Source organism: Papaver somniferum, chromosome 3 (assembly GCF_003573695.1).
Source record: "Papaver somniferum cultivar HN1 chromosome 3, ASM357369v1, whole genome shotgun sequence".
NCBI classification, from domain to species: domain Eukaryota; kingdom Viridiplantae; phylum Streptophyta; class Magnoliopsida; order Ranunculales; family Papaveraceae; genus Papaver; species Papaver somniferum.
Window position 1 is genome coordinate 150490423 of NC_039360.1, and position 72089 is coordinate 150562511.

Consider the following 72089-nt stretch of genomic DNA (forward strand, 5'->3'; position numbering starts at 1 on the left):
TGAAAACATGGATTTGAATCCAAAAATATCAATTGAATTAACCACAAAAATGATCATATTCAATTGACCATGCTCAACATAAGAGAACTTACGGAGCCACACAGTATATGCACAAAAACATGTAGATCGGAGATCGACCAATACTGCGGAATACACAAGGATTCATTCTATTTTTCATCACTATTTGCACAATGACAAATAATAGACTTAATCCTTGTAAAAAAAAGTTTTATCCTTTCTTCTATCAAAATAATTACATAAAGGGCTTTAACTTTTGTTTGTCAAAACTTCATTTTATCTTTTATCAATACTTTCATACCGACATAATGGAGATAACTTTTGAACAAGTATGGGACAGTCACAGGTTCACGGACGTAAACAGCATATCCCATAAAAATTTGCAATATATAAAATCATAAGATTAAAATTGCAAAAATCATATTCCAAAAACTTAGAATTTAAAAATTAAATCTAAAAACATTGAAGAGGAAAACGTTGGAAATAGCTATGTGTAATCACAATAATGGCTATTCCAAACCCTAGTAATCCTTCTAAAAATACAAGAAATAAATTCTCATAAGAAGTTTCCTAGACATTGAGACCTCTGAAAAATTCTTTATCGTCCCCGAAATCCTTGTTGTCAGCAGCCATAGGTACATAGGGTTCGTGAAGAAAGGATTCATTCTAACAAACCTTCTAGGTTGATGATGTCGAACCAGGGCCTTCTGAATTTCAAGAGTTCTCAAAACAAAAGCATGTATTTGCTGAATCTCCTTTCTTATCTCCTTCAACTCTTCAAGAACATCAGAAAACTTCTGAGAATTTGAAGGACCAGCTCTTGGCTTTCTCACATTCCTTCTTTTTCCTTTCAAAGTTCGAGATATCGGAGATTTTTCTTTTTCCTTCATGATTGACGGCTTAACAATCATATTAACATCTTTTCTATCAGAAGACATGATGCTTGGAGTATCCATATGTGTATGGGTTTTTGAGAGGAAATCACAATTTAAGCTCAACAAGCAGTCTTAAGATAAAAAGAGTTTCTAGGAAGGAAAAAGGAATGTAGGGTTACGGAACCTTTAACTACACAGGTTCACGCACGCACAATTCACAACCCTAAAGAGAGTAGAATTGTCGAGCATAACCCTCTTTTATTGATTAAACGGGGAAGTCTCTTCCAATATCAATTAGATAAGAAAGAATTCCAAATTTGCAAGATACAACAAACCTAAGAAAATTAAAAAAAAAAATTCTTTTCTTAAAGCCTGAGACGTGCACAATCTTGTCTATTTTGATCAGACACATGAGACAAGATACAGAGAAACAACACAATCAAGTTGTGTTGCGGTGAACGACAATCTGTCCACCATAACCTTTTTGAAAGGAATTCATAGAACCTTGTCTACCAAAATGTTTAGACCATACTATTTTCTCTAGTGGTCTTGACCTATCTTTGGAAACCAACTTCTTTGAAGAGGATAAAATCTTACATACCTCAACGGTTTTTTGAACAAGTTTAATCTTGTTTGCTAGGCGATTTGTTCTTCATTGAAGTTTATTGACATATCTCATATTGTGTTTGTACTTGAAACAGTTTGAAAGTTCATGACCTTTGAGTGAACAATAAGAGCATGTCAATGGATAAGATGATTCAGACGCCCGAGATGTGCAAGCTGCTAGACACAGAGTGGAACCTGAAAAATCAGACAGAGAGTTTCCAACAGAAAGGTTAATGTTTTCTTCCAGATTGGTTGAGTCTTCTTCTGGAGGAATATCAAGATTGATGTATGTATTGCTACAATTATCAAAATCAATATCTTCACAAAAAAGTGCAACACTTGATTTTTCGTCTTCATTGGAATCATATTGATCGGACATTTCATCAAGAGTTGCAGCAAGACCTTTGTTCCCAGTGTATTTTCTACGGTTCGGATACTCATTTGAAAAATGACCAAAACCTTTACACTTAAAGCACTTTGGCATATCCTCGTCATCAGCCTCGTCAGCATCCCTGTTTTAAATGCGATTGTGAGGTTTAACTGATGATCTGTGTTTGTCTTTGGAGAACCGTTTACTTCTCTTCAATAGAAGATCTCTAAACTGTATTGTGATCAAAGAGACTGACTTGTCAAGATATTCATCTAATGAGTCAGCTTCAGAAAAATCATCCTCATAGACGTAAACACTTTTACTTTTGTCGAGTAATTTAGTTTTCTTTTGTGCTATGAAGGCAACGTCCTTTCCGATTTTGGATGTATGCTCATGATCAAAGATCTTTAGCTTTCCAACCAACATATTTCTGGAGAGAGCATCAAGGTTATTTCCCTCAATGATGGCATGCTTCTTAGAATCGTATCTGGATGGCAGCGATCTAACAATCTTCATCACAATGTCCTTTTCAGGAATAGTCTTACCCAATGCAAATGATGCATTAACAATTTCAGACACTTTGTGATTAAACTCATCAAATGAATCTTCATCTGCCATACGAAGATTTTCCCAATCGGAATTTAGGTTTTGAAGCCTAGCTTCCTTTTCACTGGTATTCCCTTCTAATACGGTTTCTAAGATATCCCAAGCATCTTTACACTGAGTGCACGTAGTCACATGGTGTTGAAGATCTGGGGTAATGGCATGTATGATGACATTCAAACCGTCAGAGTTTTTCTTTGCAACAAGTATCTCAGCAGCGTCATATGCACCAATATCCTTAGGAACAGTCGCATTCCCTACTGCCACAATGGGAGCATCATAGCCATTAACTACATAAACCCATGATTGAAAATCACGCGCTTGAAGAAAGGCACGCATAGAAATTTTCCACGATAAGTTATTTGATCCATCGAAGACTGGTGGTACGTTTATAGAGATAACACTTATGTCCATATCAGATCACTATAAACACAGACTTATGAGATCTTTAATGTGTTTGCCTGCTCTGATACCAATTGAAAATGCTGGGTCTAACAACCACACCCAACAATTCGTTTGGCAATCTGAGAGGACTTACTCCAATATACTTTCTAAAGAATCAACTAGAGAGTTAGACTCAATCTAGAGTAAAGTATATCAAAGATTTTAATATCTCTATTTCATAATGTAATCAGCAAATCAAACGGATAGAAATCCGCGAGACTGATTATTATGTGAAACAACTTAAAAGGTACCAAAGACCAATGTTCAAGTGTCAATCAATTTAAATCAACAACCAAAGGTTGGATATTCTAATTGATTGATCTAAACGCACAACCTGTGATATTTCAATTATATAACAAAATATAATGTGAAAAAGAAATAACACAGACACCAGAAGTTTTGTTAAGCCGGGACCTAGTCCAGATTGAATACCACACTGTATTAAGCCGCTAAAGACTCTAGCCTACTACCAATTAACTTCGGACTGGACTGTAGTTGAACCCTAATCAATCTCACACTGATTCAAGGTACAGTTGCGTTCCTTACGTCTCTGATCCCAGCAGGATACTACGCACTTGATTCCATTAGCTGATCTCACCCACAACTAAGAGTTGCTACGACCCAAAGTCGAAGACTTGATAAACAAATCTGTCTCACGCAGAAAAGTCTATAGATTAAATAAATTTGTCTCCCACAGAAATATCCAAGAGTTTTTGTTCCGTCTTTTGATAAATTAAGGTGAACATGAACCAATTGATAAACCGGTCTTATATTCCCGAAGAACAACCTAGTATTATCAATCACCTCACAATAATCTTAATCGACTAGCGAAACAAGATATTGTGGAATCACAAACAATGAGACGAAGATGTTTGTGATTACTTTTATCTTTCCTATCGAAGAAATTAATCTCGAGTCAATTATTTCAATTGTACTCAATGTGATATAATCGGGCAAGATCAGAACACGCAACTACAAAGAAAATAGTTGGGTTTGGCTTCACAATCCCTATGAAGTCTTTGAAGTCGTTAACCTACAGGGTGTCGATAGAAACCTAAGGTTAAAGGAGAATAAAATCTAGTTATGCAACTAGTAACACACAGGAGGTGTGGGGATTAGGTTCCCCAGTTTCTAGAGTTCTCCTTTATATGGTTTTCAAATTAGGGTTTGGAATCCAAGTTACCTTGGTAACAAAGCATTCGATATTCACCGTCAGATGAAAAACCTGATTCATCCAAGCTAATATCTTTCAACCGTTAGATCGAACTTAGCTTGTTATACACAAATGAAATGTACCCTCATTTAGGTTTATGTAACTGTACATAAACGTGTACACCATGTTGACTCACAAATAGTTAACCGAAGTTAGCCATATGATTACTCTCATATTAACCTTATTCATCTTAACCATAACTAGTTCAAATGACTCAAATGAAACTAGTTAAAGAGCCGTTCAATTGCTATATTCTCATAGAAGTATACAAGAACACAATTGAAGCAAAATCGATTTGATTCAGTTAATGTTGATGGTGGTTTTCAGTTCAGGACTAAAATTGTATAACCCTGCATTTAATGTGTTGTCATTCTGCAAAGAGACAGAGCCATGTAAAAGTGATGAGTACACAACCTCTTCATTGGCGCATTAATTGGGCAATTCAATATGTTTACATGAAATTTATCCAGAATGGTGCATGTAGCAACAATCCTAGATATTCTGTTAATTTCAACACCTTGCATGTATTATTCATTAATATAAGGCTCATTGAATACTATCTGTGATATGTTCCCCGGCTGAACCCTTAATATTGATATGACATGACAATTAGTGTTCACTCGCAAGCTGGGTAGCATGAATTTCCCAAAGTATCAAGGTTAAGGTTTGCATAAAAGTACTCAATCGGAAAGTGCGCTGTTCTCTGGCAATAAATTTAAAGAACTCTGTGTCAACATGCACAATTCAATCAATTTTGTGACAATTCACAAGATTCAAATACCAACCTAATTAATTTGCAAAATTTAGGTTTTTTGCGGCCTGCGCAGTATATCAGACCTTGCTGGTCGAAACTAAACCTAGGAAAACTAGGAAATTGATCCGCCTTGGATTAGTAGGTGCAAAGTCCTACACAAAATAAGAAAACAAGGAATAAAAGAGGAGCCGCGGAAAATAGGAGCAGCAACAAAGGGAGGGGTGGTCATGCCATAGGCCAGCCAGCGCCACCTGCAGATGGCCATGCCCACATGCTGCTTGCCGGCCCTCCTCTTTTCTATCGACAAATCAGGTCGCTCTAAATCCGCACATGCACATGAGTTGTGGTCGAGCCCATACTTGTCGGCCCTCTTTCCTATCATCCAATCAGGTCGCTTTAAACCCGCCACGCGCACTAGAAGATGTGTCCACGCCCTATGTTTGGACGGCCCCCTTTTATATTGACCAATCAGGTTGCACTAAACCTGCCACAGTATTAAAAGAGGCAAATTACACCGGATGGTCGCAATACAAATTAGCTTGCCAAACCGCGCGAACATGCTATTGGCATGCCAAACATGCCAACTTGCCACATCAGCATGCCAAACGTGTCATTCCGCCACATACAGCGTGCTAAGTCACTTTTTGTTGCCAACGCCATAATAGAGTCCAGTCAGGGTATCCCAACTAGAACACGATTTGCTTTAGTGGCATTAGTTGAAACCTTAATTTTGGTCATGGATTAAATTACGCCACTTTGGGCCCTACAACATGCCACGAGCCACGCAGGCCCAGGAAACCCTAAAAATGTCTCCATGTTATGGCCACTCATAGATACCCTTGCTCCTGTGGCCATCCCAACGTTATGACCCTTCCATAGCTCCTTTGACGCGACCATGGCACCGTTTGCACAAAAAGCGTCATCGTGCCGCCGCCATATGCCACACGCGTTAATTAGGGTTTCGGTATGCCAAACCCTAGTTTAGGTAAGGTTGCTACGCCAACCAAGCCAAGTGATGCTACCTAGGGCATTAAGATTGATATGGCAACTGGAACTACGATTGCCAAGCCATATTTGGGCCTAACACCAATATGCCAAAATATTGCACCCACGGCTACGCCAGGAATAGCGCCGCTATGTCACTGGCATGTGCCAACCGTTCCGTTGTGCCACTGGCATGCGCTAAATATGCCGCTATGCCACTGTCATGTGCCAATGACGCCAATATGCTATTATCAGGTGCCAACAGAATGTGGTCATAATCAATGGCCACCCTCTCTCATGAATTACAATCTCAGTCGTCCAAATCTGCCACAGAATTGACCGGCCTATGACAAGTCTCAGGTTCACACGCCATTTTCCCACGACAAGTCCCATGATTTGACTTGCCACAAAATGATCATCCACCACCCAGCTGGCACACGATTGATCAGAACAATTAGGTCTTGCATACAAGACCCACTCAGCGATCTGCTGCACATTTTCCACAAAAATACTTGAGACAGCAAACATGTCGCAAAATGGGGGATGCTCATCAGGGTATTGGTCTGGTGGTTTACAGCGTGCGGCGTGCAGCACGCCTATTATAAGAAAGTGTCAGGAAAGCAGGGCAGTTAGTGGCGGAAAGAAGTAGTGGGTGTAAGCGAACCGTTTTCTACATAGTGGGCGCGTGGTTTCTGGCACTTACACATTACCCCACTTCTCCATCACTCAACCACTCCCATTTCCTACGAGATCAGGGGGCGTTCAATTATGACTTGTATAAATAGGTTTCTACCTATTTCGACTGGAGGGAGTTTTGGTTAACAACAACACAAGTATACAGAAAAACACCAAAGAACTGATAGCTTACATTCCGCAAGCCAGTTCCATATTCTGATACAAGTCATAAAACATCCACACCTTCAGAATCAACCATTCTGGTCTCAACACCTTCCTCGCTTCCCTCCCTAAGACCAACCCTTCTCCTTCACTTTGTGTCCGAAGCAAGACTGGAACGGACATTTCTTGGTTTAGGCCAGGATTGTACAGATTGATCTCTCGAATCTAAAGTACTCCCATGCAGTGCATTTATTTAGGTATATATTCGTTTCTCATCAACACACCCAAATTTACCAAAACCGACAAAAACAGTTTGTACTCCAAAACACAACCTTATTCATATTAACCATAACTAGTTCAAATGACTCAAATGAAACTAGTTACAGAGCCGTTTAATTGTTATATTCTCATAGAAGTATACAAGAACACAATTTAAGCAAAATCGATTTGATTCACTCGAATCAATACATGAACATTATAGCTACGGTTTGCAAAGATTGCATTCCTTAATTTATAAATGTGTAGGTTCATGTACAAAACCGATTTTAGAAAGTAACCAACTCAAGTATGCAAACGGGTACGCATACTTAAGTAGCCGGACCGAGTTTGATTACCCCAGTACACGCACGGGTGTGCATACCTACTCACACTCCAAACTCCAACATAAATTCACGGACGTAAGACTTCCACCAGTATGTGTACGGGTACGCATACTTTCCCAGACATCCAACAACCGCCAGTACGCATACGGGTATGCATACTTCAGGTTCCCGGTTTTGGACTTATACACAAATGTGATAACACATTATGTTTATATCCAAATATGGTTACATGATTATAAGATCTTTATTTCAATCATTAAAACTTTCTTAGAGGATGACAATAGTCATTTTCACCCACTATTAGCATCAAAGCAATTTTTAAGATATTGAAATTATCATTAACGAAACATTCCAAGACTACGCCAAATGATTGTATCACACAAATCATGTAATATGTTACTCGGCAATTTTCACTTGATATAAGATGAACTTTGTCGAAGCGAAAGCTTGCCAACACATATTTCTAGAAATATGTAAGCGAGATAAACTCATCTCGAAATCTCAAATGTGTATATATAAAACTATATTGTAATAAGACTTATGTCTCAATATAGGATATATAGTAGAAATAGACTTTTCTAAGTGATAGATGAGTCTCAGTCTCCACATACCTTTTGTCTATGAAGTTTCACAAGCTCCTTTTAGTAGTTCTTCGTCTTCCAATGATGAACGCCGTGAAGTATAAGCTCAGCTACACAATCTATGTCCTAGTCTGAGACATCTATAAGTAGGCTAGAATTCAAGACTTATAGTTTTGATCACTAACATTGACAAACATGCTTGAGATAGCAACGCATGCGAGTTCGACCGAGAAATGCCCTAACATATACGGGTATGCATACTAAATTCCCGGACATGGAATACAGTTGCAGCAGTTAGCATACAAGCAGGCATATTGTGTTATATCCAATCAATGGTTAATTGTTCTAAACTCCCACTTTAATCATTGAAACATTCTTAGAAGACGAGAAAAGCTGTCTCACACAAAGTATTAGCTTCAAAGCAATTTTCAAGTGGTCAAATGATCAATACAAAATATTCCGAGTCCACATCAAATGACTGTCTCACACAAATCATATAGATGTTACCAGGCGATTTTCACATGATCATCTTTTGACTTTCGTCAATAATAAAAGATGAACTTGGTTAAAGCGAAAGATTACCAACACATATTTCGAGAAATATGCAAGCGAGTTAAACTCAGCTCGAAATATCAAATGTGCATAATGTAAAGTCTATATAGTTGTACGATTTTTGTCTCAATAGGAGATAGAATAGAAATAGACTTCTGAGTGATAGATGAGTTCAAGTCTCCACATACGTTTTGTTGATGAAGTTCCACTAAATACCCTTAGTAGTTCTTCGTCTTCAATCGATGAACGCCATGAAGTCTAAAGATCAACTACACATTTTATCCTAATCCGAGACATATCTATAACTAGACTAGAAATCAAGACTTATACTTTTGACAAATAAACTTGACAGACAAGCTTGAGATAGCAACGCTTGCGAGTTCGACCGAGCAGTGCTCTAACAATCTCCCCCTTTGTCAATTTTTAGTGACAAAACTATCAATATATATGGAATACAAAATAAATAAACTTTGTAGCTTCTCATCCAAATGCTTGATTTCCTTGGTTCTTCAAAATTACTCGAAATCTTGGTCACTTCCAAGTACTCCGGTGATTCAGAACGTGTTGAACTCCGCATCATAGTTGTTGAAGATCCATAGCCATTACAATAAGAAAACAGTTGTTCTCAATTATTTTTATACATTGTCATAGTAATATTAAACAACATTAAAGTTCAATTGTATCACAACTTTGAAAATAATACGATGGTGATATGTATCACTCCCCCTTAATCAATAATTCATCTCACATGAAAACCACTCCCCCTTAATCAATACTTCATCTCACATGAAAACCACTCCCCCTTACATAATGATCCGTAAACCATATGTATATGTAGTGTGACCTACAAAATAATTCTTCCCATTTTTGTCAATATAAATTGGCAAAGGTACGAAAACCAGCGGGATCATAATAAAATTCTCAAAGAGATACTTCATGACTAAAAAGGAACATATCAACTTTGTTTCGATGATTTCACATAGTCGAAACTTAGTGTATTTATCAAGGAGTTTATAAAGATACAAGATAACTCTTATAATATTCCACAGCCGCACTCCCCACAAAGATTTGTAAATTAAGCACAAGTTCAATTAAGAACTCTCCCCCATAAAATGTCATTCCCGAAAGAACAACAAGAGCGACCTTACTTTTGCAAGAAAAGAAGGATTTCTTTGGACATTAACAAATTACATGAAACATGAATGTGTATCCAGAAAACTCAATTAAACTAACCACAAAGGAACCTTAATGATTAATTTAACCGTAAATGCTCAACATAAGAAAACTTACGGAGCCATACAGTACTTTCACATTGAAGTGGATCAGGGAAAGATCAATACTGCGAAATATTCAAAGATTCATTTTATTTTTTATCAATATTTGCATAATGATACCATAGACTTAATCTTTGACATCAAAAGTTCATTCTATTTTCCATCAATATTTGCATAATGACATAATAGACTTAACTTTTGACATATATGGGAACATCATAGTTCACGGACGTAAACACACATATCCCATAACATTATTTGCAATATATGAAACCAATAAAGATTAATACTACAAAATCATCTTCCAAATAACTTAGAATTTAAATAAATAAATCTAAAAACATTGCAAGATGAAATTCATTGGCAATATCTATGTGTAATCACAATATGCTATTTCAAACCCTAGTTATCCTTCTTATTAAAAGAAAAGAATAAATTCTCATAATAAGTTTCCTAGACATTAAGACCTCTGAAAAATTCTTTATCGTCCTCGAACTCCTTGTCGTCAACATCCATTGGAACAAAAGGTTCATGAAGAAATGAGTCAATTCCAAAAAACCTTCTTGACTGATGTCGAACCAGGGCCTTCTGAATTTCAAGAGTTCTTAGAACTATAGCCTTTATTTGTTGAATATCCTTCCTTGTTTGTTGTTTTCTTAAACTCTTCAAGAACACCAGAAAACTTCTGAAAATTAGAGGGGATAGCCCTTGGTTTCTTCATATTCTTCCTTTTTCTCTTTAAAGTTGTAGAGGAATGAGATTTATCTTTTTCCTTCATGATTGATGGCTTATCATATTAACATCTTTTCCATCAGCAGACATGATGCTTGGAGTCTCTATTCCAAATATGGGATTGTGAGAATACACAAAACAAACTCTACAAGCAGTCTTGTGATAAAAAAAGAGTTTTCAAGGAAGGAAAAAGGAATATAGGGTTACAGAACCTTTATACAAGTAAAAGGATTCACGTACGACCAATTCACATCCCTAAAAAAAGGCTGAATTGTCGAATTTAACCCTCTTTTAATAATCAAAAGGGGAAATCCTTTTCAATACCAATTTATGATATGAAAAGATCAACCGAATTCCAAAAAACCAAAAGAAAACAAAAACAAAAAAAAACTTTTCTTAAAGCCTGATTTGTGCTAAACTCTTGTCTCTTTCACCAGGCACATGAAACAAGATGCACCTTCAACACGATCAAGCTGTGTTGGGGTGAACAATAATCTTTCCACCATTCAATTCTTGTACGGAATTCTTAATACCCTTTTTCACAGAATGTTTAGACCTAGTTCTTTTCCAGAGAGATCTAATCATTTCTTTAGAAATTAACTTTTTGGAGAAGAATTGAGTTTACTTACCTCAGATGAATTAGACTTCTGAACAAGTTTGAGCTCGTTTTCTGATCGATTTACTCTCCTTTGAAATTTAATGACATATCTTATTTTATGTTTGTCCTTGTAACACTTAGGGAGTTCATGACCCTTAAAATTACAATAAGAACATGTCAATGTGGAGGACGGTTCAGACACCATAGCTGAGCATCCTGCTAAACAAATTGAGGTACCTGAAACATGTGAAATAGAATTTTAAGTAGACAGGGAAAAATCCATTTTATCCTCCATAGTGGTTGACGAAGTTTCTCCAGGAAGAATATCAAGATTGGTGTACGTATTGCTACAATTATCAAAATCAACATTTTCACCAAAGAGTGCAACACTTGACTTTCCATCATCGTTTGAGTCATAGTGATCAGACATTTCATCAAGAGTTGCAGCAAGACCTTTGTTCCCAGTGTATTTACTACGATTTGGATACTCATTAGCAAAATGACCAAAACCTTTACATTTCAAGCACTGTGTCATATCCTCATCATCAGTATCAACAGTGTCCCTATTTTTCGGAGGGGCACGGTCATGAGGTTTGACTGATGACCTGGGTTTATCTCTGATGAACCGTTTACTTCTCTTCAAAAGATAATCTCTAAACTATCTTGTGATCAGTGAAACTGAATTGTTAAGATCTTCATCTGATGAACCAGTCTCAATAGGATCAACAACAGAGTTGCCAACACTTTTGGTTTTGTCAAGCAATTTAGTATTCTTTTGTGCTTTGAAAGCAATATCCTTCCCAGATTTGGATGTATGCTCATGATCAAAGATCTTTAACTTCCCAACAAGAGTATTTCTGGAAAGTGTATCAAGGTTATTTCCTTCAACGATTGCATGTTTCTTAGAATCGTATTTGGCTGGCAACGATCTGAGAATTTTCATCACAATGTCCTTTTCAGGAATAGTCTTACCCAATGCAAAAGATGCATTAACAATTTAAGACACTTTGTGATTAAACTCATAAAATGAATCTTCATCAGCCATACAAAGTTTTTCCCAATCATATTTTAGGCTTTGAAGCCTAGCTTCTTTCTCAGAGGAATTTCCTTCAAATAAAGTTTCTAAGATATCCCAGGCTTCTTTAGACTTAGTGCAAGTAGTCATATGGTGCTGAAAATCTGGGGTAATGGCATGGATGATAGCATTTAATCCCTCATAATTTTTCTTTGCAGCGAGAATCTCGGCAGGATCATATGCACCAATATCCTTTGGAACAGTTACATCGCCTTCTATAACAACCGGAGGATCATAGCCATTAACTACACCAACCCATGATTGAAAATCACGTGCTTGGAGAAAAGCATGCATATCAATTTTCCACCATAAGTAATTCGAGCCATCGAAGACTGGTGGTACGTTTATAGAGATAGCATTTCTGTCCATAGAGTCAGATTGCTTCAAATACAGACTTATGAGGTCTTAAACATGTTTGCCTTCTCTAATACCAATTGAAAAAGTGGGGGTCTAACAACCAGACCGAATATTCCGTTTCGGCAATCTGTATGGACAAACTCCAATATAATTCCAAGAGAATCAACTAAACAGTCAGACTCAATCAATGGAAATATATCCAAGAGTTGTATCTCTGTTTCTCAATGTAATCATCAAACCAAACAGATAGAATCCGTGAGCCTGATTATTATGAGAAATAACTTGAACCGTACTAAAGACCAATGTTCAAGTGTCAATCAATTTATATAAACAACCAAAGGTTGGATTTACCAATTGATTGAACTACGCACAACCTGTGATATTTCAATTATATAGAAAATATAATGCGGAAAAGAAATAACACAGACACCAGAAGTTTTGTTAACGATGAAACCGCAAATGCAGAAAAACCCCGGGACCTATTCCAGATTTGAACATTGTAGATGGGGAAAAACGATTTGCTGGTTTTCACGGAATTGAGGAGACGACCGTGCGGAGGAGACTCCTTGAACCGAGCGAAATGCTTAACCTCACACAGATGCACTGGAAGAAGGGAGTGCTTTAAGTTCGAGAGATCAATCTGTAGGACTCTGGCCTAAACCAAGACAATGGTCGTTCCAGAGTCAATTCGATTACAAGAGAGGATGGGTCGATCTGTAGGAGGGAAGATGAGAAATGTGTGAGATCAATGGTGATCAAGGATTATTGGTGTGTTGTGTATTTTACGTGAAAATAGTTTCTGAATGATTGAGTTTACTCAGCTGAGAGTAATTGCTAAGACGATGAGTTTGTGTGGAAGAAAGACTGTCTATCGAGAATTATCTGTTGTTTCAATCATGGGTTCAGAGAACTATTTATGTTGCAAAAGAAGTACACACCTTGATCCCAGTAAGTGTGACAGTTTCTGAAGTCGAAGAGTGGGAAAATTGGGAATCGTGTAAAACCAGTTTCTCATCGTGAGGAGGTTTGGTTGATTGTCCACCCACTACTTCGTTAACTCCTTCAACTGCTTGCACGACTTAGTCACATTCTCATCGTGGGTGAAAACACGTTCCGTAGGCCACCAGACCAAAACCCTAGTTAATATCCCCCATTTGACACGATTGATGTCTCATGATTGTGGAGTCTGCAAGGCAGACGTGTATTTAGTCAGTCAGTTGCTAACTTCATGGGACGATGAGTCCTTGTATTGCTGAGTCGAACGTGATTTGAAAATGTTACAAGACTCATGAATCGAACGTGTCTGTTGAGACAGAGGTATAATTCTTTAAGTAAATGTTGATAGTTAAGGCGAGCAAATATTTCTCATTCGATGGATTGTTGAATATTGATAGTTGAACCAATATTCCCTGGTTTGAGCAAATATTGCTCATCTGAGAAAATGTTGCTCGTTTGATGAATTATTGGTGACGGGACCAAATAAAATATCAATTCAAAATACTGGTAACTGAACCGAGTATAATTAACTAAAATGTTTATCACGGGATCAACGTAAAATTATTAGTGTTCGAATCTGCTCAGAATTATGTTTTGCAGAGCTTTGGATTTGAAACCCTAATTTTGATCAATTGCGGATCAATTGATGATTTATTGAAAATCAACGACAGAGTGAAGGGGGACCGGCTTCATGGAATGATGAGTCGACCATGTAACGCCCATATGCTCTAGTGAGCAAAATACCAAAGTCTCTTGAAGAACAGTTGGTGAAAAGATGATTAAATGTTGGTTTAATCATTTATTCAAATAATGCCCGTCTGAACCATAGGTGATAAAACCTAATAAATTATGATGAGATGAAGGACCGACCAAGGGGTCATAAAACCGTCCCTGGTTAGTCACGGGATCGACTGATGATCATTTAATGAAATTCCAAGTCGTTTGGAAGAGTTCTGGACCTAATGCGTGCAATTGTGCAAATTAGGTCAAATTGTGAAAATGCGTGGGACCGGATCCTTGCAATCCAAAGAGACAACCTTGGTCGGTCAAGGTAATATGCTCACGTCGCCTAAGAGTCCGTGTCTCAGCCCTGGGAATTTTGATATTTTATGATGTGCGTTCGAGCAACATTTTGAGAAAATATGAAGAAATCAAGGATTTTGTTGAAACTGAGGAAACTTTATAAGATGAAGGAAATAATAATAATAAAATGAAGGAATCATGAAGTGTGGTACCGGCTTGGGGATGGTCGGCCGGCCAGGGCCCGGTCCCGTGAGTCTCTCCTGATTTTATATTATTTTCATGATTTGAAGGAAATATCATGAAATTAAGGGATTTCCATGAGATGATGGAAATAATTAATAAAATAAGGAATTACAAGGTGTGGGACCGGTCACGGCTAGGGCATGGCCGGACGGCTAGTGACCACGGTCCCGTGACACCTTTCCTAATTTTATGTAATTTTTGTATAATTTCCTTAATATGAAGGAAATACCATGAAACGAAGGAGTCTCATAAATTGAAGGGATTTTCATGGGATCAATGAAAAATAAAAAAATATGATAAAATAAAGGGAGAAACGTGGGACCAACCATGGCGGCGTGACCGGCCGGCCAGTGGGCTTGGTCCCCTTAGACGCCTCATTTAGGTATTTTATTATTATTATTTTCTCCACGGTTTGATCGTTCCTTCGTGTTATTGAATGTTCGTTCGTGCATTCAGGTGCTCGTTAGTGCATTTATTGCTGAATACATTTGTACTATTTTCTCGGGGCTTACTCGATGGTGGCTCAGATACCCGTACATTGAATATTTATCACTAACTCATGGAATTCTGCTGGGAAGAACCACTGATTGAAGTAATGGAATATTATGAAGAACGTAGAATATTTCCGAATATTCAGTTAATGAATTTAAGGATTAGAAATAATTAATTGATGTCTCTATACTAGCAGGCATGTCGTCTAGGAGTATTAATTATTAGAGGATTAGGTGATATGAGCTAGTTGAAACGTCATATTTATTATGTATAGTATAATCAGGGAAAACACGTTGTTGCATCCTGAAGACGTTATCGCTTTATACTAGCAGGCAAGCTGTCTAGGATCCGTCCAATCATAATGATTCTATACAAATGTCTTTTATATAGTCAGGGAAAACATTGTTACATCCTGAAGACGTTATTGCTCTATACTAGCAGGCAAGCTGTCTAGGAGCCGTCCAATCGTTCGATTCTATATAAAAATAATTACTGAAATTGCTCAGTATTCATGAGATATGCCGTTGCCTCAGTTGAGAGACTGCATATTCACGTATGCTCTGAGAGACAATATACTCAGTCAGAGATTCTTGTGGCATGAGCTTTCATGCTTCAATGAGAGACATGAGCCTCAATATTCATCTGATTGCTGGATCAGGAGCATGTACAATTATGGTTTTATGATTTTAGCCTTTGTCGAAAATCCACCATCTACATTAAGTCCCCTGCTTAGTGAGGAACATTCATGTTCCTCAGTCAGCACTGGATGGTGATTTTTTTATTTTTTTTTAGTTATAGACGAAATAAGTAATTGAACTTAGTCGTAAGATAGGATGTTACCGGATTTTCGATTGCGTGAGCGAACCATAGCTTGAACGAAGATCCCAGTGGTATGATAGAGCATCGTCTAACGAGTGTAAATTGGTGTAGCACCGCTGATTTGGTGATGAAACCTTGGTCGATTTAGGATTCACGGGTCCGGGCCCAAGAAAGGAAATCCGTTTTAGCACGGACGTTCGTTCGTTTGTTAGTTTAAGAAACAAACAAAATAGATCTGAGTCTAATGATAAAAATTTTGTCTATGAAACTTTCACGAAAAACAAAAAAAAATTAAATATGTGAGATTTCACAAAGTGGAATAAACTCTCGTTTCAAAGGTGGATGCTCGTATGAGAGAATTTTTTTTGAACAGAAGTGCATCTGTTAGTAATAAAATTTTGTTTATGAGATTTCATGAAAATTTTTATTTTCGAGCTTTCAGAAATCTTTGAAAATATACTCTCACTTCAAAGACTGATGCTCGCGCGAGGGAGCATATATATATATATATATTATTTTTCAAACTTACGTGAGTTTCACGTTAAATATATATATTTTTGTAAAACCAATGTTTTGATTTTGAACAACTGTTGAAAGTAGACAATTATACATGGTGAAATAATGTCTGTATGTAAGTTTTCACAATTATAGAATGGACGTATGTCCAATTTTTGAAAAACCAGTGGATGTTAAAATTCAGTGAGTTGTTCACGGTTTTATGAACATCAAGTCATGATTTTGAATAATGAGTTTTGCTCGTGTTTGCAGGTTTGAAGGAACGAGCAAGTTTTCAAAATTCTAACGTTATAATCACTACAGCTATTGAAATCGTAAATAGGTAAGAGTTGGATTGTTACCATTTTTGTTGCGTTTTTGTTATTGGTATATCCATGACTCCATGTCTTTCGCCTAAGGTAGTGGTGACTTCTAGTTACAACCACTCTTCTGGCTTTTCCGGGGTACGTTCCAAAAATATCAATTCAAAGATGAAGACTTCTGCATATGCTCATACCGAGGTAAATCAACCTTTCAGAGACACTGGAAAGTTCACATTGTATGCCTCTCGATCACCTGGGAGTCGTCCCTCATCAGCAGAAGCACCACCGACTTCAGCAAGTGATACTATCGTCTGAAGATGAAGTTCGGCTTTGTATTGATGGTGTAGCTCCTGATCCAATGTGGATGACTGAAGAATTTCGTCATAATTCATCAGAAAATTCAGAAGTTAGGTCTTCATTGAAATTGTTGTAGAATCTTCGTCCGATGTCGGATTTTTGTGATCTACCCATGTTTCTTCATCCCCAGAAAATTTCCAAGATTTAGTCAAAGAGGCATTTCGGCTTTTGAGCACGTTTAAGGGCCGAAATCGACGAAACAGTAAACTTCCAGGAAACTTTCAGAAAATTTTCAGCTGGCATGTAGTCCAATGTTTCAGCCACATCTCTTTACTTGTTTATCCAATTGTTGTGAATTTTGGATATGTTGTAGAGGGCATCCATACTAAGAGAATGGTATATGACTCATCCCTAAATTCTACACCAGTTTCTCCCAGCTCTCTGCTTTGTGCGGGACAGTGTAAAATCATCTCAAACGAGCTTGTTGTAAAACACTCCTGTTGTGTCCTTAGACCATTCGCTTATGTCTTGAACGGTTGGTGAAGGATTTTAATGACATTGACACATTTGAGATCAGGACCCATGATTGATACATGAGCATGGTGATTGCAGTGCCATTTTGTTTCTGTCAGTCGTAGAAACATCACTTCTCTTGGTCACGCGACCTGAGGTTGCTCTCAAAAGGGGATGATGTAATGACCATGGTTATATGTCTTCGTTGTAGCATTCATTTTATGATGAATGGTTAGCGTAGGTGAACTTGGTACCAGTCACGAGTCTTGGACTGTGAACTGATCGTCATGGTCAGTGGACCGTCAGTCCCCAGTATTTTGTTAAATCTCCCCCTTTCTTTTTCCCTTCTTATGGAAAGACCTAGATAGAGGACGCAGGTACAAAAAACTTGATGTAAACTCCTAGATGGTCGAATTAGGAGGTACCTTGATGAAGGACTTAGCGAAAAGACCTGGTGGACATCGATCGACTATAGAGGTTATGAATCCCGTCCACAAATTTCTGCTTGCATGTTGTATGCTCTGGAGGCTTTAGGAAGCTCATACGTCTTCGGAATTCGGCGCTTGACCCCAACTTTTGAATCTAAGAGACCGAGTTATCATATGAGAAAAGAATCACCCAATTTGGAGTTTTCTAGGTCAGCCAACGAAGCGTGCATATTTATAACCTGTAATCCCGTGCAAGTTTTGAGATTCCATGAACTTGAGTGTGGAGGCCATATCTTTCAGCTCATATGTCCGATTGATACGCCCTTTTGGTATGTTGTATAAGAGACATAAACGGACATCTTTCGTTGAGAAAGTAGTGTCCCATTCCTCACTCATTGGTACGTTTTTGTAAACCCATGGGCTGAAGTATGTTGTATCTCATTTGTAGATGTGATGAGAACATATTGTAGAAGACTTGGGATTGTGCATGCCTGTTGTGCAAGCTTCGGAAAGACTTTCAGGTGAACATATTTCATGTCTACACACCTTGATATGAATCATTAGTGCTAGGAGAAGTCCGATCCATCGAGTAACACTTCAGAGAACGGATAGTTGATGAAGTTGGTCATGAGGATGTTTCCCCTGAGACCTTCGTTGATGCTTGATCACGATAGAATTTTCTCCAGAAATTCTTGTTGATGCCGATAATATGGTCGGAGTTGCTCCAGAGACCGAAAAGGCTAGATCCATGATTATCGACACAGTCTTTACTCCTTCATCCAGTGAGCCTTTACATTCACGAACTAATTGATGAGTTGAGCGTCCCTAAGATGAGGGTGTAGGGTTTAACCCAAATTCTCCTGAACCTTTACTGTGAAGTTCCTTGTCAGGGAATCGATGTTTTTGCGGTAGATAGCAGCGGCGGTTTCCACTCTGGATGTGATCGGTGAAGAGATGAAGTTTCTCAATCGTGCAGGGGATTGTGATGTAGAGAGGCCCGTTGATGAAGTTTCATGGAATCACATCAGGTTGCAATAACTTGTTATGTGGATAACATTTATTGAAATAGAATTGATTTCTTCAATAAGATCAAGTCCCCCGTGTATGTTGAAGGAGTTTGTGTCATCCATGGATGAATGATGTTGCATCTGCCTCAGAAGTCTTATCATGGGATAAATTCAGTTACACTTTGATCGTGCTGGTGTTAAATCAGTGTGTCATCGTTGAGATATTTGTGTTGAAGCTAGAGGCGCCATTATAAAAGGTGTACTCTTTGATTGGGAGTACAATTTGAAGGCTTCTTAGAATAAGGCACCGAGAGATGAGCAGTTTTTTTATTTTCAGTTGACCTTGGAAAAGTAGGCGATTGAATGTTGTAGGGATTTTCTTTAGGTTTGATAAATATTTTCATTTAAATAAACTAATGTTGATTGCCGAAAGAGATTCAATTACTGAATGCAAGCATTGCATATGTTTTGGAGGGATTGATCAAAACACGAATAAATTAAGAAAATCCTGCTTCAAACTTCAGATGCTTGAGGGTCAATGCATCAAATCCCTTAAGAGAACGTCTTAGGCATGATCATCTTGGCCCTGAATATCTTCTGTTCGGCTTTTCCTTAATTAGTCCTCCAACGTGTGAGATTTCATGCTCGTACATGCGTCAACACTTTTCCATAATTCGGCGATGGACATTCCTGAATGCTGAACAAGAGTACATCCAAGACATTCCTTGTCATGATTGCATGTCGTCTCTAAAATGAACATTCCAGTGAGATGCTCGATTCGAAGAGGTGCGACCACTTGATAAAATATTGTTGTGGTAAAGATATCCATTCATGACGTCTTGCAACGGGTAAGTTGTTAGCAGAATTGAGTCCCCATGCTAGGAGAGCATGTAGAAGAATATATGATATGGACATATGAGGAATGAGACTTTCCTGAGTGCAGAATATTTTGAGAAATGTCAATGCACCTTCTTCGGTTTCTTGTTTCAACCTCATCAGAAATTCCTCCAAGTGCCATGACGACGGAGCGCTCACCAAATCCCTTGGATAGAACCTTCTTCGTTTGAGAGATGTGAAACCAAAGGCGTTTTGTCAGCATCCATGGATCCATGTTCGTCCGAGGATCATGTCATATCATGAATCTTCCTTGACTAAAAAACTTGGCTTCTATCTATTTTCATCTTGAGAGTAATGTATCCATAAGTATCTCTGAGCGTTTCTTCATGATTCTTGATTGAGATGGGAACATGAGTAGCTTCTTTTCGAGTGATGCTTGCGGCTCTAAAAGTATTCATTGGAATTATGTTGATGGCGGATCAACGTTCTTCCAAATTTTTTTCCTTTGAGATCGACTATGGTAAGCAGTCCACGGTTGTGCATCTCCTTGTCTGTGGCTGAAGGCCCAGGGAGTATTTCTGAAAATAAACAGTCGTCTCCCTAACACGATGTGATTTAGTATTGTGAACATGTCTTTCCTTTGTGCCTTCGACGGATAAAACATTTCACATATATGTTCGACCATGAACCGCTTCTTTGACAGGTTGTTCAGAAAGAGATTGTCCTAACTGAGAGAGGATCCCTGTGCACCCCTTCAGCCCCCAGGTTAAGTTCTCCTGATTCGATCTTTTCCTTGAATATGCACTTCAAAACCTTGAAGTCGCTTGTTGGATGATTGACGAACCTATGAAAGCGACAATAACGAGGATTCTTCATTTCTTCTTCAGACGGGTTTTTCTTGACGTATGGAAATTTGATTGCACCATCTTGGATCCAGACTTCTAGCAACTTGATCACTTTCTCAATGGGAAGAGGGAATTCCGGGTCTGTCTGGTCATTTTGTTGACGCTGAGTCCACATTTGTGTATTTCGTGTTTGATTATCCTTCCTTTGTAGAGGAGCCTGGAGAACTGGATAAGCATGCATGTGTTGTTGTGCCTCGGTTTTTCTTTTACTTCCTTCAGCAACAACATTCATGGAAGGATGGAGGTTGAGTTTCGGATTGGAAGAATACCCATTTTTATTCTGGAATGGCTCGGATTGGCTGAGTAGAGCAGCAGCCGACCGGTCAGTTACTTCGGCTACGATCCGAGAATGTAAATCCTCTAAAAAGGATTTATAAAATGGCATTATCCCTTCAATGTAAGAGCCTTGATTGAAGCGTGCCAAAACGGACGGGTCTTCTTTATGAATTCGTGAGAATTGTTCCGAGCTTTTGTGAACGTCCAAGCTAGACTGGTAGAGCCTTTTGCACTTAGCATGGGTGTGGAATTTGTCTTCGTCGTCGCTGGTGGAGGTATGAATCTTAGAAAATAAATCAACACTAGTGGTAACATAGGAAGGATTACCAGCAGCATTGTTTTTAGAGCGATCATATGTTGGTTCCCTTGATAACTGATCTGTAAGAACTTTCAAAAGGGAGAACACCTCGTTCTGTATCTTGACAATTTACGCTTGATTTGTTAGAACATCATTTAGGATTTTCATCAGATCAGCAATGGTGGTTTAGCTTTGAGTGTTCATAGCCTCTGTGGGAGCTTGAGCAGGCCAGCCGAGTTTAGTAGTAATTGGAAGAAATTTGCCAGTACTGGGAGATAATAGATTGGGATTGGATGTTTCTGAGACCTCCCCATAATCCACCATCTTTGATGAAATTGTGAGTTGCAACCGAGAGAATGATCTCCCACTGTGGTTGCCAATCTTTAGATGGGGAAAAACGATTTTCTGATTTTCACGGAATTGAGGAGACGACCGTGCGGAGGAGACTCCTTGAACCGAGTGAAATGCTTAACCTCACACAGATGCACTGCAAGACGGGAGTGCTTTAAGTTCGAGAGATCAATCTGTAGGACTCCGGCCTAAACCAAGACAATGGTCGTTCCAGAGTCAATTCAGTCACAAGAGAGGATGGGTCGATCTGTAGGAGAGAAGCTGAGAAATGTGTGAGATCAATGGTGATCAAGGATTATTGGTGTGTTGTGTATTTTGCATGAAAATAGTTTCTGAATGATTCAGTTTACTCAGCTGAGAGTAATTGCTAAGACGATGAGTTCGTGTAGACGAAAGACTGTCTATCAAGTATTGTCTGTTGTTTCAATCATGGGTTCAGTGAACTATTTATGTTATAAAAGCAGTAGACACCTTGATCCCAGTAAGTGTGACAGTTGCTGAAGTCGAAGAGTGGGAAATCGTGTAAAACTAGTTTCTCATCGTGCAGAGGTTTGGTTGATTGTCCACCCACTACTTCGTTAACTCCTTCAACTGCTTGCATTACTTAGTCACATTCTCATCGTGGGTGAAAACACGTGTCGTAGGCCGCCAGACCAAAACCCTAGTTAATATCCCCCATGTGACACGATTGAAATCTCGTGATTGTGGAGTCTGCAAGGCAGACGTGTATTTAGTCAGTTAGTTGCTGACTTCATGGGACAATGAGTCCTTGTATTGCAGAGTCGAACGTGATTTGCAAATGTTCCAAGACTCATGAATCGAACGTGTCTGTTGAGACAGAGGTATAATTATTTAAGTAAATGTTGATAGTTAAGGCGAGCAAATATTGCTCATTCGATGGATTGTTGAATATTGATAGTTGAACCAATATTTCCTGGTTTGAGCAAATATTGCTCATCTGAGAAAATGTTGCTCATTTGATGAATTATTGGTAACGGGACCAAATAAAATATCAATTCAAAATACTGGTAACTGAACCGAGTATAATTAACTAAAATGTTGATCACGGGATCAACGTAAAATTATTAGTGTTCGAATCTGCTCAGAATTATGTTTTGCAGAGCTTTGGATTTGAAACCCTAATTTTGATCAATTGCGGATCAATTGATGATTTATTGAAAATCAACGACGGAGTGAAGGGGGACCGGCTTCATGGGATGATGAGTCGACCATGTAACGCCCAGATGCTCTAGTGAGCAAAATACCAAAGTCTCTTGAAGACCAGTTGGTGAAAAGATGATTAAATGTTGGTTTAATCATTTATTCAAATAATGCCCGTCTGAACCATAGGTGATAAAACCTAATAAATTATGATGAGATGAAGGACCGACCAAGGGGTCATAAAACCGGCCCTGGTTAGTCACGGGATCGACTGATGATCATTTTATGAAATTCCAAGTCGTTTGGAAGAGTTCTGGACCTAATGCGTGCAATTGTGCAAATTAGGTCAAATTGTGAAAATGCGTGGGACCGGATCCTTGCAAGACAAAGAGCCAACCTTGGTCGGTCAAGGTAATATGCTCACGTCGCCAAAGCTTATGTGTCTCAGCCCTGAGAATTTTGATATTTTCTGATGTGCGTTCGAGCAACATTTTGAGAAAATATGAAGAAATCAAGGATTTTGTTGAAACTGAGGAAACTTCATAGGATGAAGGAAATAATAATAATAAAACGAAGGAATCATGAAGTATGGGACCAATGAGCCCGGTCCCGTGGCACTTTTCCTAACTTTATATTATTTTCATGATTTCAGGGAAATATCATGAAATCAAGGAGTTTCCTTGAAGTGAAGGAGTTTTCATGAGATGAGGGAAACAAATGATATTAATAATAATAAAATAAGGGCGTGTGGGACCGGCTTGGGCATGGTCGGCCGGCCAGGGCCCAGTCCCGTGAGTCTCCTCTAATTTTATATTATTTTCATGATTTGAAGGAAATATCATGAAATTAAGGGATTTCCATGAGATGATGGAAATAATTAATAAAATAAGGAATTACAAGGTGTGGGACCGGTCACGGCTAGGGCATGGACGGCCGGCTAATGACCACGGTCCCGTGACACCTTTCCTAATTTTATGTAATTTTTGTATAATTTCCTTAATGCGAAGGAAATACCATGAAACGAAAGAGTTTCATAAATTGAAGGGATTTTCATGGGATCAAGAAAAAATAATAAAATATGATAAAATAAAGGGAGAAATGTGGGACTGACCATGGCGGCGTGACCGGCCAGCCAGTGGGCTGGGTCCCCTTAGACGCCTCTTTTAGGTATTTTATTATTATTATTTTCTTCACGGTTTGATCGTTCCTTCGTGTTATTGAATGTTCGTTCGTGCATTAAGGTGCTCGTTAGTGCATTTATTGCTGAATACATTTGCACCATTTTCTCGGGGATTACTCGATGGTGGCTCAGATGCCCATACATTGAATATTTATCTCTAACTCATGGAATTCTGCTGGGAAGAACCACTGATTGAAATAATGGAATATTATGAAGAACGTAGAATATTTTCGAATATTTAGTTAATGAATTTAAGGATTAGAAATAATTAATTGATGGCTCTATACTAGCAGGCATGCCTTCTATGAGCATTAATTATTAGAGGATTGGGTGATATGAGCTAGTTGAAACGTCATATTTATTATGTATAGTATAGTCAGGGAAAACACGTTGTTGCATCCTGAAGACGTTATCGCTCTATACTAGCAGGAAAGCTGTCTAGGAGCCGTCCAATCATAATGATTCTATACACATGTCTTTTATATAGTCAGGGAAAACATTGTTACATCCTGAAGACGTTATTTCTCTATACTAGCAGGCAAGTTGTCTAGGAGCCATCCAATCGTTCGATTCTATATAAAAGTAATTACTGAAATTGCTCAGTATTCATGAGATATGTCGTTGCCTCAGTCGAGAGACTGCATATTCACGTATGCTCTGAGAGACAATATACTCAGTCAGAGATTCTTGTGGCATGAACTTTCATGCTTCAATGAGAGACATGAGACTCAATACTCATCTGATTGCTGGATCAGGAGCATGCACAATTATGGTTTTACGATTTTAGCCTTTGTCGAAAATCCACCATCTACAAACACCACACTGTATTAAGCGCTACATACTCTAGCCTACTATCAGTTAACTTCGGACTGGAATGTAGTTGAGCCCTAACCAATCTCACATTGATTAAGGTACAGTCACGATCTTTACGCCTTTGAATCCAAGCAGGACTCTACGCAGTTGATTCCCTTAGGTGATCTCACCCACAACTAAGAGTTGATACGACCCAAAGTCGAAGACTTGATAAACAAATCTGTCTCACACAGAAAAGTCTATTGAATAAATAAATATGTCTCCCACAGAAATACCTACGAGTTTTGTTTCGTCCTTTACTAAATCAAGGTGATCAGGAACCAAGTGATACACCGGACTTATATTCCCGAAGAATGGCCTAGTAATATCAATCACCTCACCATAACTTAACTGTATGGTAGCGGAACAAGATATTGTGGAATCACAAAAGAATGAGACGAAGAGCTTTGTGATTACTTTTTATCTTACCTATCGTAGATTAAATCTCGAGAAAATCTTAGAGAAGATAGTACTCAATACGATAGAACAAAGTAAGATCAGAACACGTAACTACAGAGAAAATAGTTGGGTTTGTCTTCAGAATACCAATGAAGTCTTTAAGTCGTTAACTTATAATGGTTTTAGAAAAATCTAGGTTAAAGGAGAATCGACTCTAGTCGCAACTAGTATCACGCATGTGGGGATTAGGTTTCCCAGTTGCTAGAGTTCTCCCTTATATAGTCTTCAAATCAGGGTTTGCAGTCAATGTTACCTTGGTAACAAAGCATTCAATATTCACCGTTAGATGAAACCTGATTTAAGATTCAATCCAGTATCTTTCAACCATTAGATGGTCTTGGCTTGTTACACACAAATGAAATGTACCTTCATTTAGATATGGGTAACCGTACCTAAACGTGTACTCTTAGTTGGCTCAACAATAGTTAACCAAAGTTAGCCATATGAACACTTTCATATCAACCTTGTTCATCTTAATCACAAATAGTTCAAATGACTCAAATGAAACTAGTTATAGAGTTGTTCAATTGTTTATATTCTCATAGAAGTATACAAGACAAAATTGAAGCAAAATCGGTTTTGATTCACTCGAATCAATTTATGAACATTATAGCCACGGTTTGCAAAGATTGCATTCCTTATTATATAAAGTATTTGTTCATGAGTATGTAAACATACTTAACCGATTTTAGAACTTAACCCACTCAGGTATGCAAATGGGTAGGCATACCTAAGTTCCCGGACTTGGTCTTGTTTGCCAGTATGCAAACAGGTACGCATACTTTCGTTCATGACCGAACTCAGTTGAAATCAGTACGCATTCGGGTATGCATAGTATAGTTCCCGCACTTCAACTGTTGAATCAGTACACATACGGGCATGCATACTAAATTCCCGGACTTGGAATACACTTGCAACAATTAGCATACAAGTACGCATACTATGCTATATCCAATCAATAGTTAATTGTTCTAAACTCCCACTATAGTATGCATACAATATTGTACGAATAGCTGTCTCACGCAAACTATGAACTTCAAAGCAATTTTCAAGTGATCAACTGATCAATACGAAACATTCCGAGTCTACATCAAATGACTGTCTCAACATATCATATAAGATTTTACCAGGCGATTTTCACATGATCATATTTTGACTTTCGTCAAGAATAAAAGATGAACTTGGTTAAAGCGAAAGCTTACCAACACATATTTCGAGAAATATGTAAAGGAGTTAAACTCAGCTTGAAATATCAAATGTCTATAATGTAAAGTCTATATAGCTATACGACTTTTGTCTTAATAGGAGATAGAATATAAATAGACTTTTGAGTGATAGATAAGTTCAAGTATCCACATACGTTTTGTTGATGAAGTTCGACAAGCTCCCCTTAGTAGTTCTTCGTCTTCAATCGATGAACGTCGTGAAGTCTAAAGCTCAACTACACATTCTATCATAATCCGAGACATAGCTATAAGTAGACTAGAAATCAAGACTTATAGTTTTGACAACTAAACTTGACAAACAAGCTTGAGATATCAACTTTTGCGAGTTCGACCGAGCAGTTCTCTGACAATAACTCTAAATGTTATTCCTTGATTGAGATTCATTAAGCTGAACTTTCGAGATTGTATTTAAGTTTTTCCATACAGTTTCCTAAGAAAAAGTTGGTGGTGTATTTTGGTACCCCCACGTTTTCACTGGGGTGGGATAAACTATTATCCTCCAAATAAGCTTCGATGTTGGCTGGTCATCATATATCATTTGAAGCGCGACTTTAGCAGACTTAACTGAGAAAGTAACCTTCTCATCGAAGTCCCAAATCTTATAATCATCACCACCAGCAAGCACTGGTGGATTATTCACGTGCACATCTACTTTAGTTAGAACCAAATGGATGGTGTCTGAAATAAACCAATCTCCCACTGTTGAAGCAAAATCATTTTGTCCCTTAGACTTGGATGTGCCAACTCTTCTAGCTAAAGAAAAATTGGCGCACCAATTATCAAAGAAAATAGATGTTTTTTTTTTACCATCACCTATAATGCAACGTGTATGTTTTACCATAAAATTTTAAATACACCGGATTCCGAGAAAAACAGCTGACCCTAACTTATAACCAATGATATTAACATTGATTTTAAAATATTTGGCCTTCATGAACCTCGCCCGGACCCAATCAAAGTCACGGATACTCAACCAAAGCTTCGCTAGCATAACCTTGTTAATAACAGTTAGGCGTTTAACGCCTAGCATAACCTCTTCGAATACAAAAAAGGTTGTCATAAGCAACAGTAAAATACTTTCTTTTTTCTACATCGCCAGACTATGAGAAATTTCGAATAGCTCTCTCACTCTGTTCAATCACCTTCCTCGGTTATCTATAAACATACATAGAGTGGACAACATAGCTTCGATCCAGCTTAAGTCGATCCTCGAAACGAGTATTGTAAGTTCACTACTACTACACCCATTCTTTCAATTTTTTCAGTGTCAAACCCACACACAGAAATAATCACGCGTGTATCCAAAATTGACGACAAAATTCCGTCGAGACCCAAAATTTTCAAAAATCTGTCCCCCCCCCCCACCCCACCCCACCCCACCCCACCCCACCCCCCACCCCCAAATTTTCCCTCTGTATATATCATCTTCTTTCAGTTCTGAAATTCGTTTTTTCGTTTCTGTTTTTTCATTTTTGTTAGAAGATAGGGGGAGAGTGAATTACCGAGGCGAGGGAGATGAAATAGAGTTCAATTCTTGAATTTGTATATTGATGTCTCAAAGATAATTTTAAATTCAAGCTACATATTTGTTTGTTTCATTCTAAATATTGATTCTGATCTTGATTAAATCAAAGATATTTGATTCTAGATATTGTTTCTGTATTCTAGGTGTGGATGGGGAAAAACGATTTGCTGGTTTTCAAGGAATTGAGGAGACGATCGTACGGAGGAGACTCCTCGAATCGAGCGAAATTTTAAACCTCACACAGATGCACCGCTGCAAAGGGGGTGCTTTAGATTCGAGATATCAATCTGTAGTACTCCGGCCTAAATCAAGACAATGACCGTTCCAGAGTAAATTCAGTCACAAGAGAGGATGGGTTGATCTGTAGGAGGGAATCTGGGAAATGTGTGGAATCAATGGTAATCAAAGATTGTGGGTGTGTGAATTCTGAATATGATAAGCTCTGAATGATTGAAATTGCTCAATTGAGAGTAGTTGCTCAATTGATGAGTTGATGATCTCGTGTTGTCGATGAGACGTGAGATTGATGATATTGTTGATGGAATTTTAGACACCATGATTCCGTGAAGTGTGACAGTTGATGGGATGAAAGAGTGGGGAAATGGAAATCGTGTTTGAGACCAGTTGCTCATCGTGTGATGACTTGGTCGATTTTCCACCCACTACCTCGTGAATTCCTTCAACTGATTGCACGACTTGCTCACATTCCATCGTGTGTTTGAACACACGTGCCATAGACCTCCAGACCAAAACCCTAAGTGATATCCCCCCAAAGTGACACGATTGACGTCTCGTGGTATGTTAGTCAATTGATGACTTCGTGAAATGCTCGTCTGAGCCTTAGGTGAGAAAACCTAATTAATTATGACGGAGTGAGGGACCGACCATGGGGTCATGAAACCAGCCCTGGGTAGTCATGTGACCGCCTGACGATCACTTCATGAAAATCCAAAGTGTTTGGAAGAGTTTTGGACCTAATACGAGCAATTGTGCAAATTAGGTCAAAACTGTGAAAATTGATGGGACCGGATTCCGTGAGCCAAAGAGCCAATCTTAGTCGGTCAAGATAGCTTGCTCGTGTCCCCAAGGCATCCGCGTCTCAGTCCTGGGAATTTTGATATTTTCTGGCGTGCAATTGAGCATCCATTCGAGAAAATATGCTAAAATTAGGGTTTCGACGAAACTGAGGAAAACACCATGAGATGATGAAAGATAATTATAAAATAAGGAATGAGGAGGCGTGGGACCGCCGTGGTCAAGGCATGGTCGGCCGTCTATGACCACGGTCCCGTGGTGCCTTTTCTTAAATTTTATAATATTTTGATGATTTTATGAAAAATTCATGAATTTTGAGAAATTTGATGAATTTAGGGAGTTTCCATGAATTGAAGGAGTTTTCATGAGTTCATGGAAGCAAAATATTAAAATAATAAAAACACGGCCGTGTGGGACCATGGAGGCATGGCCTGCCGGCTATGGCCCGGTCCCACGAGTTTTTCATAATTTTTTAATATTTTTTAGGTATTTTTGATGATTTGAGGGAATTTTCCTAATTTGAGAGAAATACCGTAAAATCAAGGAATTTGATGAATTCAAGGAAAAATAGGTTAAATAATAATAAAATAATAAAACAAAGGGCGTGTGGGACCGGCTAGGGGATGGCCGGCCGGCTAGTGGCCCGGTCCCACAAGTTTTCATTATTTTATTTTATTTTATTATTATATGATGATTTGTGCAAAAAATACCATGAAATCAAGGAGTTTTTCATGAAATTAGAGAAATAATAATAATAATAATAAAATAATAAGGAACCGTGAGGTGTGGGGACGGCTGGGACCAAGGCATGGCCGGTTGGCCAATGGTCACGCCCCACACTCCTTTCTTTAATTTTATATTATTTTTTATGGATTTATGGAAGTACCATGAAACCGAGGAGTTTCCTCGAGACGAAGGAAATTTGATCAGATGAGAGAATTTTCATCAAATCACGGAAAATAATAAAAATGTATTAAAAATATAAAAGTGGCGTGGAACTGACCACGGCACGGTCATAGGTAGTGTGTTCGTGTTCCCAGCACCTTGGTCAATATTTTTAATTATTTATTATTTTCTTCCCTATCTTGCATAGGTTCATCGTTTCGTTGTATTTTGAAATACTCGTTCGTACGGTGACTATTAGTGCATCATCGCCGAATACACTTTCACCATTTGAATCGGGGCTTACTTAGAGGTAGCTCAGACGCCCGATTGTTGATTATTTATTACTAATTGTGGAATTCGGTGAAGAATAATTCGCAAAACTGAGTAATAAGATGTTTATTATTAATTCATAGGATCAGCTGAGGATTCGACTATGAATTCAGAATAATAAAGTGAGCATTACCATTCCATGGGATCGTAGATTCGACCATAGAATCAGAGTAATTAAGATTTATATATTACCATTTATGAGACCAGTTGTGGATTCGATCATGAAATCTGAGTAATGAGATAATATAGTTATTGTTATTCTATGAGATCAAGTCGTGGATTCGATCATAGAATCAGAACAATTGTTATTGCCATTCCATGGGACCAGTCGTGGATTCGACCATGGAATAGGAGCAATTGTTATTTCCATTCCATGGGACCAGTCGTGGATTCGACCATGGAATATGAGCAATAATAGATTATTCTGGGAATTCAGTAGTGAATGTCACGGCAGAATTAATCTTAATTAGGAATAATTAACTTTGTGGCTCTATACTAGCAGAGCAAGCTGTCTAGGAGCATTAATTATCCCGATATGAGCTTGTCGGTAAGTCATATCCTTTATAAAGTCAGGTTAAACTCGTTGTTTTTTCCTGAAGACGTTATCGCTCTATACTAGCAGAGCAAGCTGTCTAGGAGTCGTCCATCTCGTGATACTATATACAAATAATCACTAAAAGTGTTCAGTATTCATGAGATATATCATTGTCCAGTCGTGAGACTACATATCTACATGTACTCTGAGAGAAAGTACTCTCCGTTGAGAATTCGATGAGAGACTCGTGTCTCAATACTCACGTCTGATTGCTGGATCAGAGCTTCGTATAATTATGAGTTTACGATTTTAGCCCTTGTCGAAAATCCACCATCTACATTAAATCCCCTGCTTACTGAGGAAAGTTGTGTTCCTAAGTCAGCATTAAATGGTGATTTTCTGGCCATAAATAATAATACCAGTATTTGAACTTAGTCGTAAGTTGAGACGTTACCGGATTTAGAGAGCATGAGCAAACCACGACTTGATGAAGGATTCAATGTCATGCTAGAGCATCATCGTCTGATGAGCATAGATTGGCGTTGAACCGCTGATTTGGACGACAGGACCTTGGTCGTTTTAGGATTCGTGGGATGGGCCCATGAAAACAAATCCTTGTTTTATGAATAGACGCTCCTTCGTTCGGTAGTTTAAGGAACAAACAAAATAGACCTGAGTCTAATGATATAAAATTCGTCTATGAGCTTTCACGAAAACCGGAATTTTATATTTTAAATATATGAGATTTCACAAAGTGGAATAAACTCTCGTTTCAAAGGTGGATGCTCGTACGAGAGAAAATATTTTTTTTTTTGATAGACGTGCGTCTGTTAGTAATAAAATTTTGTTTATGAGCCTTCATGAAAAAACTTATCTTCGAGCTTTCGGAAATCTTTGAAAATATACTCTCGCTTCAAAGACAGATGCTCGTGCGAGGGAGAAAAAATATATAGATATATTTTTCAAATTTACGTGAGTTTCACGTTGAATATATATATTCTGTAAAATCAATGTTTTGATTTTGAACAACTGTTGAAAGTAAACAATTATACATGGTGAAATAATGTCTGTATGTGAGTTTTCACAATTGTAGAATGGACTTCTGTACAATTTTTTGAAGATCAGTGAGTGTTCACATAGTAAAAATTTACGTGGGTTGTTCACGGCTTTATGAAAATCAAGTCATGATTTTTGAGCAATTGCTGAAAGTAAGCAATTGGATACGTGATGAAATAATGTATGTATGAGTTTTGCGATTTTATAGTGTATGCACACATGTAGAAAATCAGCGAATGTTCACATGAAAGGTTATGTGAATTATTCATAGTTTCACGCAAAGTCAGGTATTGACTTTAAATAATGAATTTTGCTCTTCTTGGCAAGTTTGAAGGAGCGAGCAAGTTTTTCGAGGTTTTTACGTTATTATCACTAGGTTCTTGAAACCGTAAATAAGTAAGAGTTGAGTATTACCATTTTTGTTGCGTGTTTGTTATTGGTATATCCATATGACTCTATGTCGTGCCTCAGATAGTGGTGACTTCTGGTTACAGCCACTCTTCGGGATCTTCCGTGGAGCGCTCCAAAAATATCAAGTCAAAGATAAAGACTTCTGCGGATGCTCATACTGAGGAAAATCAACCTTTCAGAGACACTGGAAGCTGACATATTGTATGTCTCTCGATCATCCGAGAGTCGTCCCTCATTAGCAGAAGCACCGACGACTTTAGCAAGTGAGACTATCGGCTGAAGATGAAGTTCGGCTTTGTGTTGATGATGTAGCTCCTGATTGGATGAATGAAGAATTTCGTCATCAGAAAATTCAGAAGTTAGGTCTTCGTTGAAATTGTTGTAGAATCTTCGTCCGATGTCGGATTTTCGCGGTCGACCCATGTATCCTCATGCCCAGGAAATTTCCAAACTTTCACAAAGAAGCCTTTTGAGTTCCAAGCATGTTTAGGATGTGAAATCGACGAAACAGTAAACTTCCAGGATACCTTCAGAAAATTTTCAGTTGGCATGTGGTCCAATGTTTTGGCCACAACTCTTTGCTCGTTTCTCCAATTGTTTTGAATTTTGGATATGTTGTAGAGGACATTCATACGAAGAGAATGATATATGACCCATCCCTCTATTCTTCACCAATTGCTCCCAGATCGTCGGTTTGTACAGGACAGTGTAAAATCATCTCAGCCGAGCTTGTTGTAAAACACTCATGTTGTGTTCTTAGACCATTCGCTTGTGTCTTGAAAGGTTGGTGAAGGATTTTAATGTCGTTGATTCGTTTGAGATCAGGAACCCTGATTGATACATGATCATGGTGTTTGCAGTGCCATCTTGCTTCTGTCAGTCGTAGAAACATCGCTTCTGAAACCCTGGTCATGGGACCATAGCTGAGGTTGCTCTTGAGAGGGGATGATGTAATGACCACGGTTTCATGTCCTGATGGTAGCATTACTTTTATGATGAATGATTAGCACATGAGAGTCTGGTACCACGAGTCTTGGACTGTGAAACTGGTCGTCATGATAAGTGGATCGTCAGTCCCCGGTATTTTGTTAGATCTCTCCTTTTCGTCTTCTGTTCTTCTGGAAAGACTTGGATAGAGGACACAGATAGAAAAATTGATGTAAAGACCGAGGTGGTCGAAGTTAGAGGTACCTTGATGAAGTACTTAGTGGAAAGACCTAGTGAACACCGATCGACTGTGGAAGTCATGAATCCCGTCTAAGAATTGTTGCTTGCATGTTGTTCGCTCTGTAAGCTTTAGGGACCGCATACAAGGTCGGAATTCGATACTTGACCCAAACTTTCGAAGATAATAGGCTGAGTTATCACATGAGGAAAGAATCACTCAGTTTGGAGTTGTAGAGGTCAGCCAACGAAGCGTGCACATTTGTAATTTGTAATCCCGTAGAAATGTTTTCAGATTCCGTAGACCTGATGGTAAAAGCCATATATTTCAGCTCGTATGTCCGATTGGTGCGCCCTTTTGGTATGTTGTAGAATAAACATAGACAAACATCTTTTGTTGAGGAAGTATTGTCTCATTCCTCACCCGTTGGTACGTTTTTGTAAACCCATGGCCTGGAGCATGTTGTATCTCATTTGTAGAGGCGATGAGAACATCTTGTAAAAGACTTTGACTTGTACCCGTACGTCGTGCAAGCTTTGGGAATATTTTCATGTTATAATGTCTACATATATTAATATGAATCATTGGTTCTTAGAGAAGTCCGCTTCATGTGTAACACTTCAGAGAATGATTAGTTGATGAAGCCCTGAGGATGTTGCTTTTGAGACCGTTGTTGGTGCTGAGACCATGAATGATTACGCTCCAGAGATCCTTGTCGATGATGAAATTAGGGATGGTGTTCCTCTAGAGATTATTGTTGATGTTGATACCATGGTTGAAGTTGCTCCAAATACCGAAAAGGCTAGAACCATGATTATAGATATAATCTTTGCTCCTCCATCTAGTGAGCCTTTTACGAACTAGTTGATGAGTTGAGCGTCTCTAAGATGAAGGTGTACTGAGAGTTCAACCTGAATGCTCCTGAAAGCATAACTTTACCATGAACTGGCTTTATCAGTGAGTCGATGTTGTTGTGGTAGATAGCACCAACAATTTTCATACTGAATGTGATTGGTGAATAGAGGAAGTTCCTCAATCATGCAAGGGCTTGTGATGTGGAAAAATCCAGTTGATGAAGTTTCGCGGAATCACCTCAGGTTGCCCAGTGTATGTTTAAGGAGTTAGTGCCATCCATGTATGAATGATGTTGCATCTTCTTCGGAAGTCTTATCATGGGATAATGAAGACTTATCGATTGTAGTTTAGTTACACTTTGTTCATGCTGGCGTTGAATCAATGTGTGATCGTCAAGATATTTGTGCTGAAGCTGTACTCTTTGAAATTGGGAGTATAATTTGATGGCTTCTTAGATGCTTGAGCGTTGAAGCGTATATTCCTTAAGCATCGAATGTTTGATCATCTCGGCCCTGGAGTATCTTCCATTGATTGATCATCCCTTTCGTTGCGGTAGTGGGATTCGACACTTGTGCAGACATCAGAGCTTTCTGATTTTGTGGAACACATGGACTTGTAGGAGAAACACCCAAAGTGTTCTCTGCCATGTTTGGACATCATCTCGGTAATGAATGTTTCAGTGCTTGATTCGGAGGAGCGTCAAATTCAACCACTTGGTAAAATACTAATGTGGTGAAGCTACCATTCATAACGTCTTGCAGAGTTGCTAGCAGAATTGAGTCCCCATGCTAGGATAGCATGTGAGGAAATAAATGACATAGACATGGGATGAGACTTGTCTGAGTGCGAAACCTCTTGATGGATGTATATGCATCTTTTGCAGGTTCTTTCTTCAACCTCGTCAAAGTTTGAAATTCCTCCAAGTATTCTGATGATGGAATGTCCGTTAAATCTTCTAGATCAGAACTTTCTTCGTTGGAGAGATGTGTAACCAAAGGCGCTCTGTAAGTACCCATATTTCCAGCGTGGATCCATGATCGTCTGAAGGACATGTCATATCCTGGATCTTCCTGATTATGTGAAACTTGGTTTCTGTCTAGTGTTAAACTTATGTTCACTTAGAGAGTAATGTAGTCATAAGTATTCCGAGCGCTCCTTCAAGGTCTCTGATTGAGATGGGATCATGAGTAGCTTCTTGTCGACTGATGCCTGCGGCTCTGAGGTTTTCAGTGGAATGATGTTGATGGCGGTACCGGCATCGATCAACGTTCTTCCAAATTCGTTTCTTCGACTGTGGTAAGAAGTCCCCAGTCGTACATCTCTTGGTTTGTGGATGGAGGCTCAAGAATTATTTCCGGAATGGACTTCTTGATACGATGTGGTTCAGTGTTGTGAACATGTCTCTCTTTTGTGCCTTCGAAAGATAGAGCAATTCACGTTCGACCAAGAATTGAACTGCCTCTTTGATAGGTTGTTCAGAGAGTGTAAAGGTTATGATTGGGAGAGGATTCTTGTGTACTCCTCCAGTTCCCAGTTGAAGCTATTGTGGATCAACTTTCTCTTTGGTGACGTGCTTCAAAATATTGCAGTTACTTATCGAATGATTGATAAATCTATGAAGGTGAAAGTACCTTGGATTCTTCATGTTGGCTCTCTATGATGAGAAACAGTTTGATTGCACCTTCTTGAACCCAGACTTCCAGTAACTCGATCACTCCTTCATGAGAAGTTTGAGTCTGTCCGATCATTTTCCCCTTCGTTGATGCCAGGTCGAGGTTTGTGCAAGATTGGTTATCCTTCCGTGATGCTTTTGTAGGAAGAGGTGTTGGATGTAGCATGTTTGAGCAGAAGATTTATTTTTACTTCCTTGAGCAACAACGTTCATGGAAGGTTGGACATTGTACTATTTGTTGATCATACGTCGGCTGCTCCGAGGTTCCTCGACCTTGTGGACTTTGCTCAGCAAAGCAGGTGTAATAGTCGCTGATCGTTTGGCTGCTTCATGAAGTTCTGAGAGAGTATGGAGTCGCAAAGAAAGGATCTGTAGATTGGGATCATTTCGTTTTGTTCATGCTCTCCTAGTGCCTCCAGGGATCGAGAGACGTGTTCTCGAGCGCTCCATGTTCCGTTATATAGTGCGAACGTTAGGGAAGTGTAGCCCTTCGGGAAAGAAATTATTTGCGTAGCAACAGGGTATGAAGGTTGATAACGATGAACAGATGATGTTTTGTCTTTTCCTCGATCCTCCATGAAGCGTTCCAGGTCCTCACGAGCGATGAAGCCAGAAATTTCCTTTGCTGGAGAGTCATCTGCAGCTTTGCGGAATTCTCCATCTTGTACAACATGGATTGAGAGATTCAAGATCAGCAGTTGAAGATGTTTCTTTAGCTTCTCCTTTTTCGCGTTGAGGATGAGTTCTTTCAGACACAAACTTGTCTGTGAGAGTTTTGAGATAAGCATACAACTCTTTATGTGTTGCAGCCACGTCAGTCTGAACCTTCATGAGATCAAGCTGATTTCCTATGGTTTTTTCAGGAGACCAACCGAAGAGTGGATTGTTGATGGCACCAGTGTCGTCACTTGCAGGGGCGATCTCTGGAGCACCAGTACTTGGAAGAGTGATAGTAACATGTGACGTGATATTGCTGGCCGGAGGAGTGGTGTTAGCGCTACAACTAGAGCCTGCAACGTTAATAGGAGTAGTACTTGTTGGGAGTACCACTAGGACTTGCAATGTTAGTGTTGGGTGTTGAACCCGGATTGGTAACTGAACCATACCTAAGACCGACCATCCTGCCGAATTGAGATTGCAACCGAGAGAATGATCTCTCACTATGGTCGCCAATCTGTGGATGGGAAAAACGATTTGCTGGTTTTTAAGGAATTGAGGAGACGACCGTACGGAGGATACTCCTCGAACCGAGCGAAATGTTAAACCTCACACAGATACACCGCTGCAAAGGGGGTGCTTTAGATTCGAGAGATCAATCTGTAGTACTCCGGCCTAAATCAAGACAATGACCGTTCCAGAGTAAATTCGGTCACAAGAGAGGATGGGTTGATCTGTAGGAGGGAAGCTGGGAAATGTGTGGAATCAATGATAATCAAAGATTGTGGGTGTGTGAATTCTGAATATGATAAGCTCTGAATGATTGAAATTTCTCAATTGAGAGTAGTTGCTCAATTGATGAGTTGATGATCTCGTATTGTCGATGAGACGTGAGATTGATGATACTGTTGATGCTGATGATTCAATCATGATTCAGAGACTTATTTATATTGCTGGAATTTTAGACACCATGATTCCGTGAAGTGTGACAGTTGATGGGATGAAAGAGTGGGGAAATGGAAATCGTGTTTGAGACCAGTTGCTCATCGTGTGATGACTTGTTCGATTTTCCACCCACTACCTCGTGAATTCCTTCAACTGATTGCACGACTTGCTCACATTCCATCGTGTGTTTGAACACACGTGTCGTAGACCGCCAGACCAAAACTCTAAGTGATATCCCCCCAAAGTGACACGATTGACGTCTCGTGGTATGTTAGTCAATTGATGACTTCGTGGTTTGATGGTACGATGAGTCCATGTAATTGCTGAGTTGAACATGATGTTCTGAAACTCATGAATTGAACATGTCATGAGACAGAGGTATAGTTCTTACGATGAAGTGAGCAAGTATTTCTCTTTCTATGGATCGTTGAATATTGATTGTTGAACCAATATTCCTTGGTTTGAGAAAATATTTATCATCTGAGCAAGTGTTGCTCATGTGATGAATTGTTAAATATTTGATCGTCTGAGCAAGTGTTGCTCATCTGATGGATTATTGGCAGCGTGACCAAAATATTAATTAAAGTACTGGTTGTTTAACCGATTATAATTAATAAGATTAATGACCATGAGGTCATCGTAAAATTATTAAGGTTGGAATCTGGAATGATGATCCTTGGATTCAGAAACCCTAATTTAATCAATTGATGATCAATTCATGGTTCGTCAGAATTTTAACCATGGGACGAAGGAGGCAACGACTACATGGGACCATGGATCAACCATGTAGTTTCCATATGCTCACGTGAGCAAATACAAAGAAATCCTGAAGAGTTGACGATTTGTTGGTGAAAGAATGATTAAATGCTGGTTTAATCATTTATTCGAAAATGCTCGTCTGAGCCTTAGGTGAGAAAACCTAATTAATTATGACGGAGTGAGGGACCGACCATGGGATCATGAAACCGGCCCTGGGTAGTCACGTGACTGCCTGACGATCACTTCATGAAAATCCAAAGTGTTTGGAAGAGTTTTGGACCTAATACGAGCAATTGTGCAAATTAGGTCAAAACTGTGAAAATTGATGGGACCGGCTTCCGTGAGCTAAAGAGTCAATCTTGGTCGGTCAAGATAGCTTGTCCGTGTCCCCAAGGCGTCCTCGTCTCAGTCCTGAGAATTTTGATATTTACTGGCGTGCAATTGAGCATCCATTCGAGAAAATATGCCAAAATTAGGGTTTCGACGAAACTGAGGAAAACACCATGAGATGATGAAAGATAATTATAAAATAAGGAATGAGGAGTCGTGGGACCGCCATGGTCAAGGCATGGTTGGCCGGTTGTGACCACGATCCCGTGGTGCCTTTTTCTTAATTTTATAATATTTTGATGATTTTATGAAAAATTCATGAATTTTGAGAAATTTGATGAATTTAGGGAGTTTCCATGAATTGAAGTAGTTTTCATGAGTTCATGGAAGCAAAATATTAAAATAATAAAAACATGGGCGTGTGGGACCATGGAGGCATGGCCGGCCGGATATGGCCCGATCCCACGAGTTTTTCATAATTCTTTAATATTTTTTAGGTATTTTTGATAATTTGAGGGAATTTTTCCTAATTTGAGAGAAATATCATAAAATCAAGGAATTTGATGAATTCAAGGAAAAATAGGATAAATAATAATAAAATAATAAAACAAAGGGCGTGTGGGACCGGCTAGGGCATGGGCGGCCGGCTAGTGGCCCGGTCCCACAAGTTTTCATAATTTAATTTAATTTTATTAATATATGATGATTTGTGCAAAAAATACCATGAAATCAAGGAGTTTTTCATGAAATTAGAGAAATAATAAAGAACCGTGAGGTGTGGGGCCGGCTGGGACCAAGGCATGGCCGATTGGCCAATAGTCACGCCCCACACTCCTTTCCTTAATTTTATATTATTTTTTATGGATTTATGGAAGTACCATGAAACTGAGGAGTTTCCTCGAGACGACGGAAATTTGATCAGATGAGAGAATTTTCATCAAATCACGGAAAATAATAAAAATGTATTAAAAATATAAAACTGGCGTGGAACTGACCACGGCACGGTCGGTAGGTCGTGTGTCCGTGTTCCCAGCACCTTGGTCAACATTTTTAATTATTTATTATTTTCTTCCCTATTTTGCATAGGTTCATCGTTTCGTTGTATTTTGAAATACTCGTTCGTACGGTGACTATTAGTGCATCGCCGTTGAATACACTTTCACCATTTGAATCGGGGCTTACTTAGAGGTAGCTCAGACGCCTGGTTGTTGATTATTTATTACTAATTGTGGAATTCAGTGAAGAATAATTTGCAAAACTGAGTAATAAGATGTTTATTATTAATTCATAGGATCAGCTGAGGATTCGATTATGAATTCAGAATAATAAAGTGAGCATTACCATTCCATGGGACCGTAGATTCGACCATAGGATCGGAGTAATTAAGATTTATCTTTACCATTTATGAGACCAGTTGTGGATTCGATCATGAAATCAGAGTAATGAGATAATATAGTTATTGTTATTCTATGAGATCAACCCGTGGATTCGATCATAAAATCAGAACAATTGTTATTTCCATTCCATGGGACCAGTCGTGGATTCGACCATGGAATAAGAGCAATTGTTATTGTCATTCCATGGGACTAGTCGTGGATTCGACCATGGAATATGAGCAATAATATATTATTCTTGGAATTCAGTAGTGAATGTCACGGCAGAATTAATCTTAATTAGGAATAATTAACTTTGTGGCTCTATACTAGCAGAGCAAGTTGTCTATGAGCATTAATTATCCCGATATGAACTTGTCCGGAAGTGATATCCTTTATATAGTCAGGGTAAACTCGTTGTTTGTTCCTGAAGACGTTATCGCTCTATACTAGCAGATCAAGCTGTCTAGGAGCCGTCCATCTCGTGATACTATATAGAAATAATCACTGAAAGTGTTCAGTATTCATGAGATATGTCGTTGTCCAGTCGTGAGACTACATATCTACATGTACTCTGAGAGAAAGTACTCTCCGTTGAGAATTCGATGGGAGACCCATGTCTCAATACTCACGTCTGATTGCTGGATCAGAGCTTCGTATATTATGAGTTTACGATTTTAGCCCTTGTCGAAAATCCACCATCTACACTAGGAACCCTTGAAAAAGCGGGGGTCTAAAAACACCACCCAATATTTCGATTAGCAATCTATATGGACTAACTCCGAAATACTTTGCTAGAGAATCAACAAGACAATCAGACTCAATCTAGATAAAAGTATCTCAAGAGTTAATATCTCTCTCTTGATTTGATTTTTACTCAAGATAATAACAATAGGGAGTCTTTATCAAATACAAGGAATACTTGGACGGTACCAAAGACCAATGTCCAAGGATCAATCAATATCAATCAACAACTAAAGGTTGGATTTCCAATTGATGATCACGAACGCACAACCTGTATTATTTCAATTATATAAAATATAATGCAGAAAAGAAATAACACAGACACCAAAAATTTTGTTAACGAGGAAACCGCAAATGCAGAAAAACCCCGGGACCTAGTCCAGATTGAATACACACTGTATTAAGCCGCTACAGACACTAGCCTACTGCAAACTAACTTCGGATTGGACTATAGTTGAACCCCAATCAGTCTCCCACCGATCCAAGGTACAGTTGTACTCCTACGCCTCTGATCCCAGCAGGATACTACGCACTTGATTCCCTTAGCTGATCTCACCCACAACCAAGAGTTGTTGTAACCCAAAATCACAGACTTGATAATAAACAGATCTGTCTCGCAAAGAAAAGTCTATAAGAGGATAAATATGTCTCCCACAGATAAACCCTAGGTTTTGTTCCGTCTTTATATATAAAATCAAGGTAACAGGAACCAATTGATAATCCGGTCTTATATTCCCGAAGAACAACCTAGATTAATCAATCACCTCTCTACAATACTTCCTGACTACACAAGCGGATTGTCGAGGAATAACAAACAGTGAGACGAAGATGTTTGTGACTTCTTTATCTTGCCTATCAGATAACTCTCACGATCTCAAGCCAATCAATCGATTGTACTCGTACGATAGAAGATGCAAGATCAGATCACACAACTATGATAAAGTAGTATCGGTCTGGCTTCACAATCCCAATGAAGTCTTTAAGTCGTTAACCTGATTTTAGAGAAGAAAAGCAAAGGTTAATGGAGATCGACTCTAGCGGGCGCACTAGTAGCACACAGACGTGTGGGGATTGGTTTTTCACAATGCTAGATGTCTCCTTTATATAGCCTTCAAATCAGGGTTTTGCCTTAGTTACAAAGTAATCCTTATTCACCGTTAGATGAAAACCTGATTTAGATTCAAGCTAATATTTCTCAACCGTTAGATCGAAAACTTAGCTTGTCACACACACTTGGGTAGACGTTTACAGGGTTCGTGAAAACAATGCCCAAACCTGTACGTGTATGTTGGTTCAACATAGTAACCCAAAAGGTTAACCATATGAGAATTTCATATTAACCCTGTTCTTCTTCACCATAACTAGTTCAATTGACTCAAATGAACTAGTCAAAGAGTAGTTCAATTGCTATGAGTTCTTATGTAACTACACAAGACACAATTTAAATAAAGATGATTTGATTCGACTGAATCGGATCATGAACATTATAGCCACGGTTTGCATAAAGCATTCCTTAGTAATTTAATGTTTCATGTTCAGAGCACATCTTTAGATCATAACCTCTTAAGTTCACAAACAAGTTCGCAGACTTAAGTTAATCGGTTGAGTTTTCCAAACTTAGCATAAATTCTCGGGATGAGAACTTCCGCCAGTTCGCGGACTTAGCACACAAACGAGTTTTGGAAAATCCCAGCAGAAATTCGACAGTTCGCGGACTTGGCAATTCAATTACACAATCCTCCCGATTTCTCTTGATCAACAAAGTTCGAAAACTTCGGTTCAAGGAATACATGGTTATGTAATCTAAACTCTCATTTCAATCATTGAGACATTCTCAGAGGATGTTATGTAGCCGTTATTCACGGACCGATTCATGTCAGAGCAATTCTCAAAGTGATTGAAACTTTTCATGACTTTCATCACTAGGTGAAGATAAACTTGATCAAAGCGAAACGCTTTACCAACACACGATTTCGAGATAAAAGATAAGTAATGAATGCTCAGCTCGAAATGCCAAATGTGTATGATCTAGTCTATATAGCATACGACTTTTGTCTCATAAGAAGTAGGAGATAGAAGAGATAGACTTTTGAGTGATAGATAAGTTCAAGTCTCCAAAAACCTTTTTGTTGATGAAGTTCCATGGTTCCTTGTATATATCTTCGTCGTTGTATGATGAATCGACATGAAGTCCTTGAGCTCAACTATACTTTTCTATCCTAGTCCGAGACTTAGCTATGTAGGCTAGAAATCAAGACTTATAGTTTTGATCACTAACATTGACAAACATGCTTGAGATAGCAACGCATGCGAGGTTGACCGAGCTATGCTCTAACAACCCTATTTTAGGTTTTCGAAGCTTTATTTTAGATCTTCGATGATATTATGCATGTATTTATCTAAGCTTGTTTTTAGTTTTGATTTTTGTTTGATTTTTAGTTTCTGAATTTGTTCCAATTAATGTAGATATTTTCGATTAATGTTTTGATGTTTTAGATTTCATGTTAAAATATTGATAGACCAAGTTTCAATTTGATTTCATGTTCTAGTTTCGATTTGATTTTCAGTCGATTTTGAATCAGTTTCCGTTAGGTCAATGTGGATGTTTTCATGTAGATATTTTTGAGTAATGTAGATCTTTTAATGTTTATATTTTTAAATTTGATTGTTGTTGTTGATTTGATTTTCCATCCAATGCTTGATTGAATCAAATTTTTGTCGTTGATTTGACTTTCAGTCAGAATTTTACATAAAATCTGAATCAATTAACGATATGATACAAGTACTGATATGATTTTGATATATATGAAGGACACATATGTTTGATTTTGATGCACACGGATGTTTTTGATATTACTTGTTTTTGTGTTTTTGCAGGTTTAAATGTCTTTCTCTTCTTACGTGGGATTCATAATTTGTTATGCCTTTCTCTTCTTATGCAGGATACATGATTTTGATACATATGTTTGATTTTGGTGCATTTGTATGATTTTGATATTACTTGATTTTGTACTTTTCCAGGTTTAAATGCCTTTTGATAGTTCACTAGTTGTAATTCATTACTTCAATGACTTCTTAGCTCATCCTGTTGACATCAACAAAACTCTGGAGTCTTTGAAGATAGTCATTTTCCAGAAGTGGACTCATTTATTACCTCATCATATCAGATTTTCCTTTAATGATGGTACCAAGTTTGTGCGGGTTGATTCTGATATTCTATTTCGTTTTTTTGCATCTCACTGCCATTGTAAAGGTCAGGAGAGCTTTGATTTTCTTGTTGAAGTTGGCAGCAATTCTTCCAGCAGTCGTAGTAGTTCTTTAAGTTGTGTCATTGAACCTGAACCTGAAGAAGTGGTGGTGAATTTCCTTAAAGATGGTTATGTGCATGTTAACAAGATTCTTAGGTTTGAAGGTTGGGATAAATTACATGGTTAAGTTGGTAAAGTTTTGTTTTGGAGGTGTAGCAGAAGTAAGGATTGCAGTGAACAAATACGATGTTAAATCTGGGTATGTTCTTATTTATACTAAGAATGAACCTTGAAGGTTCTATGCAAAGTTCCCAAAAAAAATTTCCCTTGGGAGTTTAAGGGTTATGCTATTGATTATGAAGACACATCAGTAGTAAATTTGTTTCTAGCTTAATCAAGGACGAAATTAGAAGTCGATCCGAGTTTCAAAGCTTCTAATTTGTTAAAAAAAAATTAAAACTAGCTATGGGATGTGAAATATTAAGCTTACAATGGCAGAGAGAGAGAGTGTATGAGTATATATTTGGTGATGATTTCATGTCGTATTCGCATCTGGTATGGTATGTAGATGCCATTCACACCACAAATCCGGGGATTCAGATTGATTTTCAGGTTGAGTTAGATGTCATTCGCACCCAAAATGAGGAAATTTCAATTAATTTAGAAGTTGAAGCACCCTCAAATAAGTTTCTGCATCTTTTTATTTCTTTCGAGGCATGTATCCATGGTTACCGTTCCCGTTGTCCCGTGGTTTATGTCGATGGTACTTTTCTTACAGGGAGATTTAGAGGATGCCTCATGGATGCAATTGGTATCAATGCCGAACAAGGTAAGTTTTTTGACGGTAGTCTTCACTTATGATTATGCATCCTTTTTATACATGTGCATAATGTCTTATGCAACATTTATTTTAGCTGCATAATGTTTTATGCAGTGTTTGTTGAGATGCATAATGTCTGATGCATTATTCTTTTAGCTGCATAATATTTCATGCAGTATTTTTTGCGGTTACTTGATTTTATATTTTTAATTCCTGAAACATGTTTTCTTGTGTGCAAGGCTCTTTCCCTTAGCCATGGTGCTAGTCCATGGTGAAGATAATGATAATCGGGAATGGTTCATGAGGAATTTGAGTAATGTTGTTGATCATTATCAAAGGACAGTCGCATTTTTATCTGATCGTGGGGAACGAATAAAGAGAGTGATTCCAAAAAAAATTGATGGAGCCTACCACAGTTACTACCATGTAAAATTTATATATTAACTAGGTATCACCGGGGCCTTACGGCCCCGGCTAAACCTTTATTTATAGTCTTAAGCGTACGTATTTTATTTCTTTGTAATAATACATTCAAAAAGACTACCAATTTTTTAACGTGTTCAAATACTTCAAAAAGATTACACTTAGTATATAGACAATTTATACCATTCCTGGGTACTTGTACTTCTATAACATCAATAAATACCTAATAACAATCAATTGATTTAATTTCATCAAATTTATTGTTGATTAGTTCTAAAGTTAACCAATGTTACTAAAGACCGAAATAGAGAAATCAAAATAACAGATGGATCCGTGTTGGACACTATAAATTAGTTTATTTAAAAAATGAGGTGTAACGATGAGAGAGCAACAAATGAGGTGGCCTTTCTCTCTAAAAAAAGATATCTCAATATACTTAAACACTTCTATATAACAAAAGTGTTCAAATTGGATCAACTCCACGAAACATTAAATTACTCGTGCTTTACTTCGAAAGTATAGTATGGTAGTCTTTTTTTAACAAAATAATTGTGATTTACATAGCATGTGATTGTGCGCCTAATCTGGTCAAGCTAACGCGAGACTACACTAAGGACATATAGTGAAGTGCACGGACTACAACAACGTCACATTAATCCATCAATATGTCTAAGCTACCAGGTTAGCTAAAAGCAAGTGGTATATTAGCCTGCTTAATTAGGAATTTAAACAGTATTCCAATTAAAAACCAACTATCATTGGTTAATAGAGGACAAAATTATTTAGACCCTCAATGATCTTCACATGTTATTGTTAATTTACTAAAGATACTACTTGTGAATTTGTGATGCTCCCCAGTCAAGAAAATGCATATTATAAGACCATCAATGATGCGATGTATTTCATGAAATACATGCCGATAGGAAAAGGATAATGTAATAATGTCTCATTGAACACCTAAAATACATCTTCATTAAAGGAATAAAAAGTATTTCATGAAATACATGCCGATAGGAAAAAATAATGTAATATTGTTTCTGCTTATTACCAAAATATTGGTATACATACTTTAAGAGAGAGAAAATTGGTATAATATTTTAAACAGAAAGAATTAGGTCAGTTTTTAAAGGAAGACAACTGATTACTACATATTTAAAGTTGTATATTATCGCACTTTGTTTTGAACTGAGTTTGAATAATAAGTCATATTACTTCAACAAACAGAAAGTTGTTAAAATGCTTGATATTAATGTATAAAATAATATGACAATACTGAAGGTAACTAACCAACAAAAAAACTCATTCAGTAATATCATTCTATATAAAAATTTGCAGAAACTTATTAACAAAATTGCGGACGAAATTTTTTAACCTTTATAAAAGAGTAAATCAATAATCTCAATCAAAAAAATAATTAAAAATCCTAATTAGGTACAAATTCATACCTATTGTAGTCTGCCTTGGTACATATATCACGTTTTGCAAAATCAATAAAAAAAGTAGAAAAATCTATTAAGTAAGAAATTAATAATGTTGAAATGTACATTTAGTTTGTTCTTTCAAAAGATGAAATGTACAGTTATATTTGGAAAACAATTATGTTTGTTTATTCACAATATTTATCCTATTTTTAGCTAGGTGTTTGAAATGTACCCACAACTACATGGGTGAAAAGTTTGTGCTCTACTATTTGAGCTAAGACGGGAAATACAATTATATTTTTTCATTCAAATGATGGAATAAAGATATGAAACATGATTTCAAAGTTCGTCTCCAAGTCCTTCACACCTTCTAATTCATGTGTAAGCAACCTATGTAGCTTCCAGAATACTTATCCAAAAGCCATAGGACAGCCAAAAACAAGGGAAAGAATTAAAATTAGAAGACTATTATTGGGGCGTCACATTCCATTAGAGGGGCGTCACCTAATAAGACAAAAATGGGTCACCCACAAGTAATATCAAAAACCCCTTATCTCAAATATTTTTGTAATGACCAAACAACCCTTATGTAGTTAATTTTAATTTAATTAGATAATAATTAAATTAAGAAGATGAATTTTGTTAGATGGTAGAGAGGGTTTAACACAAAGTGATGATGAATCTCAACCAATTGAAGAAATAAATCAACAAAGTGAAGAACCAATGGTTGAAAATCAACATGTACACCTCTAAACTATCTCCCATGGGTTTAATTTCATCAAAACTAGCTTAAGTACGTAAAAAGTTTGAGATTTTTAGACTTTCATGGAAAATTACGGTTGGGTTGAGCTTCGTTGCCTACCGTAATTCAATTTTACGTCTGGGTTTGGAAGAACTCCAAACCGTAACTGGTTTCCAATAGGACAAAACCTGAATTACGCCTAGGTTAGATTTGTCATCCAAACCCAGCCGTAAATAGTTTTTGCATGGGTATTTATTACTTGTTTTACGTCTAGGTTAGGTTAGCGTCTGAAAAAAACACTTCAAAAACCCAGGCGTGGGAGAATACGTCTGCAAAAAAATTCACGAACCTAGACGTAGTATATTACGTCTGGAAAATTTATTTTGCGAACCTGAACGTAGGAGGTTACGTCTGGAAAAGTTACTTAGCGAACCTAGACGTAGAAGATTACGTCTGGTAAAGTTGCACCACGAACCTAGACGTAATCCAATTTGAAACTTCTTCTGTAAAACATACAGGAAGAATTACGTCCAGGTTGATCCTATAGAAATACAAACCGTAAAATTGAAATTATGTCTAGGTTTACAAAAGGAAAATTTATTAAACTAACCTAGACGTAATACAACATTGGACGGTTTGATTCAAACAAAACCTAGACGTAAGACTACATGCAAATCCTATTTTACGGTTGGATTGAATTCAACCTAGACGTAAGTTCTTCAATTTCAAATTTTACGTTTAAAAACCTAAACCCGAACCCAGACGTAACACGAGCAGATGAATAACTGAAACCTAATTTTACTCCGATTTCATTCAATCTAGCCTATTTTAAGCACAAAAAAGAGTAAACAAAGATGGATTTGAACGATTATTACCTAACATACACCATGGGTTGTTGTTGTGGAGTTTGAAATTGTGATTCTTGAGATGCTTGGAGCAGAGGAAGAGAAGAAAGATGAAGAGGAGCAGTTTTTTTGTTGAATTAAAATAGAAAAGATTAGGTTTTTAAGTTTTTATTTTAGTTCAAGGGTAATCTAGACATTTTTTTTTGGTGTTAGGATAACCCATAACCACTTTTTTGGACACTAAGAATCCAAGTGATGCCCCTCTATTGGAGTGTGACGCCTCAATAATAGCCTTCTAAAATTATGATGTCTTGTGAAAATATTTTGTCAATGCACCTAGGATAAAAGTCAAGCAAGAATTTTTCAGATAGACAAATACTTCTCTTTCCCTGTTAATCTGGTGAATGCGATATCCACATACTTTTCTTTCCCTTTCTGAATCTGTGCGGCCATCATCCAACTCTTTAGCGAAATCCATGTTGCCGATAATACCACTTGTACACAACAAACCCGTCAGCTGTTAGACTGATATTAACGAAAACATCATTAGAGCTTGAACTCCATTATTCTCGAGTTCAGGAATGGTACATACGGACTGTTCACAGCCATATGTGCGGCAGCTACCACTCGGCAGTGGCTGATTATTGTGGAAAGAGGGTTGTTAACCGTTTTTGGTTACCAAATGCAAATGACTGTTTAACATGTAAAGTTTATTCTTATTCTTATTTAAGATAATGGCTTTTATGGTAACATTATCATAACGTGAGTACCAAGCATATTTGTAGGTGGATAAAAGTTATTTGACAATAAGATTAAGAGGACTGTTGTTTTACATACAAATATTGAAAGAGTTGATGGCTAGGCTTACCAATATTGTTGCTCAGCTCTAGTGCATTCAAAAATGTAGTCCACACATAGACCTCCAGCAATCTACAAAAACGAAGTAGACGAAACCAACCATCGAAAAGACAGAAAACATAACCCAGATGCAACATTTTCATCTAAAAGGATAACAGAAAATCCTATTAAATTTAAGAAATACCCATTGGTAATACAATCAAATTTTACACAATGACATCAATAAGAATATTTAAAAATTTGTTTTTTTGGAGCGAGTATCACCATCACTTTGCTTGTACCAATTATACCCAAAAGAAAATTAGAAGCATAATACCACCATGACTTACAGAGTAGTAGACCATCTTTCCTTTTCAAAGGGTTGTCCCTGAGAGCTTCTAATGAGTCCAACCCAATCATCACCTTCAACAATTGGTGAATCGAGAGGTGTAGAAATGGCATCCAAATATAAATCCGAGGGTAGAACAATAATTTTAGAAGCAATCTAAGAAATTATTAATAGTTCAAATAATCTTCCTGCTTATTGGATTTTCATTGACTTTTAATTTCTTTTATATCAAATTAATCATATTTTCAGTAAATTATGTGTTTAACAAAATTTTGATCTCCGTCTGTGCCAGGACTTGTCGTTCTGAGAACATGTTGAGTTTCAGTTCGGCCTCCTCCTAGTTTTTCTCTGCAAGATGAATTTTGCTCTGCAAAATGAATTTGAGGGATCTATTTACATCTGCCCAATTCGTGCACTCCGTAACTAAGAACACCAGGCTTAAACGACTAAGCAATCATATTATTTTGGAACTGGAAGGCCTCCTCCAAATCTCATATCATGTAGCACCCAAGAATCAATGGAATGATTGTTATTTCATCAAGAAGCAATCTACTCTAATAAATTTAATCTAGTTATTGCATATTCAGTCTTCCCTAATTTGCAAAATCCAAAAACAATTATATTCTAGATTTCTAGCTCGGAACACCTTGGAAACTCTCTTTATTCTTCATCCCACACAAATCTTCAATACCCATCTAAACCATCTCCCTTAAAGTAGTCCATGAACAATGCACTGCAATCTTCAAGAGCATAAATTTCATTTCCTACAAAGTAGCTTACAGATCTGAATAAACTTCCACTCATTACCTAATGGGAAGGAACCATTGTCCTATAGTGGCAACGGAAAGCTAAACTCAGACCTATGAGCTTTCTTGTTTTCAGGGTTATATTTCAAAGTAAGTAGCCCTGATGCTTGTTGTACTTGCATTGTTTTTCCATCTGAACCAAGAGTGTCCAAAATGAACCTGGAATCAAGTCGGTCGGATTTAGCACTTACCTTTGACCCAAAATAAATAAAAAATGAAAGCATATCTTGCCGTTTTTTTTGAACTGCGTAAAGGATGTATGATTTTAGTTTGGTGTTTTTTTCTATTTAATTGGTGTAAGTATGCAAATTTCAACATTTTATAAGCCACACCAAGATAACACAATTTATGGCACCTGAGATTTGAATGCTGGTGTGGAAATATACTTGCCTTGAGTATGTACTTTGAATATAAAGTCTAGAAGATAATTATCTTAGGCCGGCACTTTCAACTGTCTCAAAATCCGCAACCTTGTTAACACAGTACAATAACCTTTTACCACTTGAGGACAAAACACTGAGAAATATTATACAGAATGGATCTTAGATTCTCAGTGTTGAAATTCAGGAAAGGGATACAATTACTAATTTTACCTATTTAATGCAAGGGGTGTTATTAATTTTGGGCTGGGATTACATTTTTCGCAATTCAATACGTATTAAAAAATAGAAGCACCAATTCTATGTCTTCTAGTTCAAGGATTGTTGGCGTTCTTTTGCTACGGGTACTGAGATGATATATGACACGCTTTTTAAACTTATGCATGTGTATACAGAGATAATATTTCCATCCGAAGCAGGTAAGGTTTTAGCCTACTCAACTAAGTTAACTGTGCCATCCGTGGGAGTCGAACCCACAACTGCATGGTTGAGAACTATGCGCTCTGCCATTTGAACTAAGATAGCAAATACCATTTCTTAATGTAAGTGGGATTTAGTATAATGGGTTTAGGAATAATGGGTTTAGGATAATGACACTTGAGTGCAAAAGGGATATCTAATAGAGGATTTACTTCAGCTTACTTATTAACACATAAGCAGTCATCTTCGCAAACAAAGTTTCGAATAACCATCCTTCCACCTATTACAAAGCAGATTGTGTAACTCCTGAAAGTTGATTCAACCCTTTTGAAAAAGATTGTAGTCAAGCAATGTTAATAATCTAGACCCTGTCTTGTCCAAATAAGGCTCAACATCATAGCAAACGTTTTCTAACGTGAGTCTTAGTTGTAAGACTCACTAATGAGTAGACACTTAAAAATCTTGGGACTAAGTTATTTCCACATGCTTGAGATTAGCCCCTAATCAGATGCTTTGCAACTGACTCAGAAACACTATAAGTGAAAAAAGTAATTTGAGAAAGAATGCACAGGAACTTCCAAAAGAAAGGAGGATGGAAATGGAGCAACAAAAATTGTAGAAGATGAGCAGGTGCATTACCTCATTGTCATCACGAAAAAATAACTGTTATTGATTTCTTCAATTGTAGTCCAGGCCCAGCAAACAAATCAAACATGCACAATACTTACGTACATGATGATGGGTTCAACATTTGTTGGCAGATGCATATATTGTATCCTGTCACAAATCAAAGAAGAAAAAAATACATAAAAAACCATTTCGTGCCATGCATGCCTTTCTCAAAAAAAAAATGATTCGGGAATAATCTGGACCTTATACCCATATAAAAGGAATCTGAACAGGGGCCTCAATTCTTTTACCATTAAGTTCCTTCACCTTATAGCCAATCAGATAGCATACAATTTCTATTAAACCGAAACTAATTCCAGAGTTACAATCTCATCACAAACCTAATATATTAATTAGGTATACATGAATTAGATGCAAAAAAAAATTAATTAAAAAGAGTCCAAACCACCATTACCAAACACCAAAACTACCACATATCCACCACGCAAGCAACGACCACTAAATCACATTATCTAGCATCTTTTTGCCACATTAATGGATATTTAGCTACACTTAAAACAGTTTTTCCCCTGGCTACAGATTATAAAACCCTTAGCATGGTTATAAGAATATAGTTTGCTTCTAAAATTATCCCTTTCTGAAAATATAGTGTAGTAACAACTCTCTCTGTAATTCCCATCATATCTAAAATAAAAATGAAAAGAAGATAAGTAACTAACCGAACTGATGGTGTAAATGTTGTCCATTAATGCAGAAAGATAAATAATCTTAAAAAGCTAAAGGTATAAGTTATGTGTGCATAATAAGACAAATGATCAATTCCACCACTAACTTGCACAGTTGAAATTCTACAACTGTCTTTCTAGATAATTTAGTGCAGCGTGGTCTTTGCTTCTATCAATGCTACGCTACCTGAGCATATAAGTTTAGTTACATGTGTGCATTGTTTCTCATAGTTCCTATAAATTTTCGCATGGTATATATGCTATATGTTTATAAAAATTACTAACAATGGTAAGGTAAAGTTCTGATAAAATTCACTTTATAAAAGCGTTTACTAATGCTTTTCATAAGTTATGTGTGCAAAATAAGAAAAATGATCAATTCCGCCACTAACTTGCACAGTTGAAGTTCTACAAATGTCTTTGTAGACAATTTAGTGCAGCGTGTTCTTTGCTTCTATCAATGCTACCTGAGCATATAAGTTTAGTTACATATGTGCATTGTTTCTCATAGTTCCTATAAATTTGTTCATGGTACATATATTATATGTTTCTAGAAATTACTAACAATGGTAAGGTAAAATTCTAATAAAATTCACTTTATAAAAGCATTTACCTAATGATCGTTGTGAAGAATGATTTTCATCTTCCTGAAAGAGAAATATAAAGCAGGTAGGACCAACTTTGTAATTGGAAAATCAGAACAACATCAGACTATCTAAAGAATCTAGCCAAAGTCCATTAACGTTAGTCACTAAGTTCACACTGTTTCCAAGGATCTACAAATACAATTTAGTTTATAGAGATTCGGTCATTATCCAAATAAAATGGTAAGAAACAATAATACCTTTGTTTGCTACAACCTTATCCATGCTGCATTCCACCGTTGTGTTTTAATTGGCTATGCGACTTCCGGGAAAACCTCATGCTTATCGAGTTTTCCATTTGCTTTCTTTACAGTTTACAGCCTCCTTGAACAATTTCCACCATGCGTAAGAACTGAAAACTATTTGTAGAATAAATATCAGCCTTTTCAAACTTGAAATGTATCGTAGTTTTCCGCTTAAACTGCCAAAGCTACTACCACATCAGCTGTTTCTGTGGATAATACAACATTAAAATAAATTGGAGTTTTCTGCTTAAACTGCCCAAGCTACAACCACATCAATTATTTCTGTGGATATTACATCATGTAGCAAGACCTACAAATCAAATAACGAATAAAGAAGATAATAACATTCACTGATTCGATTTCTTAATCAAAAGAAGTACTGGTGTAGATGGGGCAAAAAGATTTGCTGGTTTTCACGGGATTGAGGAGACGACCGTACGGAGGAGACTCCTTGAACCGAGCGAAATGTTCAACCTCACACAGATGCACTGCAAGAAGGGAGTGCTTTGAATTCGAGAGATCAATCTGTAGTACTCCGGCCTAAACCAAGACAATGGTCGTTCCAGAGTAAATTCAGTCACAAGAGAGGATGGGTAGATCTGTAGGAGGGAAGCTGAGAAATGTGTGGAATCAATGGTAATCAAAGATTGTGGGTGTGTTGTAAATTCTGAATAAGATAAGTTCTGAATGATTGAATCTCTGTCGAGAGTAATTACTCAGATGTTGAGTTAATCTCGTGTTGTCTGTGAGACGTGAGATCGTTGTATTGTCTTCAATCATGATTCAGAGACTTATTCATATTGCTGGAATTGTAGACACCATGATCCCATGAAGTGTGACAGTTGATGGAATCAAAGAGTGGGGAAGTGGAAATCGTGTTTGAAACCAGTTGCTCATCATGCGGAGACTTGGTCCTTTTTTCATCCACTACTTTGTTATCTCCTTCAACTGATTGCACGAATTGCTCACATTCCATCGTGTGTATGAACACAGGTTCCGTAGACCGCCAGACCAAAACCCTAGTTGATATCCCCCCAAGTGACACGATTGATGTCTCGTGAACGTGGAGTCTGCAGGAAGACGTGTATTTAGTCAGTTGCTGACTTCATGGGACAATGAGTCCATGTATTTGCTATGTTGAACATGATTCTGCAAAATGTTCTGAAACTCATGAATTGAACGTGTCCGTTGAGACAGAGGTGTAATTCTCACGTTGAGGTGAGAAAGTATTGATCATTCTATGAATTGTTGAATATTGATAGTTGAACCAATATTCCTTGGTTTGAGCAAATATTGCTCATCTGAGTAAGTGTTGCTCGTCTGATGAATTATTGGCAGCGTGACCGAAATAAAACATTAATTAGAATACTGGTAGTTGAACCGAGTATAATAAAATGGTGATCATGAGATCGTCGTAAAATTATTAGCGCTCGAATCTGGAATTATGATCCTTGGACTCAAAAACCCTAATTTGATCAATTGATGATCGAGTGATAGTTTATTGAAAATTTAACCATGGGATGAAGGAGGACCGGCTACATGAGACCGTGGGTCGACCATGTAGCTTCCATATGCTCGCGTGAGCAAATACCAAGACCCCTTGAAGAGTTGGTGAAAAGATGATCAAATGTTGGTTCAATCATTTTTCATATAATGCTCGTTTGAGCCTTAGGTGATAAAACCTAATTAATTCTGAAGGGGTGAGGGCCCGACCAAGGGGACATGAAACCGGCCCTGGGTGGTCACGGGATTGACTGACAATCATTCTATGAAATTCCAAAATTATTTGGAAGAGTTTTGGACCTAATACGTGCAATTGCGCAAATTAGGTCAAATCATGAAAATACGTGGGACCGGATCATTGCGAGCCAAAGAGCCAACCCTGGTCGGTCAAGGTAACATGCTCACGTCGTTAACACGTCTGTGTCTCAGTCCTGAGAATATTGATATTTTTTGGCGTGCGTTTGCGCAACCATTTGAGAAAATATGACAAAATCAGGGTTTTGCTGAAACTGAGGAAACTTCATGAGATGAAGGAAAATAATTATAAAATGAAGGAATATGAGGCGTGGGACTGCTGGAGCCAAGGCATGGCCGGCCGGCCAGTGACCACGTCCCATGGTGCCTTTTCCTAATTTTATAATATTTTCATGATTTTATGAAAATATCATGAAATCAAGGAATTTTGTTGAAATTAAGGAGCTTCCTTAAAGTAAAAGAGTTTCCATGGGATCAAGGAAGCAAATAATATTAAAATAATAAAATAAGGGTGTGTGGGGCCAGCTAGGGCATCGCCGTCCGGTTTGGGCCCGGTCCCACAAGTTTCCCTAATTTTATGTAATTTTTGTGTATTATTTTCCATGATTTGAAGGAATTTTCATAATTTGAAAGAAATACCATGAAATCAAGTAATTTCATGGGATCAAGGAAACCTTAAAATAATAATAATAAAATAAGGGGCGTGTGGGACCAGCTGAGGCATGGCCGGCCGGCTGGGCCCGGTCCCACGAGTTTCCCTAATTTTATATTATATTTTCATGGTTTTGTGAAAATACCATGAGATTAAGGAGTTTTCATGAGATTAGGGAAATAATAATAAAATAATGAAGAACCATGAGGTGTGGGGCCGGCCGGGATCAAGGCATGGCCGGTTGACCAATAATCACGACCCCACAATGTTTTTCCTAATTTTATATTATTTCCTTAGTGCGAAGGAAACACCATGAAACTGAGGAGTTTCCTCAAAACGAAGGACATTTGTTCAAATGAAAGGATTTTCATAAGATCAAGGAAAATAACAAAAAATATGATAAAATACAAAACTGGCGTGGGATTGGCCACGGCACGGCCGGCCGATCGGTGAGACCAATCCCTCAGCACCTTGGTCAATATTTAATTATTTATTATTTTCCTTCCTATTTTGCATAGGTTCATCGTTTCGTCGTATTTTCAAATACTCGTTCATGCGGTGATTGTTAGTGCATCATCATTGAGTACATTTACACCATTTGAGTCGGGGCTTACTCGAAGGTAGCTCAGACGCCCGTGTGTTGAATATTTATTACTAACCCATAGAATTCCGCTGGGAAGAACCATAGATTGAATTAACGAAATATTGCGAAAATATTCGAATATTTTCGGAAATTCAGTGGATGAATCCAAGAATTTAGGAATAATTAACTTATGGCTCTATACTAGCAGAGCAAGCTGTCTAGGAACATTAATTATTCTGACATGAGCTTGCTGGAGCTTCATATCCTTTATATAGTCAGGGAAAACTGTTTTTTGTATCCCGAAGACGTTATCGCTCTATACTAGCAGAGCAAGCTGTCTAGGAGCCTCCAATCTTGTGATTCTATATAGAAATAATTACTGAAGTGTTCAGTATTCATGAGATACGCCGTTGTCCAGCCGAGAGACTACATATCTGCATGTACTCTGAGAGAAAGTATTCTCAGTCAGAGATTTTATGAGAGACCCATGTCTCAATACTCACGTCTGATTGCTGGATCAGAAGTTCGTATAATTATGGGTTTACGATTTTAGACTTTGTCGAAAATCCACCATCTACATTAAATACCCTGCTTAGTGAGGAAAGTCGTGTTCCTCAGTCAGTATTAAATGGTGATTTTCCGGTCATAAACAATATAAGTAATTGAACTTAGTCGTAAGTTAAGACGTTACCGGATTTTGATAGTAAGAGCAAACCATGACTTGAATGAAGATGCCAGTGGCATGATAAAGCATCGTTTGACGAACATGAATTGGTTTTGAACCGCTGGTTTGGACGGTGGGACCTTGGTCGTTTAGGATTCGCGGGCCGAGTCCAATAAGGAAATCCTTGTGAAATTAGGTTTTGGAAATAAAATTAGATATAAAAGGGAATTAATCCATTTTTTTTTACTTCACGACCAGCACCCTGAAACCTCCATCTCCCTCACGCTCGAATCAGAGGAAGAAGGTAAAAAAATCGCCGGAACTTTGCCGTCGGCAGTTGTCGCCGATCATCAGTCCGGCCAACTCCTGGCCGCCGACCGGTAAGCCTCTTTTTTTTCTTTTTTTTTTGCTGATGTTATGAGCTTCATGAATTGATTTATGTTTGAGTTATATATACATGTGCATATATTAGTGTGAGTTTTGTTGAAAACCCTTGTTTTGAAAACGTATGTTCGTTTGATCGTTAGTTTTTGAAAACTAATAATAATCCCTGATTTAGGAGAGATTTTTTTTTTATATGTAAACCTAGGTCCAGTGATAAAACTTAGTTTATGAGCTTTCATGTGAACCAGAGTTTTATCATAGAAAGAGTGAATTTTCACAAAACTGAAATAAACCCTCGTTTTGAAGAACGACGATAGCACGAAGGAAAAAAGTTTTTTTTTATACGTGGACTTGTGTCCAGGGATAAAATTTTCTTTATGAGCTTTCATGTAAATCAAAACTTTATCCTATAATGTGTGAGCTTTCACAGAATTGAAATAAACCTTCGTTTTAAAGACGCATGACAATACGAAGGAAAAGATTTTTTTTTATACAATCGTGGTCTGTCCACGAAAAATATTTTTGTATGCAAAACCTTGACATGCTCACGGAAAAGAGTGTGTCTTTTTTTTAGCGTAAGTTATCACTCGCAAAAGATAAAACGTGAATTATCGTTTATATTTTTGTAAACATATATTTTCAAAAACAAGTTTGATTTTGAGCGATGTTCAAAGTAAACAATTATTTATGATGAAATAATGTTTTAATTTTCATAATTCCATGGTGAATGTTCACACAGTATAAATGTTCATGATTTTGTGAAAATTTGAGTTTCGTTCGTCTTTGTAGGTTTCTAAGAGACGAACGATTTTTGAGGTGTTAAATCTAGCATTACTATCACTATCGTTAGTGGAAGCGTAAAAGGTAAGAGTTAAGAGTTACCATTTTTGCATGACTTCATCATCTTGTTGATTTCATATTCGGATGATATACTGAAGTAGAATGCAGTGTGAATTTTACAGCTACTTCGCAAAGATGTCCAACTCCCAGGCTAATGACACTTCGAGAGATGAAATGTGTATTGATGATGATATCTCCAGAGATGAGACATGTATGGATGAGACTTCCGTTGGCGAAGAAGAGGATGAAGCCTCTGGAATTAAGAATGTTCCGAATGTGGATGATGCATTTTTTGAGGTTCAGGAGGAAGCTGAAAAACATCTCAAATCTCAAGCGTATCGTCTTCTGATAAATCCCAGAAATGTTACTCAGAAGAAATTGGTGATTCCTAATACAGTGATTCGGTTTTGTCTTGAACGAGGTATCTTCCTTGCATCAATCATAGAGTTTAAGCTTTATCGATGACCTTTGGAAAAATTCTCTGTATGGGCGAGACATATGCTGGGTTTCCCTCATGTCAGGGCTATGCTCGATCAGGCGCAAGTGACGAGAGCTATTCAGGCTTCTGGAGACTTATTCATTTTCCATGATGCGAGAGGTATTGTGGCTCTACTTTCTCATTGGTGTATTCCCACTCACACCTTTATATGCAGATGGGGAGAGTTTACCGTTACCTTAGAGGATGTAGCTGCTTTGATGCATCTCCCAATCACGGGCAATCTCCCTGGAGATCTTTCAGATGAGGAGACTGCAATTTCCAACATATTGACATCTGCAATGGAGGAAGTGAATAAGGCGTCTGGCAGTAAAGGTTGTTATGCTCACTGGTTGACACGCTGGTGGCTAAAAGACGAGGTTTCTGATAGTCTCATCGACGGTATGTTACCCATTGCTGCCTTCTTGTGTTTATGGTTGTCGAGATACATATTTGAAGAGAGTGGAAACTTGTTGAAGCCCTTCGTGATCCCCTTTGCTATCAAGATGGCTCAAGGTGCGCAACTCCCAATAGGTAGCATGTTCCTGGGTTCTTTTTATTCTAACTTAGACTCCTTGGTTATAGACTCCAGTGTATCGAATGGCTTTATGAAGATTGAGTGCTATGCCAACACGATGTTTCTTCAAGATTTGATGTGGGAGCACTTCAAGAATTATGCGCCTATTCCACGTAATATTTTGCAAGGACCGAATGCTGATGATCATCACATTTTCTCTGAAAAAGATAATGCCAGGATCATGCGTTGGTCTACAAAGCAGCCTCGGTCTAAAGAACGCCTCATTGATGTGTTGGATGATGAATCTGAGTTCAACTTCCGCCCGTGGGTGTCAGTTCCTGCTTATGTTTCCCAGCCAACAACTTTCGATACTGGAGAGGGTGTGATGCTGATGTCTGGTGCAAATCTGAGTGATGGCGAAAGATCTTTCATGTTGATTTGCACCCCTGGTCATTTGATATCGGATATATACGGAGGACTTTCAGTGGAGGAATATAATATTGACAGAGCAGCTCGACAAATGGGTATGGATTAGTGTGTTCCAACTTTTCGAAGGAGGAAGCCATCAGTTGAACAACTTAGAACCCATTTAGACCATACTCATGTGGAAGGAAGTAATTACGGGTTCCCTTGCTCCGAGAGATTTGCATATGTAACTCCAGGTTATGTAGACTTTTGGGATCAAAAACTTCAGAGGTTGCGTGATTCGTGATGGCTGGTCAGCCTCCAATGAAGGATCCTCCTTCTATTGAGATGATTTCTGGTCGACCAAGATTGAAGTATCTCTCTGGAAATAAACGAAAATCGTCTCCAGGATCTTCTCAGGTATGTTTCTTCGTATAATCTTCATGAAATTATGAGAACTGTATTCTAATTATGTTACTGAATTTTACCACAGGAGGTCGTAATGTAAGACCTCGAATCCGTTGTATATTTCTCAGAAACTGAAGCGATTGTTCACGGTGGAGAAGGAATGAACAACAGTTATAAGCTGTTACCTAATACCATAAAGTCCCTAGTTGGTTCTTTGGTGAGTTCTCGGTATTCCCCTTGTCGTGACTTTTTCTCGCCCACATTATTAGGATCATGAAACCAATGTTGTTATTCCATTGCAGAATTTTACTCCATCAAGTATCGATGGTCTTCGGTTTTCTGCAACAATTCCTGATTTGAGCGATGAAGAAGAAGCCGTAAGTATCCCTTCGCATATTGAATTACGATGCTTTTTAGATAAAATGTTGATTGTTGAGGATGTGTCCAGGAGGATGTCGTTATGGAGACGGAGAGTGCTGATACTCGACCATCCTCTGAGAATAGAGACGAAGGCACTTCCAAAGAATCGGAGCCGAATAGAAGTAATGAGCCCTTTGTCATTAACACGGATAATCCCAATTTCTCGAACACTTCGGAGACTCCCCAAGTAAGTAAATGTCTTGTATCCTCTTCATAAAAGTATGAAAGTGCTGATTTGTGAGTGAATGAATGAATGAGAATCCATGTGTATATACGAAAAACTTAGTCGAAATTCGTCGTCAGAAAATTCAGAACTCAGTTTTTTAGCAAAAATGTCGTAAAACCTTCATCTGGAGTCGGATTTTCATGATCTGCATATGAATATTCAATCCCGTAAAATTTCCAAGCTTAGAGAAGAAGCTTTTTAAGTTTTGAGCACGTTCAGGGCCTAAAAAAGGCGAAATAGTAAACTTCCAGGAGACTTTCAGAACTTTTTCAGATGGTATGTTGCTCAATGTTTTGGCCACATCTCCTTGCTCGTTCATCGAAATTGTTATGGAATTTTGACACGTTGTAGAGGATGTCCATACAAATAGAATGGTATATAACCCATCTTCAGATTCCTTGTATATTGCTCCCAGTTTTTCTTCTAGTACAGGGAAGAGTACAGTTTCTTCAGACGAGGTTACCGTAAAACGTATCTTCATGACTTTCATGCTATTTGCTCGCGTCTTGGGTGCATTATGATGAAATTTGATGATGTTGCATTTCTTGTATACTATATTTTATAATCTCACTTGGTTTCATGCTTAAATGACTCTAACCTCATGTAATCTTCGTATTAGGTGTCAAATACCGAAGTTGAGGATATTGAATCCAATGAGGATAACTCGAACTTCCCTGGAGTTATTGATGAAGAAGCAACCATCCCTGCAATTCAAGGCCATGAGAAGGTTGTCACTGAAGTTGTGGAAACCCAGATCGTTGCTACTTCAGTGATAGAAGAAACTGAAACACCGGTAGAGAATATTGTTGCCCTGATTGTAGAAGCTGCCCCAGTAATTGAGAACCGTATAGTGGTGCATGAATATCCAAGTGCAGGAGTTGCTTTTGATCCTCCATTTGATGCTTCACTCTGGTATCATGAACTAGTTGGTGGATTCAGCGTTCACATTGGATATGCAGGCTTGTATGAGAAAATATGGAAGAAGTTTGGTCACATGATCGTTGATAAGAACCCTGGACGTGCTTATGCCTTCACAATGCAAGTAGGTATTATCTTGCGTGTCGTGAGTGATATATGCACTAGGGACAGAAATACTGTGACTCCAAATATACTCTTTGATTGGGAGTTTAATTTGGAGAATTCAGAAAGACTTGGCTTCAATGTGAAGTGGCTTCGTAAGCAAATGAACGCTATCAAGGACTCATGTGAGAACAACATATCCTTTCCCAATGATGCTGTGATGGAGAAAGAAGACAAGATTGCCAGGCTGACTGAAGAACTGAACAAGGAGAAGGCATCTTTGCAAGTCTTGAAGGATGCAGAGGAGAAAAAACCCTTTTTTGCTGATTTTCTTTGATTCCTTTTTCATAATCTCTTGAACTTCTGAATTTCTGAGAGATGTGAGGTTTTTATTTGGGTTTTGATATTAGTTGGTTTTGGATTGCTAGATGGTTAAGGATTTTCTTTTGGATTTGATAGAGATTTTTTTTTAAGAAATATGAACTGAATTTTGATAAATTATTGAATTCAAATACTGATTGCAAGTATTGCAAACGTTTCGGAGGAATTGAAATACAATGAAAGAAAATCCTAAATGCCAAATCCAGACGCCATGAATGCTTCAAACGCCCAGTACCTCAAATGCCTGATAATTTCAGACAAACGCCTTAAGCCAATTCTCGTGAATTACTGGCAGGGTTCTGCCATCTGTGTTGATCAGTTTGTAGTATCCTTCGGTTATGGATTTAGCAACCATAAATGGTCCTTCCCAATTAGAGTTTCTTGCCGAGTGAAGATTGCGCTGAACTGCTTTGATAACCAGGTCCCCTTCACAAAATTTGTTAGGTTTGGTCGTCCGCGCTTTGAATATCTTCTATTGATTCGGAATTCCTCGTGTGGTGGGATTCCGTGGTTGTGGCACATGTGGACACTCGTGCAGGAAGGAGTATCCCTAGTAATGTATGTCATGCTTAGCCACATCTTCAGCAAAGAATCTATTAATAGGATGCTCTACTTGAAGAGATTCTGGACCCAACCACTGGGTGAAATATTGCTGAGGCGAGATTATCCACTCATAGCATTTTGCGATTGCTAAATTGTTTGCAGGAGTGAATCCCTTGAACCAAATAAGCATATTTGAAAACTGACGATATGGGCACATGAGAAGGAATAAGACTTGCCTGAGTGCGAAATCTCTTGACGAAAGCGTTTGGGTGTTCCTCAGGCTTTTGTGTAAGTTCTGTCAAGGCTTTAACCTCCTCCAGATACTCGAACGGTGAGGTATCTTCTTTCTCTTCCTCTGAGTCAGAGGTTTCTTCAGCGGAGAGATGTGTAATTGAAGGTGTCAGCGTCACCTTCCCATCATGAATCCATGTGCGTCCAAGAATCATATCATATCCTGTATCTTCTCGGATTATGTAAAACTTGGTCTCAGTGCGTACCAAATTTTCTTTGACTTTGAGGATGACGTAGCCATACGCGTCTCTGGAAACTCCTTCGTGATCTTTGATTTCCATGGGGGCATGAGTAGCTTCATGTCGAGAAATGCCAGCGGCTCTGAGAGTTTTCAAAGGGATGATGTTGACGGCAGTGCCGACATCAACAAATGCCCTCTTGAACTCGTTTCCTTTGATGTGCACCATGGTGAGCAGTCCTGTAGAAGGTGGATTTTCAACAATGGATAAAATCGTAAACTCATAATTATACGAAGCTCTGATCCAGCAATAAGACGTGAGTATCGAGACATGGGTCTCTCATCGAATTCTCAAAGGAGAGTACTTTCTCTCAGAGTACATGTAGATATATAGTCTCACGACTGGACAACGACATATCTGATGAATACTGAATACTTTCAGTTATTATTTCTATATAGTATCACGAGATGGACGGCTCCTAGACAGCTTGCTCTGCTAGTATAGAGCTATAACGTCTTCAGGAACAAACAACGAGTTTACCCTGACTATATAAAGGATATGACTTACCGACAAGCTCATATCGGGATAATTAATGCTCCAAGACAGCTTGCTCTGCTAGTATAGAGCCACAAAGTTAATTATTCCTAATTACAATTGCTCCTATTCCATGGTCGAATCCACGACTGGTCCCATGGAATGGCAATAACAATTTCTCTTATTCCATGGTCGAATCCATGACTGTTCCCATGGAATGGCAATCACAATTGATCATATTCCATGGTCGAATCCACGACTGGTCCCATAGAAAGGCAATAACAATTGCTCCTATTCCATGGTTGAATCTGCGACTGGTCCCACAGAATGAAAGTAAACAATTGTTTTGATTCTATGATCAAATCCAAGGCTTGATCTCATAGAATAGCAATAACTATATTATCTCATTACTCCGATTTCATGATCGAATCCACAACTGGTCTCATAACTGGTAATAGATAAATCTTAATTACTCTGATTCTATGGTCGAATGTACGATCCCATGGAATGGTAATGCTCACTTTATTATTCTGAATTCGTAGTCGAATCCTCAGCTGATCCTATGAATTAATAATAAACATCTTATTACTCAGTTTTGTGAATTATTCTCCACTGAATTCCACAATTAGTAATAAATAATCAACAACCGGGCGTCTGAGCTACCTTTAAGTAAGCCCCGATTCAAATGGTGAAAGTGTATTCAACGACGATACACTAACAGTCACCGCACGAACGAGTATTTCAAAATACAACGAAACGATGAACCTATGCAAAATAGGGAAGAAAAAATAAATAATTAAAAATATTGACCAAGGTGCTGGGAACACGGACAACGACCTACCGACCGTGCCGTGGTCAGTTCCACGCCAGTTTTATATTTTTAATACATTTTTATTATTTTCCATGATTTTATGAAAATTCTCTCATCTGATCAAATCTCCTTCGTCTCGAGGAAGCTCCTCGGTTTCATGGTACTTCCATAAATCCATAACAAATAAATATAAAATTAAGGAAAGGAGTGTGGGGCGTGACCATTGGCCAACCGGCTACGCCTTGGTCCCAGCCTGCCCCACACCCCACGGTTCCTTATTATTTTACTATTATTATTATTTTTTTTTATTTCTCTAATTTCATGAAAAAACTCCTTGATTTTATGGTATTTTTTGCACAAATCATCATATAATAATAAAATAAAATAAAATAATGAAAACTTGTGGGACCGAGCCACTAGCCGGCCGGCATGCCCTAGCCGGTCCCACACGCCCTTTGCTTTATTATTTTATTATTATTTATCCTATTTTTCCCTAAATTCATCAAATTCCTTGATTTTATGGTATTTCTCTCAAATTAGGAAAAATTCCCTCAAATCATCAAAAATACCTAAAAAAAAATTAAAAAAATTTATGAAAAACTCGTGGGACCGGTCCATAGCCGGCCGGCCATGCCTCCATGGTCCCACACGCCCGTGTTTTAATTATTTTAATATTTTGCTTCCATGAACTCATGAAAACTCCTTCAATTCGTGGAAACTCCCTAAATTCATCAAATTCCTTGATTTTATGGTATTTCTCTCAAATTAGGAAAAATTCCCTCAAATCATCAAAAATACCTAAAAATATTAAAAAAATTATGAAAAACTCGTGGGACCGGTCCATATCCGGCCGTAGGGGTGTAAATTCGGGCAGGCCAGGCCGCCCGGCCCAAAAACTAAGACAGGTCGGGCAGGCCAGGCTTAACATTTGTGAGCCCGTAAACAAATTCAGGCCGGGCAGGCCGGGAAAAGTAGATAATTTGCTACCCAAAGACCGTCCAAAGTCCGTTTTTATACGGGCAGGCCAGATCGGGCCGGACAGGCCACTATTTTAAAAAAATTTTTCTTTTATTTTAAGTTTAAATTTTCAAATGAATGGTATTAAATGTATTTATATTTAATACAATATCCTTTCCTTTCTAACATTGCATACCGTAAATGATAGTATTATTTTATATTTAAATTACAATGACAAACTTTTAATTTTAGCCTATAATAAATAATTAATTAGAGTACAATAAACTTTCTAATAAGAAAATTTATTACCATTAATGTTTTTAAAAGGCTAATTAAGTAAAAACAACTATATATTTTATTTTTCTTGACAGAAAATTGACAATTATAAAATGGTAACTTTTAAGTCTTTTTAAGAGGATATTAAATGATTAATGGCACATAGAAGGCTTTCAGGCGGGGAACCAGGCCGGGTATCAGGCCGGGCATCATAATTAATTGCAAAGCCCGAGACCGCCCAATAAATTAATCCAGGCCAGGCCGGGTGGCCCATGACGGGCCATAACAGGCTTTGGGCTACTTCGGGTACATGCGGGATCAGGCGGGTACAGGCAGGCCGAGTATTTTCGGGTATTATTTACACCCCTAGCCCGTCCGGCCATGCCTCCATGGTCCCACACTCCCGTGTTTTTATTATTTTAATATTTTTCTTCCATGAACTCATGAAAACTCCTTCAATTCATGGAAACTCCCTAAATTCATCAATTTTCTCAAAATTCATGAATTTTTCATAAAATCATCAAAATATTATAAAATTAAGGAAAATGAATCACGGGACAGTGGCCACGACCGGCCGACCATGCCTTGGCCTCGGCAATCCCACGCCTCCTTATTCCTTATTTTATAATTGTTTTCCATCATCTCATGGTGTTTTCCTCAGTTTCGTCGAAACCCTAATTTTGGCATATTTTCTCGAATGGATGCTCAATTGCACGCCAGAAAATATCAAAATTCTCAGGACTGAGACGCGGACGCCTTGGGGACACGAGCACGCTATCTTGACCGACCAAGATTGGCTCTTTGGCTTACAGAAGCCGGTCCCATCAAGTTTCACAGTTTTGACCTAATTTGCACAATTGCACGTATTAGGTCCAAGACTCTTCCAAACACTTTGGATTTTCATGAAGCGATCATCAAGCGGTCACGTGACTACCCAGGGCCGATTTCATGACCCCATGGTCGGTCCCTCACTCCGTCACAATTAATTAGGTTTTCTCACCTAAGGCTCAGACGAGCATTTTCGAATAAATGATTAAACCAGCATTTGATCATTCTTTCACCAAAAAATCGTCAACTCTTCAGGAGTTCTTTGTATTTGCTCACGTGAGCATATGGACACTATATGGTTGATCCACGGTCCCATGTAGTCGCTCCTTCCTTCGTCCCGTGGTTAAACTTCTGACGAACCATGAATTGATCATCATTTGATCAAATTAGGGTTTCTGAATCCAAGGATCATCATTCCAGATCCCAACCTTAATAATTTTACGAAGACCTCATGGTCATTAATTTTATTAATTATGCTCGGTTTAACGACCAGTATTCTAATTAATATTTTTGGTACGCTGCCAATAATCCATCAGATGAGCAACACATACTCAAACGATCAAATATTCAAAAAATCATCACATGAGCAACACTTGCTCAGATGATAAATATTTTCTCAAATCAAGGAATATTGGTTCAACAATCAATATTCAACGATCCATCGAATGAGCAATACTTGCTCACTTCATCGTAAGAACTATACCTCTGTCTCATGACATGTTCAATTCATGAGTTTCAGAACATCATGTTCAACTCAGCAACTACATGGACTCATCGTCCCATCAAACCACGAAGTCATCAAATTGACTAACATACCACGAGACGTCAATCGTGTCACTTTGGGGGATATCACTTAGGGTTTTGGTCTGGTGGTCTACGGCACGTATGTTCAAAAACACGATGGAATGTGAGAAAGTCATGCAATCAGTTGAAGGAATTCACGAGGTAGTGGGTGGAAAATCGACCAAGTCTCCACACGTTGAGCAACTGGTTTCAAACACGATCTCCACTTCCCCACTCCTTGATTCCATCAACTGTCACACTTCATGGGATCATGGTGTCTAAAATTCCAGCAATATAAATAAGTCTCTGAATCATGATTGAATCATCAGCATCATCAGTATCATCAATCTCACGTCAAACTGACAACACGAGAAGGACATAACCGAGCATTGTATGTCACTGGTTTCATCAAAGGCACCGAATTTTGAAGAGCTCTTGTCGACACCGGTGCTTCCACCAACATTGTCACTATGAAGACTCTCAGGATGGCCAGATTCCCACAAGGTAAAATCTTTCGCTATCCCATCCTAATGACAGGATTTGAAGGAAGTCAAAGCCATACATATGGATATGCATACATAGATTTGAGAGTGGGGCCGATTCGATCGAAAGCAAAGTTTCATGTGATCGAGCAAGAACCTAACTACCACATAATACTGGGACGCCCATGGCTCCATGAGAACAAGGTGGTTCATTCAACATACCATCAATGCATGAAGGCACTGCTCGACAACAAGATCGTTCGCATTCCGGCTTCATCATCTCCTTATGCTCCCGTCTATGATACTGAGTTCCTTGAATCTCAAAAAGGCGTCCCAGAACCTCCAAGCAGGATTCGCAGTACTCCACTTCCAAGATGGAAGACTATCGAGAAGGATGATAATCCCTCATCCTTAGCTGCTAAAATGATCAAGTCACCTACTACACCGACTAAATTCCATAATGATCAAGTCTCAGCTCCAGGGTCAAACTTCACGACCGATCGAGACGTAGAAGGGATAGTCATTTATCGCCGACGAAAAGATTAGCAATTAATCGGGGAGAACGATGAAAAGTCTCCCCACCATGAAGAATCGTGTAAGAGTGAGCTATCACTTGAAGAAGAAGTCCAGGATGCCCCACGACAACTACAGGACGACACTGACTCTACCAATGATGATCTTGAAACAAACAATATTGGGACTGAAGACGATCCAAGGCCAATCCTGATCAGTTCAGCACTATCACCAGAGGAGCGGACCGAGCTGATAAAATTATTGAAAGAATATCAATATGTCTTCGCATGGACGTACGAAGAAATGCGGGGTCTGGATGACAAACTCGTCACCCATTACCTGCACATCGTCCCTGGTTCCAAAGCTGTCAAACAACGCCCAGACAATTTAGACACGAAGTCGAGGAGAAAATCAAGGTCGAAATCCAGAAACTGTTTGCAGCAGGGTTCATCAAGCCTATTCTTCATCCAACGTGGATAGCAAATGTGGTACCTGTTAAAAAGAAAAATGGTCAAATCAGATGTTGTGTCGACTTCAGGAACTTGAATAAATGTTGTCCAAAGGATGATTTTCCTCTACGCAACATTGACATACTCGTCGATGCAACCAGTGGTCACGGTATGTTCTCATTCATGGACGGCTATAGTGGGTACAACCAGATCAATATGTATGAACATGACGCCAACAAGACCGCGTTCCGTACTCCCATTGGGAATTTTCACTACACTGTGATGCCCTTTGGATTAAAGAATGCTGGTGCCACCTATCAACGAGCCATGACTTCCATATTTCACGACATGATGCACAAGCAAGTAGAAGACTATGTTGAAGATGTGGTGGTAAAATCGAAGACTCGAGCATCTCATCTCGAAGTTCTAAGGCAGGTGTTTGAAAGATGCAAAGAATACAAATTAAAAATGAATCATTTAAAGTGCGCATTCGGAGTTTCTTCCGGAAAATTCTTAGGATTCCTGGTCACGGCTGAAGGGATCAAAGTCGACCCAGACAAGGCAAAATCTATTACCACCATGCCTCCTCCACATACCGTGAAGGAACTACAGAGCTTTATGGGCAAGGTAAATTATATTCGACGCTTCATTCCTGGATTAGCTCAACTCATTGCTTCGTTCACACCTCTACTGAAGAAAGGAGCAAGCTTCGCCTGGACAGCTGTTCAACAAGAAGCTTTCCATAAAATACAACAGATATTATTGTCACCAGCCGTCATGAAGTCTCCAGTGCAGGGACGACCTCTGATTCTTTACACAGCCTCCAGTGACGTCGCCATCGGCGCACTCCTCGCTCAGAAAGACGACGAAGGCGTCGAACCACCGATTTACTACTTCAGCCGCACAATGAGAGATGCTCAACTCCGATATCCAAAGGCCGAAAGGGCATGCCTGGCATTGGTACATGCAATCCAGAATTTCAGACATTACTTACTATCTAACAGATTCGTACTCATCTCCAAAGCTGATCCCATAAAGTTCTTGCTATCAAAGCCAGCCTTGATAGGGAGACCAGCGAAGTGGCTACTCCAGATGTCAGAATTTGACATAGCTTGCACGCCACCTAAAGCCATCAAAGTTCAAGCGTGCGCAGACTTGCTCGCTGCTTTTCCAGGGGAAGACACAACAACACTACATGAAGAAGTGCTCGGCGAATTCCCAGACATCTTGGTCATCAAGGAAGAAACATGGCTTCTATACTTTGATGGATCTTCCACCCCTAGTAGTGACACCGGAAGAGCGGGCATAGTACTGGTCAAGTTTTCTCACATTCGTTCAAGTTAGATTTCCACTGCACCAACAACTCAGCATTATATGAAGCCTTCCTATTAGGATTATCATTGGCCAAGCAAACAGGAGCAACACACCTTGAGATAAGGGGGGATTCAAAATTACTGGTCAAACAGATGAATGAAACGTATTCTCTCAAGAAAATCACACTTGCTCCATTCAGAACTGAAGCTCAGCGACTGTTGACCTATTTTGCTGACGCAACGATCGTCCATACTGGACGGACTAACAATAGGCATGTTGATTGCCCAGCAACTCTCTCCTCCAAGATGCAATTTGAAGGAGCAGAGAAAACGATCATTGTACAAAGGCGTACCGTATCTTCAACTTGGCTCACTCATATAGAAGACATTCCAGCAAACGATTGGCGAGCACGCATCATTCATGAATTGAGCAGCTCTGTTTCAGAAGGCCAAGTCAGCCTCAAAGAATTGAAGAACTACTTCTTGCTCCATGGAGGACTATACTATCGAAACCTTGATGGATCTCTATCACGATGTCTTGGGAGCAACGAAGCGGAAGAACAACTCAAGCGCATACATGAAGAAATCTGCGGGCAAACGTTAGTGGTAACACTTTACAGAAAGCTTCAAAGAATGGGATACTACTGGCCATCCATGGAAACTCAATCAAGAGATTTACAAGGATCTTGTCCTGATTTCCAAACACCTCCTCATCACCTGGAGATTTTGACAGTCCACCACACCGGGGACTGGAAGGAGCCTTACATCAAATACCTCCGGGATAACGAACTACCACTGGAAAAGAAGCAAGCAGTCAAACTCATTCAGAAAGCTAAGAGATTCGTCTATCTCGATGGGATCTTATACCGCAAAAGCTTTGGTGAGAATTTACTGAGGTGCTTAGCCGAACATGAAATCCCTACGATCCTGAAGGAAGTACATGATGGAGAACATCAAGGAAAGAGGAAACTATTTCTTCAAATTCATGAGAAATATTATTAGCCAACCATGTAAGATGATGCAGCTGCACACGTTCAGAGGTGTCACCAATGCCAAACCCATGGTAATCTCATCCACACTCCTTGTCTTCTGTTGAATTCTGTTAATAGTCCGTGTCCTTTCTACAGCTGGGGACTAGATATCATTGGGAAGATCAATCCAGCATCTTCAAAACAACATGAATACATCATCACTGCGACAGAGTACTTCACCAAGTGGGTCTAAGCTATTCCTCTTCGAAGCACCACTGGAGTTACGATTGCCACATTCATTAAAGAGCACATAATATACAGATTCGGAGTTCCTAAGCATATCATCACAGATACCTTTTGCCAATCAAGATGTTGAGAAGCTGCTCAATAAATATGGGATCAAACAAATCTTCTCCACACTGTACTATCCACAAGGAAATGGTCAAGCAGAAAGTACCAACAAGACTTTGATCAGGATTATCAGTCAGACGATTCATGACAATCCTCGATCGTGGCATGAGCAATTACCCATGGATTTATGGGATTACAGAACTGCACCAAGGAGCTCGATCGGTACTTCGCCATATTCCCTTGTCTATGGAGCCGACGCCATACTTCCAGCAGAAATCAAAGTTCCCTCAGCCAGGATTGCAGCATCCAGTGGTGTACAATGGGATGAGGCTAAAATTTCCAGATCAAGGATCGCTGAGCTAGATATGCTTGAATCAAGGAGAACCAAGGGGGGGAAAATATGTGGAAGCTGACAAACAGAGGATCTCCAGAGCCTACAATAAAATGGTAAGACCTCGAACATTTCAAGTAGGAGATTTGGTATTAAAGACGACAAAGCACATTCAACAAGACATGTCTGCTCCTAAATTCTCTCCTAAATGGGAAGGACCGTATGTTGTTATCAAAGCAGTGTCTAGCGGATACTACAAAATTTTAGCAATCGATG